This window comes from Hydra viridissima, unplaced genomic scaffold (assembly GCF_058129835.1).
Source record: "Hydra viridissima isolate aposymbiotic clone 2 unplaced genomic scaffold, HvirCarnegie_v1 scaffold_9, whole genome shotgun sequence".
Lineage (NCBI taxonomy): Eukaryota > Metazoa > Cnidaria > Hydrozoa > Anthoathecata > Hydridae > Hydra > Hydra viridissima.
The window spans coordinates 2,714,297-2,766,306 of NW_028324308.1; the positions used below are offsets into that span (position 1 = coordinate 2,714,297).

The 52,010-nt window shown below is 28.7% G+C and overlaps 7 protein-coding genes and 1 pseudogene across 11 annotated transcripts in view; 4 read left to right on the forward strand and 4 right to left on the reverse strand.

Annotated features, from left to right (window-relative positions):
• LOC145185422 (C-type mannose receptor 2-like) overlaps window positions 1-2,363 on the forward strand; it is an 8,639-nt gene extending 6,276 nt beyond the window's left edge. For both annotated transcript variants that reach the window (XM_090097838.1, XM_090097837.1), the window contains exons 7-9: window positions 1,044-1,247; window positions 1,350-1,562; window positions 1,789-2,363. In XM_090097838.1, the coding sequence (XP_089953964.1) occupies window positions 1,044-1,247; window positions 1,350-1,562; window positions 1,789-1,976 (605 nt within the window). In that variant the 3' untranslated portion in view covers window positions 1,977-2,363. The remainder of the gene's footprint in view (window positions 1-1,043; window positions 1,248-1,349; window positions 1,563-1,788) is intronic.
• Window positions 2,295-3,763, reverse strand: LOC145185985 (ceramide-1-phosphate transfer protein-like). Of its 3 annotated transcripts, XM_090097842.1 has the most exons (4): window positions 3,698-3,715; window positions 3,207-3,240; window positions 2,888-3,089; window positions 2,295-2,769 (listed from the first exon to the last, which is right to left on the reverse strand). In XM_090097842.1, the coding sequence occupies exons 3-4, from the start codon at window positions 3,056-3,058 to the stop codon at window positions 2,326-2,328; spliced, it is 615 nt and encodes a 204-aa protein (XP_089953968.1). In that variant the 5' UTR covers window positions 3,059-3,089; window positions 3,207-3,240; window positions 3,698-3,715; the 3' UTR covers window positions 2,295-2,325. The 3 variants fall into 3 exon arrangements, with proteins under 3 accessions (XP_089953968.1, XP_089953969.1, XP_089953967.1); XM_090097843.1 differs by lacking the exon at window positions 3,207-3,240 and having other exon boundaries at window positions 2,295-2,766; window positions 3,698-3,763; XM_090097841.1 differs by lacking the exon at window positions 3,207-3,240 and having other exon boundaries at window positions 3,698-3,763.
• A 1,999-nt stretch (window positions 3,764-5,762) lies between these two features.
• Window positions 5,763-9,574, forward strand: LOC149883598 (ceramide-1-phosphate transfer protein-like). Of its 2 annotated transcripts, none has more exons than XM_090097840.1 (3): window positions 5,763-5,817; window positions 8,675-8,873; window positions 8,989-9,574. In XM_090097840.1, exons 2-3 carry the CDS (start codon window positions 8,703-8,705, stop codon window positions 9,430-9,432), a joined length of 615 nt encoding a protein of 204 aa, XP_089953966.1. In that variant the 5' UTR covers window positions 5,763-5,817; window positions 8,675-8,702; the 3' UTR covers window positions 9,433-9,574. The 2 variants fall into 2 exon arrangements, with proteins under 2 accessions (XP_089953966.1, XP_089953965.1); XM_090097839.1 differs by lacking the exon at window positions 5,763-5,817 and adding an exon at window positions 6,612-6,819.
• Window positions 9,575-16,105: 6,531 nt separating this feature from the next.
• LOC149883599 (uncharacterized) lies at window positions 16,106-17,572 on the forward strand. The gene has a single exon (XM_090096775.1). It carries the CDS (start codon window positions 16,467-16,469, stop codon window positions 17,445-17,447), a length of 981 nt encoding a protein of 326 aa, XP_089952901.1. The 5' UTR covers window positions 16,106-16,466; the 3' UTR covers window positions 17,448-17,572.
• A 3,233-nt stretch (window positions 17,573-20,805) lies between these two features.
• LOC145185743 (lipopolysaccharide-induced tumor necrosis factor-alpha factor homolog) lies at window positions 20,806-24,578 on the forward strand. Its single transcript, XM_090098570.1, has 2 exons — window positions 20,806-21,257; window positions 23,960-24,578. The coding sequence occupies exons 1-2, from the start codon at window positions 20,863-20,865 to the stop codon at window positions 24,063-24,065; spliced, it is 501 nt and encodes a 166-aa protein (XP_089954696.1). The 5' UTR covers window positions 20,806-20,862; the 3' UTR covers window positions 24,066-24,578.
• Window positions 24,579-29,673: 5,095 nt separating this feature from the next.
• On the reverse strand, window positions 29,674-31,503 carry LOC149883600 (uncharacterized; annotated as a pseudogene).
• Window positions 31,504-32,325: 822 nt separating this feature from the next.
• LOC145185469 (threonylcarbamoyladenosine tRNA methylthiotransferase-like) lies at window positions 32,326-40,212 on the reverse strand. Its single transcript, XM_090097196.1, has 13 exons — window positions 39,773-40,212; window positions 39,046-39,227; window positions 38,875-38,923; window positions 38,595-38,715; window positions 37,209-37,312; window positions 36,691-36,857; window positions 36,288-36,433; window positions 35,431-35,491; window positions 35,205-35,324; window positions 33,823-33,885; window positions 33,640-33,723; window positions 33,332-33,499; window positions 32,326-32,920 (listed from the first exon to the last, which is right to left on the reverse strand). Exons 1-13 carry the CDS (start codon window positions 40,077-40,079, stop codon window positions 32,768-32,770), a joined length of 1,725 nt encoding a protein of 574 aa, XP_089953322.1. The 5' UTR covers window positions 40,080-40,212; the 3' UTR covers window positions 32,326-32,767.
• A 219-nt stretch (window positions 40,213-40,431) lies between these two features.
• On the reverse strand, window positions 40,432-44,102 carry LOC145185527 (retinal rod rhodopsin-sensitive cGMP 3',5'-cyclic phosphodiesterase subunit delta-like). The gene is made up of 7 exons (XM_090097197.1): window positions 43,833-44,102; window positions 43,650-43,704; window positions 43,409-43,471; window positions 43,198-43,223; window positions 42,427-42,552; window positions 42,230-42,335; window positions 40,432-40,900 (listed from the first exon to the last, which is right to left on the reverse strand). The coding sequence occupies exons 2-7, from the start codon at window positions 43,694-43,696 to the stop codon at window positions 40,819-40,821; spliced, it is 450 nt and encodes a 149-aa protein (XP_089953323.1). The 5' UTR covers window positions 43,697-43,704; window positions 43,833-44,102; the 3' UTR covers window positions 40,432-40,818.
• Window positions 44,103-52,010: the final 7,908 nt, after the last annotated feature.

The window sequence follows — 52,010 nt, forward strand, 5'->3', positions numbered from 1 at the left end:
TAGAACATCCCTATCTTAAATATAGAAGAATCAGCACAAAAAAAGAGAAAATACCCTTAAAAGTAATAGTCAAAGAGAATTCTGGTGAAGAAACTCTGTTTATTATGTTGTGGCCTATATTGAGAACTGAAGATTGGTTGCAATGCACAGATTCCTATGAGTACACATAAATTGAAAGTTAATCAACATTACTTCTGGGAAGAATTCTTTATAAAAAGAAAGACCAGCTGCAGGTGTTTTTGTCAGGAAAGATCCCTTTAGTGAATAATATTTTGAACTTTAAAACTTGCTAAATTATTACAAATTAAAATAGTATAAGGCTTTTTAGTTGGCTGCTACAAGTGTTAATTTTACACCAGCTAATATGCTAACAACAAGAGAATGACAAGGAGTAACAAACCTTTTTTGAAAGTATAAGAACAATTTGATGCATGGATAAAATACAGCAAGTATTCGATCAAACCTCCCTTCTCTATAACCAATAAATTCAATCCCTTTTTACAATGAGTTACAACACAACCATGTCACAGAGTATAGCAGTCTTCAAGTGGCTCAACGATGAATATTTTTTAAGCACAAGAGCAGCTCCAAGCAGCCTGATAGGAAAAAATCACGAGGATTAACGTCTGGAGATACAGATGAACATTTTTTCTTAGGAATGAAATCATGGAAATTCTCCCTGAATGTTTGGGAGCTCCTTGCAGTGTAGCTATTTGCACAATCCTTCTGGACGAGACATGGTTCATCTCCAAATGTTGCTTTTGCCCATGGCAGATCTGTATCGCCATGTAAACATTTCCCTTTTAATATTACTCGATGCTGATTTGTATTTCTTGATTAGATTATTTTTTGATTAGATTCTTTCGTTTGATCACTTAATACACAGTAATTGGCTTGATTTTTTCCAACTTAAGTCAAAAGTTATTTAAAAAAGAAAATGTGTTCCGCTAACTTTTAAAGTTTCTCTGGACACAATTTCTGTTTTGTATTGAGCATAACTGAGCAAGCTTGTAGGAAAAAAACATGATGTATGATTTATTTAGAAAGTTTAACCTGGAGCTGCTTGGGTTCCAAATGTTATCAATATTTCGATGACTTGCTTGTTTGGGAAGATGCTTACTCACGTTGTAAAGCGCTTCATTCTACTGGCCAATTGGCAACCATAGAAAGTCAAGCTGAAAACGATATGGTTGTTCAGCTTTTGAAAGAAAGTGCTTGGATTGGTTTGAATGATAGATGGGAAGCAGGTTTTATGTTTTATTTTGCCTGTTTTGCAAGTATTTTTTAGCAAATTAAAACGAATAACATCATTTTTTAAAAATATTAACAATATTTTGTTCTTTACTTAGGTTCTTACTCCTGGTCTGACAATACACAAGTAGTAACGAAGAAATCATTTTTTAACTGGGAAGTAGGTGAACCTAATGACAAGTTTTACCAGCCTTTTGCTAGCGCTTGTTCTGGCGAAGACTGTATTCAACTAAGAAAGTTCGGCTCTAAAGTTACTTGGCATGACTTAGGATGTGAAACAATGATTCCTCATATATGCGAAAGAATTAGAGGTAATGCCTAATATCTTATTTATCAGCTTTTCAGTATTGTTATAGTGCCTAAAATAATATCCGTCTGAAGTATTTAATAAAGGCAATTTTATAGTTCTTATCTACCTACCTTAGTCTGTTAATTTTGAGTTTGATTCTTTTAGCTTATACCTATTATAATTTTTATATGTTTTAAATTTCTTTCAAGATAATCTTCATCCTATATTTATTACTAGTTTTATTTTAGATCGTGATTTTACAACTGGAGGTTTAGTTGGAATTGTGATCGGTTGCTTAATTCTGTTAGCTATACTTGGAGGGCTCTTTCACGCAGCTTTTCAGAGACACAAAAGAACTGCAGTTAAAGATATAATCAAAGCTGCTTACCAAGAAGATTTTTTAATTCAACGAAAATTATCCCAAAAAATGATGTAGTTGAAAGAAGAACGTTTTATAAAACAAATTTAACTGATGCAAGAAATCTCGGAAAATATATACTGATTAGATGACCTTGTTTTATGAGACGTTATGAGGAATGTTGATTCAAACCCGAGTTTGTTAGAGATCTAATATACATTTGATGAAAAGATGTTCAGAATGAGCATTAAAATATTTTCATATTTTTAATTCTCATTAAAACTAGGGTAAATTTAGTGATTAACGAATGAATGATCGAAAGATTTGGCGACGTCATTCTGTAATTATTATAAAAATGAGTTCCTAAACACGATTAAATACAACCAATGATAATTGATATATGAATGTAAAAGAATGCATTATAAAATTAGTTCAAAGAATGCAAATCATTTTCAGTATACAAAAGTTCGATTCCAGTGTAAACCTCCTCTAGCGCTGCAGCACCTTCTTTTAACTTCTGTGTAATTTGTTCGAAATTCGCCTCTTTAAATATGTTATTTATTAGTGTTTTTTTGTTCGGTAAAGTATACATGGCTAATTTAGCCGCATTGCGTATTAGCCAAGGGTGGAAGTTCGCTAAAGTATTGTTGTAAGTCGAGATAGCTGTAGCAGGCAGGCTGTCAGTGTCTTTTATATAGGCAAGACTGCTTAAAAACATCTGCGTAAATTTCAAAGCACGATGAAGCTTTAAAAGAGTTCTTGATCCCTCTAGGAGAATCTTCGGATTCTGTTTACTATTTTGGATTTCGTAGAGTAGCATTTTTTCTATGTGAGAGTAATGTTCCTTCAGCTCTCCTTGTCGAAAATTCTCCTTAAAACAAATAAAAAAACAGACTTTTTTTATTAAAGACTATAGATGAGTTTAATAACAATATGAAAATTCATCTAAAACTCAAGGTTTTTTAAAAGAATCTTGTAATTTATTTTACCAATATGTCAATCTTCTCACGGATGTCAGCTGCAATAAACTTAAACACAGTACCAAGCAGCAGGAAGAACGAATAAAGCTCATTATAGCCTCGGTTGTATGCTTCCAGATTGAATTTGTCTTCTGCGCACGCTTTAAACGAAGAGATAACAACATCAAAATTAAACGACATTTTCAAGTGTGAATGATAGAACGATGTTGTACTGAAAGTCAAAATCATTTTGAAAGATACATAGTATTTTTATATTTTGCTGAAACAATCAAGAAAGCCTTTTTTTTTTACTAAACAAAAAAAATAAAAACATAAATGCTATGATAACCAGATATGTTTTCTTCAGCTGCCACTTTGTAAATCTGGAAGTTAAAGAAAAGAAACTATTTTATATGAAGAACTGATTCCCACCCTTGGGAATCGGATTATTTGAGTTAATTGAATGTAAACGAAATGGCAGTAAAAATCTATTGGGTTTTCAACTTCATAATATTTGAACTACTCAGAACTTAAAACTGTGAAGAACGATTTTGTCTATTTTTTTTATATAAATGATTTTTCTTGCTAGATAAACTAAAACTTGAAAATATTTGAGTACTTAAATGTTAGAAAATTTAAGTAAATTGTTTTCTGTTTTATATCTATATAAATTCATTCGTTATCTCAACAATTCCATATCAAACTTAAAAAGCCGAAAAAACAAAGCCATGGCCTCAGTCACAGCAATCAAATATGTCCCTTGAAATATCTTAGAATTCAAGCAATTAACATCTATGATGGTTTAGTGATAATAATTTCAAAAACTAAAGCATGAGTTACCCTTATGAATCCGTTGGTGAAATGTATTCGAACTTGCTAAAATACAGACAATTATCAGTAAACGCACAATAGTATGGCTTCGATACGCTCTTTGATTTGTTAATTTTATTTATAATATCTCTAAGTTTTTAAATAACGTTTATAAGGGGTTTAAAACCATTAAAACTTTTAGTTTAGAAAGTTAGAGAAATAAAATGTGGAAATCGTTTGAATTGATTGAATAAAAAAAGGTTTGTCAATAGAATTTGATTAGTAAAAAATATCGAAAAGTTAGAACCAAATTTGCCTTTGATTTAAGATAGTATTTGGTATTTTTGTTAGAAAAACTTATCGTTTGGGTATCAATTGTGAAGATTTAACCCAGCTAAATTGTAATGATTGTACGCATGAGACAGTAAGAAAAGACAACGGTTTGAGATAATGGCGTCTTAAATTTAATTCAATTTCCAATTTTATGGTTAATTGATCTAAATCACCACTGTTTGTGTTGCATCTTTTTCCAACCAAATAATAACACAACATTAATATATGGCTTAAAAAGGTGGTAAAAGTTTTGATGAAATTCAAATTGTTTCCGCATGTTACTGAGTTTTGGAAGATCAGAGTGACTAATAAAAAGTTAGGTATAAAAAAACCCAGAAATTAAAGCGTGCCACTAAAATCCGTGTTTTAGATTTTAAAAATATAGTAATTTGATGAGATTCAGCATTTTTGCCGATATAAATCAATTATGATTTCATTTATGGCATCTTACCTTGAGTTTATTGGAGATGATTTTTAAATGATTCTCAAAATAATTTTTTTTTCAGATGATTCTCAAAATGATTTCTCGTCGAGATCATCCCCCTTTTGATTTGTATATATTTTTCAAATTTTTATAAACTCAAAAAAAACTACAGATCACATTAAAGGTTTATTAGAAAATGATTTATGTTTTTGTATTTATTTATTTTAGTCCCTCCGTCCCATTCAAATAATAGTAGTTCGAGGAACTTTTGACAGCGAAGTTTTTCTTTTCCTATAGAGCAAAGTGACCAAATTCCAGCCGCATCTTTTCAATTTGTTTTCTAAAAATATGTATGAAAAACTGTTTGAAAGAGCAAACTTTTATCATTGAGAACACAACTTCAGTCACTTTCATAAATGCAAATTGCCTCGATAAAATCGAGGAACTGAATACTAAATACTAAAAGCTATGCCAAATGGACCAAAATACAGCCACTTTGATCAAATTTTAGCTAAGCTTATAACAATTTGTGCCAAATTCCAGCCCGTATAAAAAACAAGCTCTTTGAAGTTCTTTGTAGTACTTATAGGAGGTGACAGTTAAAATAGTTAGAAATTGACTTGATAATCTGTTATAACTCAAAAAACCACAGCTACATTATGAACAATTAGTAAAACAATTTTAACAGAATTTGATGTTTTTAAATTTCTTACAACATGTTAATAAATATCATTAAACAAAGATTGTTTTATTTTACAGAAAGCTAACAATAATAAACAAAGCTGCTTCTAGGTTGCCTCTTACTTTTACCTTTAAAAAAAGGTAAAATTTAAAGATTAAAATAACTGGGATTAATTTTGATTATTATCATCATCGAACATGATTTTTTTCTAAATATTTTTTATTTCAAGTTCTTATTTTCGTTTTTGCTTAATGATGTTTGTAATTGAGTTTGAAAGGATTGCTTTGTTTTATACTAGTTAATCGCGAATTAATTAAATAAATCGATTCAGTTAAGATTAAATAACTATCTGATGTTCATTTTTTATAACTGAAGAGTGTTTGTTTTTTTAAACGTTGTATTAAATTTAATATGACTTTTTTTAAAGCTATATTTAGTGTGACTATCATATATATATATATATATATATATATATACATATATATATATATATATATATATACATATATATATATATATATATATATATATATATATATATATATATATATATATATATATATATATATATATATATATATATTATTAATCCAAGTATTTTAATCTTTAATTTTTACATTTTTTTTTCAATGTTTGTCTTTATTTCATTTCTATACTTTAGTAAACTAACTTAATAATACTTAATAATTTAAAAAGATCTAAATTAAACAAGTAAGTTTTCTTTTCACGTTTTTTTTTTTTTTATTTCTTTAAATTTTATTGATTTGTTTTTTCTATTTTAATTTTAAAACTTTAAAATGACAACAAGCACAACAACAGCAACAACAACTATAGCAGTAACAACAACAACAATAACAAATACAATAACAATATCCACAAAAACAGCAACAAATAGCAACGGCAAAAATACTTATAATGATAACAATATTAATGGTAATAATAATAATAATAATAATAATAATAATAATAATAATAATAATAATAATAATAATAATAATAATAATAATAATAATAATAATAATAATAATAATAATAATAATAATAATAATAATAATAATAATAATAATAATAATAACAATAATAAAAGCAGTAAACTTAACATCTATTAATTCTATATATTATTAAAACAACTACAAAAATAATAACAACAATTATAATGATGATAATAGTAATAATAAAGATAATACACTTTACATCTATATACTATTCATTAGTTCCGTATATTATTTAGTGTAAATAGATTTAATTCAGAATTTAACCAGAACAAATTTGTTATTTCCAATTTCCATCCAAATCTTTTCTACTTTTTATTTGTCTTTTTTCAACCAAACTAGTCCTCACATTTTTTCCTTTCATTTATAATCGAATGTTATTTTCTCTGAAATTTCGTCAATAGAAGAACGTTAAGAGAAAAGAGACTAAAACTAGTATCATGCACTTTTTTAATGCAGAGGAGGGTGAATGTTTACGTTCTAGAGCCTTAACTATATATTCATATCAAGGTTACATATTTTCGCTGCTGTTGAAAATATTTTTTCGCGCTCCATCACTTATGAACAAGGCATATTGGTTGAGCGTTCTTGCTTTTCTGTTGTTTTCAACTCTTTTCATTTCATTGGAAGTACTGAAAGAGATCGATGTACCTAAATCACAAGCTCATAAATCTTCTGCTAATGTAATAGAAAATTTTAAAGGACAAATCTCATTTCAACGGTTAGTTGAGTTTAATTTTAAAAAATAGTAAATGACTATTACTAAAGCTACCTACAGGTAAAAGTACCTCAAAACTACCCTTAAGGTTTGAGCGGTGCCTGTAAAAATTTATTGAATTTTGGCGAAGAGTCAGGGAAAATTCTTTAAGTTTGCTTTCAACATTTTTATATTATTTTTTATGTAGTGGCTAACATGTGTATTTCATCACAGAACAAACCTCAGTGAAATGTGAAAAAAATAGAAAACGCAGTGAATTTTTATTATAAACCCTATGTGGCTGTCTAATTATACACTTTTTAGGGATAAAAATAGATGAGAATGAAGTACACTTTTGATAAATAAAATCTTAGTAGGTTAACATTTCAAAATATCCTAAGCAAAATGATATTGAATATTTAAGTACACTCCAAATAGGTAAATATAAAGTACTCTTAACTATAGACCTTCTTAATATTGATGTTAATGCATTGTTAATTGAATAATCATGGAGTTTTCTCTCAATATCCTGGTTTTCCAGCAAACAAGATATGACTAGAAACATTCTCAGATTTTAATCTAAATATAAATACATATAAGTATATTTATTTCTTCCTGAGTTTTAATACTTTAAATTATTCTTATTTTGAATATAGACTAAAAAAGTCTATATTCAAAATTTTATTATTTCGAATGTAAACTCTATTACAGATTTTAGCATGATAAAATCTATAATCAACAGAGTTTGTAAGTTTAACAATATTTGATTTATAAGATTAACATTGGATTAAAAGTTAATTTAGATTTAAAAGTAGTTTAAAAAAACTAGATACTTCAAATGTAATTACATATAAAAGTTATTAACAAGAAATTTTAAAACTCTAATGCTAGCTGCATAGGTGAAAACACTAGCGTTTCACTAAAATATTCTAGGAACATCTTATAATACAAAAAGTTAAGTGTTTTCTGTATTACCAAGGTTTCTTTTACTATTAAAGATTTAAGAGAAACATGAATTAAGAGATGCTCTTTGTGTTGGTGGAAAAAATCTTTTCTTTAGTAAACTTTTAGCTATTTTGTGTCTATCACTTCTTGCTTTCCTATACATTATCTTATCTACATACATAAATCCTTAAGTAAACCATTTTATCACTAGCTATAACATATATATATATATATATATATATATATATATATATATATATATATATATATATATATATATATATATAACAATTTTAATAATTTATAAAATTACTTTAAATTATTTTTAATGTAAATGATTAACCAAAAAAAAAAAGATTTTTTTTTTTCCTTTTTTTAAATTTTTGTTTTTGAATTTTTCAAATTCAGTTGATGCTAATAAGTTTCAAACAAATTAATTTCAAATATTTAATTGTTAAGTTTGAAAGTTTATAATTAGAATGTTGAATGTTGTGGTGAAAGTTCTAAATAAAATAAATTTCAGGTATGAATCAGAATCCTACTTGTGCTTGAAATAAAGATAATTTTTTAACTCAAGTATAAATTTGTTGTAACAAAGTAAAATGTAACAAGGAGGAGGGAGGTGGGGTTTAAGGAACTACTAATGGAAACTTTTTAAAAAAAATGTTTTTCCTATTATTTAGGAAGATTTCCAAAGCAGAAAGTAACCTTAAGTTAATAAAAAAAAAAGAATCAGGAGGAAGTACCCTCTTGACCCTAATGTGCTAGTGCCTTGTAGCCATCACATGCCATGCTCCAACATTCAGGACTATGCTACTAAGTTTTATAAAATATTTTGTATTCTGCTTTTGTATTCTTTTATATTTAACACCGGCCCCTATGTCAGGAAATTAATGTTTTGCCAATTTTTTTGTTAAAAATTACTTTGTTTTAGCTCTACCCTGTTACATCACTCGTTGAACATGTCTTTTGATCTTGATATTGTGATTTCTTCATTTAAAAAAAGTGTTCAAGATAAGTTTAGTTTAGAAGAATACAATCGAGGTTACAATGAACTTTATTCATTCTTCCTTAAGCTTGGTACTGTTTTTAAGTTTATTGCATCAGATGTTCGTGAGAAGATTGACATTTTGGTAAAAAAAAAAATTTTTTCTTGAATGTTTCTTATCTCCAAAATTATTGAAATCTTTCTTTTAACTTTAAAATAGCTTGTCCAAGATTTCAAGAGTCGCTGCAATTTTTTTTTAGGAAGATTTTCGAAAAGGTGATAATAAAGAGCATTACACTCACACAGAAAAAATGATGCTTTATGAAATACAAGCCAGAAAGGATGATCCTAACATTCCCTTGCATGGATCAAGAACTTTATTAAGGCTACACCGTGCTTTGAAATTCACTTTCCTTTTCTTAGGAGGTCTTGCTGATTTGAATGATGATGATAACCTCTCTTCGATGGCACTTTCAGTATATAACAAAAGTTTGGCAAATTTCCATCCATGGCTTATACGTAACGCAGCTAAGTTAGCTATGTATTCTCTGCCAAACAAAAAAACTTTGATAAACCAAATAGCAAAAGATGTTGATAAGCAACAACTCACACAAAAGTTGTTAGAAGGTGTTGCAGTTTTGGAGGAAGTATATAACGGAATTGAACTTTTATACTCCCAAAACGATTTGCATTCGTTACCATAATTTTATTTTGTTTAGTTTACCGATTATTTTTAAAGATTAGATATATAGTAAAATTTTAATTATTTCAAGAGCTTTAAGCATTTTTTTACCATTGTAATACGATTTTTGTACACAAAGAAATATAGTTATTTTTTCAATGCAATTGTCTTAAGGTACTGCATATTTTTTAGGAAGGTTAAAAATAACTCTCTTTTTTTGTTATTACTCAAACTAGTTACTTAATGCAAAAAAAACCCGGATAAATTTTGTAAAAAGGAGCTTTTATTAGAAGCATAATATTATGCTTTTCATGCAGAGAAGAAACTCACCAAAAAAACTGTTTGGCAAAATTAGTTACAGATTTTTGTCTGAGTCGTTAAATATGACTTGCAAAAATGTTTTTATTTTAAAGTTATCATATTTTTTTGTTTACTTTCGCTTCAAAAATGATTAAATTTTCTTAAGACATTGTGAATGTGTATGAAGTAAATTGATTGTTAAAATTTTATAACATCGGTCCCGATGAGTAACCATCAATTTCAGATATCCAAAACCATGAGAACTTAATTCCACTTTTACAAACCAATTGATTGGGGATGTAGAAAAGAAAGAAATCTCTTGGTCCTGACAGTGATAGATGAGGTCAAAGGAAATTCAAGTTACAACTGAATTTTTTGCAAAGAACGAAATGAAATTTTAAATAACTGGTCTTTATAAAATGCCTCACAAATAAATCTTCAGTTTTTTAATATTTTAAACCAGTTCAGCAGCTAAGAATTCTTGTGGAACTGCGCATGTAACCGTCACAGTAAAAAAAAATGCGTGTGTTGCTATAGAAATAATTGTAACAATTTAACCCAGTGGATTGTGCATTGGCGTTTGTTTTCCCATGTCCTGAGTCGAAATTTCGGTTAGGAGAAAAAACAAATGACGTCATTCGACAGCCTCTGAAAAAAGTACCTACTGTTCTGTTAAGATTTCTGATAGGCAGAAAAATAAAAATCTGAATGACAAAATAATGTAAAAATTGTAGACAAAAGCAGTTTGAAACGGGAGAATAAAAGATTAAAACCTCTGTTTAACGAAAATTATTTTGGTGGGTCAAGCATTATGAAATATATTGAAATTAAACCAGAGTAATCGGGCGCATTTAAACCTATATCAATTAATATTATTATTACAATAAAAGAGAGAGGAGTTGACGAGATAAATTAAGTTATTTACCCCTTACAAAAAAAAATGAATTTGGTTTTTTCCACGTTAATAACAAATTCGTAAATGTTCAAAATCAAAAGAAAATGAAAATGCTAAAGCAGCGCTTATTCAGTCTGCAAATTTTCAAATTGAAGATTGAAACCTTAACTTGTCTGTAGTTTTGTTGACAGTAAAAGAGCAATTTTATTGGATAAAGATTTAAATTGTTTTTTGATGAAGCAACAATTTTACGACCAGCGCTGGATCGGCACTCAGTGCAGAGCTCATTAAAAATTTTATTTACATTATCTGTATTTCAAACTGAGTAAAGTTTAACAAACAAACAAAAAAAACTGTGGTCACACTGTCTGATTATTTTTCTACTGTTTTATTCGATTAACGTCAGCTTTTTAAACAGATCTTGACAAAAACAAGAAGTGTACTAGCTTCAATTGAATCGTGATCCACAAAAACCACTGTCGCATTTTTTTACTATTCCGTTTTATTGCAAAAAATGCTCTGATTGTGTGGTATTTATCATATTCCGTAAAAATCAGATATTTGCCATGGTACCTTCCACTTTCAATAATAAATACGTGAATACGCGATATAGAAACAGGTTTTCTTTTAATTTATTGAAAACATTGATTTTGTAACATTTGTGGTTTTTACGTATCATAATTCAATTCTAATTACGCGAGTCTTATCCTTAAAGGTGAGTTTCCACTTATCCGTTTTAGCTACCAGAAAGGGAAAGGGATGGGAAAATTAATCACGTGAGCATGCGCAATGATTCATTTTCAAATTAAATTACAAACTGCGCATGCTCACGTGATTAATTTTCCCATCCTTTTCCCTTTCCCGTAGCTTAAACGGATGAATGGAAACTCGCCTTAACGCTAGTGATAGATCCCTTACAATTGTCGTTTGCACTTTCATTTTCTGCATTTCGCTAACTTGCCGCCATGATAAACTGCTTCTCTGTTTAAACTCAAAAGGGAGATAAGTTCAAAAGCATATTTTACAGCTTTTAAAAAAAAAAAGATTTATGTAAAGTTTGAGCTAAACTTACGTAGAAATAAAACTTTAGATAAATTTGTTTCAGTGAACAAATAACGAGGTTTAGTTGCAGTTTAATTAGTTGATGGCTCCTTAAAAGTCGGCTAAATATTTGAAAATTGCGTAAGCGTCTGCTTAAAAAAATATCTTTAAATTGTTGAGCTTCATATATTCAATATTAAAGAAATTACTATTATAAATTATTAAAGAAATAATCAAAATTAAAAAGAAATATGAAATAATAAAATGATGCAAATTATCTGAAAAAAAACATGCTTAAGTTTTAACACTCTCCGCAAAAAACAATTTTGACTTGTGATAAAGCTACGCACTTTCTTGAATATAAACAGTCTACACTTTTATTACTTGTTTAGAGCGTGTGTGAGAAAATCACGTTTTAAAACAATATAAAAATAAAGGCTTTTAAAACTAAAGATAGACCTAAACTTACAACTTACTTAATGGTATCATTAGTTAGGTGCAAATACCTAACTCTTAGCTGTATTAATTAGATGCCTAATTTTTTTTACCCTACACAAGTTATTTACTCAACTTTGCATGGCTCCAAATGAGATTAAACTGTAATACTTTTTCTTATAATAGGGAGTTTTGTCACGTGACATTTTATCGCGGAAAAAAATATATCGTACGGTTTTTGAAAAACTTCGTCCAAAAACCGCAACAAATGATTTTATGTAGGTGTCGAAGAATGAAAACCCACCCATGAAAATAAATAGTATATACGTATATATAGATGTTGTTTTTTTTAGAAAAGGTTGCACTACAATAATATTTTTGGGGACGTCGTTTTGCTTTAGAATTGATAAAGTTATTTAATTTTAAATATTTCAGTTTTGTTTATACACAAGTAAATTAAGCTAATTCTTTCGTCCCCACATAAAAATAGATTCTGCAACTATTTATTTATTATGTCAAACAGATTTTTTTTTTTTTGGTAGTCTAATAGGGTGGGTTTTTTGTTTTCTAAGTGGAGATTTTATAAATTTCCCCCGTCTTTAGATATTTTATTGTTAACGCAACTTTTTACGCAAGAAAAAAAAAAAGACAAAAAATTTTTTTTTCGGTGCCAAAAGTTTAACGAGAAACTTTAATGAAATATTTCATAAAATGTATGTGAATTGAAAATATTAAAACACGAATATCTTTGGAACCAAAAAAGCTACAGAAGTGGTTGAAACCATTTTGAAAATAAAATATATTAAGGAATCCAATGCATTTTAAATGCATCTTTTTCATGAAAAAGATTTTCATTGGCTATAAAAATTGCCTAAACTCCCTACTTATAATTATTTCAGTTAAATAATTAAAGGCTCTTAAATATAATAATAACTTAATAATAACAAAATAAATATAATGATAATGTAATAATAATATAACAAAACCTTATTAAATAAAAATGTAATAATGATAAAAAAGAAAGGCAGTAATAATATAATAATAATATAATAAATGTAATAATAATATAATAAATGTAGTAACAATATAATAAAATAATGATAAAGTTTTTTTGTAAAGGTTTTTTCCATTTATGAGTCTGAAAAAATAGTAAGTTCTAGGGTTTAAAAAATGGTTGAACATTAAATTGATAAGAAAAACTATATGTAAATATTCTGGCGCAGATCAAGGTGGGGCAATCCCAAATTATCCCCCACTCCTTTTTATTTAACCATACTCTGGATCCGTCACTTATATATTATTATAATATAGTAAGATTTTAACATTAGTATATATTATTTTGAATTTTAATTTTGGTTATATAAATGAAAATTGTGAAGGCAACTTAAGTTTTAAGTTCAAAGTAATTATTTTCATTTCCTCGTATTAATTGTCATAAATTTTGATTAATTGGTTAATCCGATAAATTGAATTTAGGTCATTGAGTGCTGTTTCCGTTAAATCGCTTTTAGCCAAAATATTTCTGAACATTTTTATAGTCTTTTTATTAACCAAGACACTTGCCGAAAAACGGAAGTTGATTAATCGATTGTATTAAATGTCTGGAAATGGGAATTTTGATTAATTGATTTTATTCAAAACACGATTTATTATTTTATTCAAAAAAAAAAAAAAAAAAACCGCAATGACTATTTTAAAAAAAGATTTTTCGGTTAGACAAAATCGCTTTTTTCCAGAATAAAAAATTTTTTCTGAAACGAACCGAAAATAACGAAACTTTGAAACGCTGATTCTTACAGAGGATTATAGCGCTGATGAAGTAATTAAGGAGGTTTTTTTTTAAAAGCTAGTGAGAATTAGTTTGACACGCAATAACCAACGAAGTTTAGAAAATTCATTTTTTGAGGTGATGAATGAAGGTTTGAGGTGTGATCAAAGTCTAAAAAAAAAAAAGACAACCCCCCCCCCCCTTCCGAAAAAACAAGGCTGGGAACTAATAAATTGAATTATAATGCTACTAACACACCCAGAAGGTTTCACTAACTTTTTCATCTTTTCCTTAAACTTCTTATTTTCCCTTTTTTTTAATGCGAAATTCGCGTAACAAATGCTCGCTTTAGTATCATTCTTTTAAGATCAATAAAACATTCTTTTAAGATTGGTAAAACAGTTCAAAATTTGAAGGGTCGTGTTAAAGATATTTGGTAACGATAAACAATTTTTTTGACATTGCGTTTTCATTTTAAATGTCATTCATGAGATCTTGAAAAAAAAATGATCCAAATTGATTTTTTTTTTAAATTTGTTTATTCTTGAGCTCAGTAGAAAAATTAAGATTTTAATTAAATTAATTAAGGTTTTATTTAAATTAATTAAGGTTTTATTTAAATTAATTAAAAATTAAGAGATTCCAATCGATTCTATGGTAATTTTAACATTTTCCCATTGATAGTTAGAAAATTTAGCTACAGGCTTGGTCATATTTCATCGCACAAAACTCTCTGAAATTAACAAATTTACAAACAAACAGCTTAATACTAAACCAGATGATGCCATCAGTAATTCTAAACAAAAGAAATTCTATGGTAAAGCTATACAACAGAGATATACATTGACCTAGCAATATAACAAAAAGAGTTACAGAAAGAAAAAAATATATTATTATTATTGACTCCAAAGGAAAACGAAAGGGTTGAGCAGAAATGAAGATGAACAATTTAGAGCGAATCTCAGTAAACTTTATAATGACCCAGCATTGATTAAATCTAAAACAATCAATAAAAAAAACTTTTTCTTTTGGGCTTCAACTTTGGATTACTGTCTCAGATATTTTGAGTATATTTTACATTTGGAATACAAGAAGGATATTAAAACTTACTCTGTCAAGCCCCCAGGTGAAAAAGCATCCAAAAAAATAAAACAATAATATTTAACAGAGATTTAGAAAGGAGCTAATAATTGTTATATCCAAACAGAGTTTTGGCAAAGAACAGGGATTAATGGCAGATATAGTTATTAGTTGGAGGACTATCCTAAAATCATTATGCCAAGATTATGAGTTGAGTCATGAAACTACAACTCTTATATTCGAAAAGTAGTCCTGATTTTTGATTCTCCTAACTGTTCATAAGTTCTTGGAACAAAGGGTACAGATATCTGAGGCGTTAGGACTTACCATTGGTTTCTTCTCCGAAGAGTCACAAGAGGTTCGGAATTAGGAAATTTGCAAAGTTAGATTAAACCATACAGACAAGATATCTAGAAAGAATGCTATGATGAAATAGTATCAATATCTCTCCATCAACTTTTTATTTTAACAATTATGTTTTATTTGTACGCGTTTTAGTTTGAGGAGTTAAAGACTTGTTTTAGGTAAATTAGTATTTTTATGCGCATTAAAAACACCAAGACCTCATTTTAACTTTTATAATACTTCAACACAAACTATCAACTCTTTTTACTAGGTATATTATAAATTAGAGAAATAAAAATCATGAATTTTACACTTAAAATATTGTCTTAATGTTAATAAATTGTGAATCTCGACACTTAAAACTGAAATGAGTAATATATTGTGAATCTCAACATTTAAAATTGAAATGAGTAATATAGGAATATAGAGAGCATATAATTTTATAAATTTAAACTAATAAAAACTGGCTGCTATTTGAAAAAAAAAAAGTTTTTTTAAAAAAAAAGTCAACTCTTATAGTTTTACTTTCGTTTATATTTGGTGAACATTCGAATACGAATTGGAATAAATCTAAATAATTGAAAAAATATTCTTTCAATTCTTTGAGTTCTACTTATCGTTTGACCGTCGGTTTTATACAATCAACTATTTTCAGACAAAATCAAAATTAAAAAAGATGGAATTAAGTGCGACAATATTAAAGAAGTGTTAATGTTACATAGATGTGCATTTTTTTACATAGACGAACTTTTGAATAAAAGTAAACAAACAAAAAAAACAACAAACTGAGAATTTGAAATGCCATTGCAACTAGGGAATTATTTTTTATTAACATGGGGGTTAATATCGAAGATTCTTGCAATAAAAAATGAGAAAAAGTTATCTTTAACAACTGAAATTACCCATGTTCACCGACCCTGCCACATGGTAAAAAACCTTAACCTTAATTTGAATTGCAAAACATATTTAAAGAGAACTTTTACAAGAAATGAATTAACGATATACAGCTTCCTGATCAGTTTTCGACTTTTGAAAAAAGTGTGAATTCATGTTGCGGTATAAATTTGATTGTGTTTTGATATGATTTAACAAGTTTGTTTTAAAAAAATATTTAAAAGAAGTAATTTTATTATAATACAAAAAAAATAATCTCTGATGATAATACACGAAAGTCAGCTAAGTGTTCTACAAAATGCACGACAGGCATCGTCTTACCTTTGATTCTTTTGATTCTGAATCTCTTATTATGAAACCAAAAAAAGTGTCTTTCTCGCCATCGGACGATGTCGCTTATATATACCCATGTTCACCGACCAAATACCTATTGCTCAGCAATCTCACCACCGAACAGCTTTTACTTCGAAAGATTAAAAATGAGTGCAAAGATACAATTCCAATACTGAAGAAACCACGCCATTGTGTGAAGGAACTTTTTAAAAGTGAGGAACATATACCTGCTTTTGAAGTTATTTGCAAAAACCAACGAAGCAAAAAAGCTGTAAATACTTTACAGACCAATAAAACCTTATCAGAGGGAATTGAAAACACTCTACAGCTTGAACCCTCGCTTCCAAGCAGAGCAATATTTTCTCCAAGCAACGAAAAGAATTTAACAACAAACGCTCCTATTGACAACAAACCAGAAAAATCGTCAATGAAACCTCACACCAAACATTTGGGGTCAAAAATTCTATTTGAAAGAGAGACTTTAAATTGTGTTGAAAAGAGTTATTTTCCTCAACTACTTTCTCCAAAACAAAGTCCTTGTTTACACAGTCAAACTTTGGATAATGAAAATAATAATTCTGTAAAAATGCCATCGCTAGTCCAAGGCTGTAATTATTATTCAAAAAACCCTTCGTTTCGTTCTCAAATATCGCAACGATACACCATCTTGCACAATGAACTTGATCACATAAATGTTTTAGGAGAAGAAGATTTCACTGATGCGCACGCGTTAAAACATTTTATATGGAAAGCACAACGTCATCCTTTACCACCTCTACTCGCAAAAAATGAATTGAAGAGAGACAAAAAAGACTTCTGCTTGATGCCGAGTGAAAGGCACCCTTGCATAGATTTACTACCTTCTTCCAGTACAAATGGAATTCAAGAAAACTCAAATACTGTTTCTCACAGTAGAAATTGTGAAACAGATGGAAATTTAGTGTGAAATAAATATTGAATATATAAATATTTAATTTATTTTTTCTAGAGTTGTTATTTTTCTGTTTTTGTATATTTCTTTTTCTTGCATTAGTTTTTTTTTCTTGAATTAAGATTTGTTTTGCAACATTATGTTTTTTCTCTCCAAATTTAAGAAGTAAACGAAATGAAAGAAAATCTTTATAGTAATCACATTTGGAATCACTACTAGAATCATCAAATTTATAAACGCTTAAATGATTGACCGTTAAATCGCTTAAATAATGGCAAGATATAAATGGTTCTTGTAAAAATAAGTCTGTACTACTAGATATAAAAAAACTGAGTGAACTGCGTTCCACAAATTCTTAATTTGTAAATCTAAGGAAAAAGGATTTCTTTTTTTTTTTAAAATTATGATGCCTGAGTGCTTTGCTTTAGATTTTGCTGCATTTATTTTTGGAAAATCAAATTACACCTTTAGCCACACAATCTCTTCGCATTCTTGCACGTGATATTTTCAACAAACAAAAATATTTTTTGCAGTTTTAAACGTGTAAAACGTTCTATTTTTTAAACGTGTAAAACGTTCTATTTTTTAAAATAATCTTCAGAAAAACGGCTATTTTGAAAAAATTAGTCTGTCAAAAGTTTGAAAATCAAAACTTTAAAAAAGTTCAAAGTTTTTTCAATTGTTAAACACTTTATAAATCCATAGAAAGTCGTCGAAACTAGTAGTTTCTACTTTTTCAACTCGGTTAAGAATAATTTTATTCCTAATATATTACGAAGTGTCTTCGTAGAGCGCAATGCGCTCTACATAGCCATAAGCTGCTCAGAGTGCAATATTGTACACGCATGCGCAATTATTTTATTATAACAGTGCGATTTATATATTTAACAATAAAGCTGGTTAGATTGGCGGTTAGGGTTAGGCTAAGGGTTAGGGATAGGGATAGGGATAGGGATAGGGATAGGGATAACATCAACAAGAATTAAAAAAAAAAAAAAAAAAAAAATTTAGCGCATGCGTACTATTTTATTGCGCTCCGAGTAGCATATGGCTGCATAGAGCGCATTGCGCATCAAGTAGCAACGGCCAATATATTATTAATCGAAGCTCGAAAAATATTATGGTGCTTTTCGGATTTCTTTAAAAAAGTATCATTTTTTACTTCTATTTTACTTTAAATCACATTTGATTGTATGAATTTTAATGAATTTACGACAAATTTAATGACAATTAAATTTTGACATTTTTGACATTTAAAAGCATGAGTAGCTGTAAAATCATTTTTATCACTTTTCACTGACGTCAGTGACGTGTCTCTAACGGATTCTTTGTTTCTGTAGCAAATTTTTTACTTTCGGATTTTAAGATTTGGATGAGTTTGATGATTTACTACGCAGATAGCTTTAGATTCTGACAGTAACAGTCCGGAATTTAGAACATGAGGCTTATCCTGAAAAATCTTCTTTTTCATCATTATTTAATGATGTCCACTTAGTAAAGAGTAGTGCAAAAGTATCTTTGTTTTAGTTGTATAAAAGATAAAATTTTAGCATTTTTAAGGTTCAAATTGTATCTTCCGTCAGTGATTATCTTTCCAGAATCGCTAATGAGTCTTTCTGAAGCAGCAGAAGTCACTGGAATTCCATATCCAATTCCCTTGCTGCAATTGCCAGGAGCGCGAATTTAGTATGGTAGCCTTTCCACCAAACGATGACGTCCATATCTTGCTTTAATAGCGGACTGGAATTAGTCAAAAAAGTCACAAACTCTATTGTTCTTGGGTGATGGAAAAAATTAGTAATTTTACTAATTTTATTGAATTTGCCTTAATTGTAAAAAAATTTCATTAGTTCAGAACCCTTCAATTTTAATTAAGTAACTTCGTTTAACTACGCAAAAAGCTTTCCTAATTTGTTTCGTTTGGAACGTCATTGTTTCTTAATTACTAGTGTAACTATATCAACAACCACTGATAACAATTTCTCTTCATTACAGATATTGAATAAAAGAAAGAAATTCCAGAAACTAATTTTTTTTTTTTTTTTTAAAAAAAAAAAAAAAAAAAAAAAAAGAAAAAAAAGAAAAAAAAAAATTTTTTTTCTAGTTTATTATAAATTTCATGGTTTGTTTCTTATCGAATAAAAAGGTTTGTAAGAAAGTAAATTTTTACATAAAGACTACTAAAAAAATGTCGAAACGATGCAAAATTGTTAAAATAAATGTTTGAAAAATCGCGGTAATTTATTTAACTGGTCCAAAGTACAATCTAAATATGGTGTAAATATAGCGTATATGTGATCTAAATATGGTGTAAATATAGCGTATAATATGGTGTATATCTAAATACTTGCCAACTCCTGAACCCGGCCCTCTTTGATAACTTTTTTAATATTATTTTTTTATTTTTTATAACTTTTTTAATGTGATAAAACCATTCAGTACTTGTTCACCACAAATTTGTTAAAATCCTTAGAGCTTCTAACAAATTTGCGGCCGACAAATTAATTAAGGAGGAAAAGAACTAATCAATTAATTAGCAATTTAATTAAGGAAATCCACAACTAAATTAAGAAGGCTTTATTTCGAACTTTGATTATTTATCTTTTATATTCTTGGAATTCCTTTGAGATCTTGTTAATCTTTAGGGGTTTCTGTATTTCTTTCTTTCTTTTTTACCTGATTTATTTTTGATTTTTGAGAGGTTTTAAATATATTAAAGATTTTAAAGAGTTTTTTTCAAATTTTCTTGTGGACATTCAGAATCAAAAATTGAAAAGTATCTGGGCACGAGATAGCTATTGGTAAATATTAATTACCTGAAAATGTGTGACATTTAATTTCTATTATAACAGAAAATGTGTGCACTGTGGAGGTGATGAATGTGTTCCGTGTCTGAAATACAGAATTTTTAAAAAAAACTGTCCGGCAATTACGTCACCATACAACGAAATCAAAATAAAAACGAAAAAGCAGAAACTTCGGCTTGCATAAGTTAATTGCGTGGGTTTAAAATAAAACCTAAAAACTATTGCATAAAGCTATATAGTAAAAACAGTATTTGTATAACTGTCTAACGGTTTTCTTTTTTATTTCATATTGCGATATTTTAAACTAAGTGTGTATGGTATTGCTAGCTACATATCTATTATACAAAATATCATATTGTTTATAACATATCTAGAACCATGTAGGTTTATGATAAGAAAAGATGATGTTGAGTAATTCAATATATAAATGTATAATGTATGTATAACCAAATTCTACATTTTTACGTATAAACATTTTTATTGATATATTCTTTTTTCTTTCTTGGCTTCTCTTATTTTGATACAGATTTTCCAAAGAATATTTTGCTTTTTTTTGTTATTTTTTTTGAAGTATGTTAGAAATTTAAAGTGTTATAAAAGATGATGTATTTTAAGCAATTAAAATGGCTAACGTTAATATGCTATCAAATGAGCCTCCAAAGTATGATGAAATTCAACCTGGATTTGTTCCAAATTATGGGCAACAACCTTCCTACCAAAATCCTAATGCACCCAGTTATCCACCACCAGTTCAACCTGGTTACTATGTTCCTCCTGGAAATGTACCTTACCCTCCATCTGGTCAAGGAAATGTAAATATCAACCAGCCTTTATATCCACAAAATACAACTACAACCATTTTAACTCAGCCTCAACTCACTGCTGCTTTTGTTGTTACATTTAATCAGTTACCTGTCAGAATGCAATGTCCATATTGTCAAGCACAAGTTGTTACTACTATAGAGTTTGTGTCTGGTTTATTAGTATGGCTACTGTTTTTGGGGATGTTTTTTTTTGGGTAAGTTAGCTATTTAAAGTACAGGTATAGAAGTACTTTTTAAAACCTTCATACTGACTTCCTTATTCAAAAATCTTTCAAGGCAGGCTTTTTTTATCTTAGATGTTTAAACAGCATTGCATACATGCATACACACACACATACATACACATAGACATACAATATGCATCATCTATGGATTATTGCTATACAATGCTATATAGATGTATTAGTTCTTAACAAATGTTTTGTTATAAACCATATCAGCTCATCTGGAATATTATAGAACCTAAAATACTATGAAACCTTACAGAGCATTTTAGAATAAGCTAAGACCATACTTTGAAGACAGGTCATTTTTGCAGTAAATTCAATTATCAATAGGCAGTAAACAACAGAGTTCATCTAAAAGTGTAAAAGAAACTGGATTTGAGTAAGAAAAACTCTGTTGTTAAATTTCTGTGCTTATATGAAAGAAAAATTAAAGCTTGCAAACTTACTCTAGAGAAGCTTTAATAGAAAAAATATTTTTGCTGAAATATTGTGCTAAATTTTAATTAACTGAATAAGTTATCAAAAAAAATTTAATTAACAGGTAATACTAGATTTTAGTTTAATTAAAATGTTTATTCCTATTTGGTAAAATTGAAGTATGTAATGTTTTTAATGTATGATGTTATTTCTGTGTTAATAAAAGCAATCAGCATTGTTAAAAAGATTTTTAATCAGTCAAACTAAAAAGCTATTCAATTAATACAATGGAGGTTTCATCTCAAGCATATAATAGTTCATCAAGCAGTGAACATGTGTGGTCTTTACTGACAACAAAGTTTTATGAACCTTTGAATTCTGGGGAAATAAACTCTAAATTTTGTTGTTAAATGTGCAAGTTTAAGAATAGAGATATCAGCATTTTACATGAAATTTGAAAAGATTTCACACTGTTCAGGAAGTCTAAGAGTGAAATACATAAAAATAATCTGAAGAAATAAGTGCCAGTTGATATTTTTAGTTGGAAATCTACTTATTCAACTGCCTGTGGAATGAAGCAAAGTTTTTGGAAGAAATTCTTTAATGATCCAAATAAATGAAGATTTATGAAAATATGTAAATTAATTTCAATAAAGAGTTAGAGGCTGTTGAATATTTAGGAATTTATGCAAATATGGAGTTTATAACTCCAAAGTCTTTTCCTGAAATCATGCACAACCTACAACAAAGGATTCATATTGTTTAAAAGATTTTCTGACTTGTCTTAATTAAATGTAATGCAATGAAGAGTAACCAAAAGAGAAGTTTAGATGCAGCAGATATTGTACATGTGTAATGTCAACTAATGTTTATTGGTCTAATGCTATCAGATAATTCATTAGCTGGATTTATCAAAGTTTCAACCATTTGAAGTGTTAAGTTTACTATTGCCATATTTCACATTCTTAGTTCAATTGGATAAAAAAGAAAGAGCAAAAAAGAATCTTAAAAAGGTAACTAGAATTTGTGATGAAAAGTCAGATGAAAAAGTGTTGAACTTAAAAAACAGATTATTAATCTTAATTTTAATAACAGTCCTTTTGCTTGTCATTTAAAACAAGTACCTATGACTGCTAAAAGTTTATAGGATATCTCAAAACTTGTTTTTCTGCAAAAAATTTAAAATATACATTAAACTAGTTAAATTAGTCTGTTTTAAAAAACTTTAATCCTTTGAGAATGAAAAATAATTTCAACCATGATTTAGTTTTGTAACTTACCATTAAAAAAATATTAAAATTAAAATTTCCTCATCAATAATTACTGCATTTAGCAACATGTCTGTAACTTTTGTCAAACCAAGCTATTACCTGGTAATATCTGGCATCAAGCTCTGATACTGAAGAGATTTATAAACTAAGTTAATGATAAAGAGACTGATAAGCTTGTGTTGTAATTGTTTTTATCTATGCAAACCTCTCTTCATGAAAAATAACTTCATTAATAAAGGTAACCATTCAGAACTTAATAGAGAATCAGATGATTTGGAAACTGATTTTTACAGTTTCTTCCTCAAATGTAAAACAACTAAAACCTCCAAGTTTGACTCTCATTCATCGTGACTAACATTAAGTTCCACAAACCTTTTAAATGCTAAGATACATTTGCCATTAATGATTGTTTTTTAAAAGTTCAATACTTTATTGCCACCCTCTACATCTGTAGAATGGTTGTTTTTCAAAGTTTCAAGTATTTTTGAACAAAGATTAGGAATGTGGCTTATAAAAGTTTTGAAAGACAAATATTATTGAATACAAACAACTATTTCAATTAGTTAATAAAGTTATCGATTTTTAAAAAAATACCTTAGTAGCTAAACATTAGTTTAGTGGTTAGAGTTTACCAACATAGTGCAGTAACTAATTGATACATGGTGCAGAACATTTTTTATGTATGATTTGTTTTATTTTTATTGAAGTTTATGTAGTGAGGTTGGAATAAAATATTACATAATTCTAATTTTTGCTTTAAGTTAATCTAAAGCTGTTGTCTTTTTTCTGACTATTCAAAATTATTAATTCTAATTTTTTTAATTTTAATTTCATTTCTTTTATTATTTCAATTTTTTTGATTAACATTTCTTTTTTTTTTTTTAAAAAAAAATTTTAATTTTTAAATTAATATTTCGTTTTTTTTTTAACTAATATTTTAACTTTTCAAAAGATAATTTGTTTTGTTTTTTAACTTGTAAGGTTTTGGATATGTTGCTTTTTTCCTTTCTGTATGGATGGATGCAAAGATGTAATTCACTCGTGCCCAAACTGCAAAAAGGTTATTGGAACTTACAGAAGGATGTGAGGAGGGATACGCTGAGAAGGTTTTGCTACAGTAGAGCGACGTGGTTCAAAATCTTTTTAGCTGTTTTTTAAATGTCGGATTTCTCTTTCAAATTTTGTTTCATGTAAAAAAATTTTTAAATATTTTTTCTTTAGATTTCACTTTTCTTTATACTTTTTTCTTTTTTATTAAAAACTTTTTTATATTACTGAATTTTTCTCTTTGCAGTTACCATATATTTTTGTGTTGCTCTAATTATTGTTGGTTCTATGCAGTAATTTTCTAAGGAAAATACCCTAATGTTAAAAACACTATTATAATGTTACCCAAACCTTTACACTCTCTTGCTAACTTAACCCTACCCTATCCAAATTTAACCGCAAGCTTAATCGTTACCCCGAATTTTAACTTTATTTATAGGGGAATTTTTCTAATACATTGTATACGTCACGAACTGTTATATTGTTGTAAAAAGCATATTATTTGAAGAACTCAGGCTACTTTTTTAGCCGTGATTTACTTTACCTACACAGATTTAATCGTCTTTTTTATGTACTTTTATTAGGCGGGAATTTACTTAACAGGCCGGCTATTTGCTTACGCAGATTTAACGGTTCTTTTTGGCCCAGAAAATTAAAAAATTAACAAAATTCTTTATAATTAAATCGTAATTGTACTTTACGACCATTTTAGCCCACCTTAGCCTACCTTAGGAGGTGCCCTACTTTATTCTTAATTTAGTTTTTAACTTCAGCAAGACCTCCTTCACTTTTTTTTACGAAGGAATTGACAGAAACGATTTGGCTGAAGTTGTTTTTTTTTAGTATTTATGCGTGTGCGTTGCTAGCCTTGTGATTTTCTTATGTTGATATATCCCTGATATCCCTGAATAAGATGCTAAAACCAATCAAAATAACTTAATACCGTAAAACTAAATAGAGTATAAAGTATAGTTGTATATATAATAATAAATTTGAGAACATTTTTATGAAGTGTTTTCAAACGGTGAGTCATTTATTGCCAACCATTAAATACATACATGTATATACATACTTACATATATATGTATGCTCAAAACTCATCAATGTGCAGCTATTTTACATTTTTGCTCCTTAGTTTTTTTAATGCCATTTTCTTTACCGTTAATTTCGACAATTACACTCGTGAGAATGATTAGATTTTTCTTATATGACACCAGGATTTAATCGATAAATACGATTTATTAATTGTATTGAATAATATATCGCATTACTTTTAGAAATTAAGTAATGTCCTCACATATTTTGAAAATCAATTGGATAAACGAGAACCACTACTATCATAGCACCTCTGAATTTATCAACATTCATTTTTATTTAGTAAAAAAATAAATAAACTTACAAATCTATTTTTATGAGTATATTAAAATTTTCATCTCCTGGTTTCTTACCAACATCATTGTTAAAACTTATAACATCACCTACATTAAGATGGTTTTCCACAATAGATAGTGGTGAGATTTTTATCAGTGATATGTCACACTTTATCATTCAACATAAGGTCAGCTACTCTACTAATATTTTTATTATCATCATGTTTCACACCCTTAATGCACCCTTAATACACCTTTCACACCCGTTCTTAATGTTCCACCTGTTGTTATCATCGGATAAACATCAACATAATTTTTTACCTTTTTTACTTATTCTATTGTAAGGAGATAAAAATCTTGCTCATTTTCCTGTTTACATACAACTCTACTAAATATTTTTATCACAGGCTCATGTTATAAAAATCTCAACCGCTTGATGCAAATAAAGATCTCACGTACTTAAATGATGAAATGAATAAGCTTCTTTATAAACTGAATAGCTTCTTTATAAACTGCTAAAATCCTTTAGGATCCTATTGATCAGAACGATTGTTCCCATCAATAGGATCCAAAGGATCTACTGAGTTATAATATAGATGTAAAAACTATAAGGATGTATTATTCTCATTGAATAATCAAAAAATTATTATTAGAAGAAAAAATGTTACAGCAAGAAGATGTTAAAAGACAACAAGGTCAAATGTCACTTTCCTATGTTTTTACAAATCCTTTTTTTTTTACAAATGTTTTTTTGATTGACCCTAATAAAATAGAAAGAAGAAATAATAAAAAAATTGATCCTGAATCTTTTTTAGTGAGCATAAATTATATTGCACTAAGAATAAACCTAAAAAAGTTTGAATTTCCAAAGAAAGATAAAATGTTATGCTTCAAAAATTAAAAAAAAGATAACTGAACCTGTTACTTACACTGTAATAACTAATGATAAAAATGTTGCACAAACGCTTGTTGAGTTTGTAGAGAAAGATATTAAAAATATATGTAAGGCATGCTATCGGAAAAATCTGCCCACCTTTTGCGGTGTGGTAAAGCTAGTTAACGGTCGTTTTTTGAAATTATTTTTTTGTGTGTGGAAGTGTTTGTATAATAGAACATTTTGGCAGAAAAAAATAATTAAAAATATTATTTAGTTTCAAAACGTAAACCGAGCAAACTAAACAAAGATTTTTGATTGTGGACAAACACTTAAAAAATCCAACTTTATCGAATAGAAAGTTAGCGAAATCATTAAAAATATCAAGAAGAACTGTAGATACTGTTCTTAAACGGTTTACAGCACAGAAAACTATTCAGAGAAAACAAGGAAGTGGTCGAAAAAAACGCATTGCAAATCCTAGAGCTCTCGAACGGTTGGAGACTTCATTGGAAGAACATCCTGATTGGTCTGATAGATATCGAGCGAAAAAACTGAAGGTTTCCAATTTTTTTGTACATAAATGGCGACAGAGACTTGGATATCAAAGTTTTAAAGTAGTTAAAATGCCAAATCGAAACGATAAACAAAATTCAACCGCAAAGAGTCGAGCTCGAAAGTTGTATGACAACTTGTTAACAAAACATAATGGATGCATTTTGATGGATGACGAAACTTATGTTAAAATGGATTTTAAACAAATTCCTGGGCAGTGCTGCTATGCTTCTAAAATAAGAGGAAATGTGAGTGATAAATACAAGTATGTAATGACTGATAAATTTTCGAAAAAATTGATGATTTGGCAGCCACTTTGCTTTTGCGGCAAAAAATCGCCAATTCATGTTTGTTTGGGCACAATGAAATCTTCGGAATACGTGAAATGTTGTCTTTCTCGTATAAAACAACTAATTAAAGCTCATAGAAGTACTTCAGTATTGTTTTGGACTGATTTAGCCACAATACATTACTCAAAAGATGCTCAAAAGTTTTACGATCATAATGGAGTGATGTTGGTTCCGAAAAAGATGAATCCTCCAAACTGGCCCGAATTACGTCCTACTGAAAAATATTGGGCCATCATAAAAAAGAAATTGAAACTAAGTGGAAAAACAGTAAAATCAGCTACAGATTTGAAGAAAAAATGGGATTACACTGCTAAAACTTACAAAAATCGCTCTGTCCAGAAACTTATGGGAGGCATCAAAAAGAAAGTCAAAATTTTCTGTAAAACTTAATTTTTTTTTGTTTTTTCCCTATTAATATGTAATCTTTACAGTCTTAATTTTTCAGAAACATTGATTTAAATACATTTAATGTTTCTTACATCCTTTTTTGATTAAGAAAGGTGGGCAGATTTTTCCTTAGTCATGGGAAAATCATGCTTGTGTCTTAGAAGTAGATTTGAAATATCCTAAAGAATCGCGTGATTTACATAATGATTATCCTCTAGCTCCTAAAAGATTACGAATAGGTAATGTTAATAAGCTTGTAATTTAACTAAGAAAAAGAAATATATTGTTCATCCTGATGCTTTAAAAGTATATATAAAATATGGTTAAAAAATGATCCAAATTTATCGAGGAATAAAACTTAATGAAAACTCATGGTTAAAGCAAAATATATAGAATTAAATGCTGACATGAGAGTAAAGGCTAAAAAAGAGTTTGAAAAAGACTTTTACAAACTAATGAACAATTTTGTTTTTTTTTGAAAACTATTAAAGATTTACTACGCAGACAAGAGATAAAATTAAATAACAATAAGTCTAAAGCAAAAAAGATGACTGCTGAAATAAATTATAAATGTGAATAAGAGGGTGTTTCAGATAAGTAAAACCGTAACCGAAATTTGGTTTTCAAGTATCGGCCTGTTCGATTTTGTTTTCAATTTTACTCAAATTTCGGTTCAACTGAGGTTTTACTGAACCAAAGTTTAGGTGCAACCAAAATTTCACAAACACTTCACTAAAAATGTGATTCGAGTTTAAAAATTTGGCGAGTTCGAGTTTAAAAGTTTTTCAATCCCATTTTGTAAAGTAAGTAAAATTTTTCAAATAGTTTGAGTTCAAGTTTTTCAAGTTTCATTTTTATTCAAATATTTCGATCGAGTTTCACAAATTTATCAAGTTTATAAATTTTAAAGTTATTAAACAAACACAGTAATCACTTGAAAATATAAACCAATCCAACATTGAATCGTCATGGTGTTAACAATTCGTTAACATCGTTTTAACACCATGACGATTCAAAAAGTTTGTTGAGCAATGTTAAATGAAAGATAAAAATCGAATAATTTCAAATAATTTATTGGGGGAATTAACATCATAAAAAAAAAAACTTCATGAGAATGTTTTTCTAAACGAATTTTAGAGAACATGATGTAAATTTAAAAAAGCTGAAAAACTTTATTCATAATTATAACGTCATTTGAAAATATTCATATTTAGGTTTTATTCAGTTTTGTGTAGTAGTTGAATAAGATAGCAAAGAGTTGACATTAAACAAGGGGGCGAGTTGTAATCAGAGCGGGGTTGACGCTTTAAGTATGGTTGAAAAATGGTAAAGAGGGCTATTTGCACGCTAATCGGGGTTTTCAGTGACTGGAATCTTGTTGGTTAGACTAGTAGCTTACCAGAATGAGGTAAAGTATCAACTTACTTCGCCAACTTCTATTATTATGACTCTAGTGACGTCAATTATTTTGTGCTCTGGCATATTCAGGGTGGCCAGTTACTTTGTTCATTCAAATTCCCTGACTTTTCCCTGACTTCTCCCTGACTTATTATATTTTTCCTTGAGTTACTTGAACTTTTTTTCCAGTTTAATATCAATAAAGGAAATAACTTTTAAGCTACAAGTCAGAGTTTTTTTGTAGAGAAATCATTTATGTTATACGATCGTATTTTATGCTTCAGCCTTAAAATTTGTAATAAACTTATAAAAAAGCAATAACTACTAATCTAATAATAAAACATCACTAGTCTATATAGCCTTCAACTCAACTTTTTGAAAAATTTGAGTTGTTGATTGTTTTATATACCTTTTTCTACTGTATTAAAACTTAAGGTACTATACTGGGTCTGCTACCAATATATATAATAGATTTGCATATTACCAATTAGGGTTCAGAAAATTTTATAGAAATCTTTAAAAGAATTATCTTAAACTTTCAAAAGAATTAACACACACATATATAAAAATGTTAAAAAGTAAAGATTTAAAAATTTAAAAAAAATGTTTTTTTTTTGTTTTTCAAAAATGATTTATTTTAGATTAAAAATCATTTTTAAATTTAAGGAAGTAAAAATAATTCAAATCTATGTAATCAAAAAAATGTAAATCTGTTCATTCCATTTTGCGTGAAAGCATTTTTATTTTAGCTTTAATCTCGCGTATATCTTCCTGATGATGTTGATTTAGCTTTGTTTTTTTAGCATTTAATTCCTTGATTTTCTGCACAGCTACTCTTTTATCAATACTTTCTTTTTCTTCTTGCATCTGTTCTTCTCTCTTTCGTTTCAATGAATCTTTGTACTGTGAATGAGACATATTTACACTTTTAATCATTGATTTGGTTATTTCAACATTGCAAACTCCACTAACATGGTGAATTCCATCATATACCTGTCTTTGGGCAACTACAGAGCTCTCATGTAAATTTTCTACAAGAACATCTGAATTGATAGAAAACCTACTTTCAACTTGTGCATTTCCATGTGAAAAAGTGAAGACAATTTTGGATACTTCAAATAAGGAACTAAAATTCTGGCATATAAAAGGAATTAAAAAAACATCCAACCTATCTTTATAAACATTATAATTTGTAAACTGTAATCTGTGGATGCCTTTGGCAAGATCAAATAAATCTTGATACTGAATATTGACCTTATCAGCTAATGTGGCATTAATCCATTTAGGTTCGTGAAGGATTGTGAGTAAATCAGTCATTCTTGTAAGTTTATATTTTAAAGGACTTCTCTCCCTCAGTTTATCAACCACTCCGATATACAAACTGGATACAATCACTTCGAAATTGTAACTTTTGATTTTCACTTACTTTTATTTTACAAAGAAGCGAAGAAGTTGCAATACCAAATTTTACTTCTTTTTCGTGACACTTATGCATGGTTAGGTCTATTTTCATTAGCTCAATAATAGATTTTGCCTCATCCAATACATCTTTTTTAATAAAGTTCTGCATGACAGATCTCATTAGTTTTTCTAGTTCTTGGTAAAGGAAAGGTGCTAACGGAGAATCTGACTGAAAAAGTCTTAAGAAAGGCTCTACAATTGAAGCCAAGTACTGAAAAAATGAAATTTTAGCTGGCATCAAAAGATCATTGACAGCGTCAGTAACAATATTTACAGTATAATTGTTTGAAATGCACCATGTACAACATGTAGGCCACATGACCCCATTTCAAGAATAGATGTTTCAAATTTTTTACCGAATTCATCACTGAGTATATCAAAATAACTTCGAATTTACAATTGGTCCATCCATAGATATTTGTAAAATTTTAGCTTGGAGATTTTCATTTAGGACATTTGTAAAACCTTTGTACAAATCATAAGCAGTTGCATGGCCAAGAAACACAGACGAAAAGTATCTTGTAGTCATTTAGTTACGCATCACATCCCAATATCGAATGCAAATATCCATTTGGCCTTTTTGAACAACTTCATTTAAAGATTCATCAAGACATACATGGTTAGAGTTAAAGACAGCTTTTAAAACTAGATCATGAAAATACGGGGCAAGTCCGTGTGTAATGTTATAGGCCACTTTAGTTTTCCCAATAGTCATTTTTTTAGCAATATAACTGTCAGAAAACATACGCTGAAATAGAAGTCCAATTTTGGAACATGATCTGTATGAAAAATGTTGCTGAGTTACGTATAGCGCCCAAAGTATTTCAGAACGTGTTACATCATTTTGAGCCGTAAATAGAGAGAAAGGTGGTACTACTGGGCTGGAAGAAGTTATTGAAACAATTGAAACTAGTTGAGAAGACTTTAGAAATGAATCAGTAATGAAATTGATGAAGCAGATGCTTTTGATTCTGTATTTTTCTGTGACATTTTACTGTTAAAATAATCTAGTACTTTTGGTTGACTTTTTAAAGATATGTTTTTTAAATGCTTGCCACTTTTTTCATGTCTTCTAACTGCCATTATACCCACATTACTTAGAGAAAATGTTTTTCACATACACTACACCTTTTTCATACACTAAGCCTTTGTTTTATCATTGGTTCTCTTTAGCCAACCCCATGATGGATGGAATTCATGATTGATCCAGTCATTGTCAAAATAAATTAGTTTAGACATTATTGTTACTATTTTTTAACTATTTACCTGGAAAAAATCTACACTACATAAACATACAGTTATTAAATATATTATATAGATATAATATATTTAACTCATATAGAAGCACACAGTTAAATAAATTGAATATAAAAATAATTTATTTTAAAAATAAGTTTCAAACTTTAGATAATAATATAATAGCAATCATATTTACTATTTTTATCAGAATTTAAGAGGGTTGTAACTACAATAACAAAAAAAATATTAAAATAAATTAAATTTTTCTTTCCTTCTATGTATTCACCTCTTCAAGGCCAAGGGGGCCATTTCAGTCAAGGAGGCTACTCATTTATTTTTAAATTTAATTTTCCCTGACTTTTAACAAAAAAAGGAAAAACCCCTGACTTTTCCCTGATTTCACTGACTAAAATGCTTTTCCCTGACTTTTCCCTGATTGCCCTGATTTCCAGTTGGCTGGCCACCCTGATATTCGATGCGAATGTTTAACCAGGTCGCAGTTGCAAACAGTTTTCACAACACACGGCCGATACTCAACAATAAATAAAAATTAACGGTCTAAGGTAATAGCAGCCATCACAAAGAGAACCTAGTGCACGAAAAAAGAAACTCAAACGTTAGTTTTGATTGCCTCCGCTACAGCTATATATATAAAAAAATGCAAAGTCATAATGACAAATTCTGCTCATCAATTTTTACAAGGTTATCTGCTTGTTAATTTTTACAAGTTACCGATTTCTATCGTCGATAAAGGTGTGTATATACAGAAAGAAAACATCTTGTTCTATTTGAGGAGTATAAATAAAATTTCTAAAAAATAAACTAAAATAAATTCTAAAACGTTTATAATGGAAAGCAATTCCATAAGCGAGGCGATAAATTTTACAAGCCTATTTTCATTTTTAAGTAAGCAATAATAAAGTTAACGTTTTACTGAATGAAAGGGAAATAAAGCTATCATTTTTATTAAAACATCTTTCTTGTTCTGTTCTAAAAGGATTCGTGTACCTGCAGCACCAAAAATTATAACTACACAATAGAGGTTTTCTTGGCTTAGTCAGAAATATTCATGCTAATACCAGTAACAGGTGCGTCCTTCTTAAGAGAATCACTGTGGCCAACTATTAGTACGGACCATGTGTAACAAGCGACAAATATCTAAAGTAATAGCAACAATAAGAACAAAAAGTCCAAAATGTAAAACGTGTGTCCAAATGGTAGCCGGCAGCGGTTGCTTATCATCAACAATCATATCCGTTTTCTAGAAGTAAAAAAGTATATAGTTGTAAAATTTAAAGTGCAATTCCTGCGTAGAGCGTGTTAATATTAGTATTCTACCCATACTTTTCTATAAATATTTTAAACACGACCCATACATACAGTTATATAAATTATAATATACTACGGTGAAAAAAAAAAAAAAAAAAAATAAAAGATTGACTTTTGATATGAGAAAACCAAAAGTTGTCCCATGATAAAAAAAAATTTAAACAATTTTGTCTCACAAAAAACTTTTTTGAAAAACACATTTTTTGAAGAAAAATATTGTAATAATGCAAAACAATAACACTCTCTTGCACCAAAGTAGAGGCGACAAGTTCCATATCCATCAACTCATTTTCAAACCATGTTACTCAGTAAACCCATAGGATAAATACAATAAAATAGTTACATTTTCGAGGAGACCACTTATCTTTCCTTTTGTTAGTGGATTTCGCAAACCAGGTGATATGATTTCAGAATTGTTCACTAAACGACCTTTTAAGAAGTGCTTTCCTGTTTCATAAATCTCTACTTCAACTAACTTCCCCATCAAGTCAGGGTCACCTTTGATAAGAACCTATTGTTAATACAAACTTAACGTAAATTCCAATATAAAATTGTTAATGAAAGCGTTCAAATTGAACTATGTTAAGTAGCTTTCATTGTTAAAGCTTAAAATTGTTTCACAAAAAACTCTGAACGTTAGATAGGACTTACTTGATCATAGGATTTATTATGGCCTACAAAATGCACTGTGTCTTTGGCAGTTTCTGTTATCAAGATCATTTGGTGTTCTCCTAACTGAAAAAAAGAAGAATTTTTTTGGCTTACACCACAACATGTTTCCAGTAAAGAATGTATACAATGTAAATCAATGGGTCATTAGAAAATATATCTAACCTGATTTTCATATGGAAAATACGATTGAAATATATCTGATATAACACGGGTTCTTCTTTTTACCTTTATATAAAATTTAATTATAAATGTATAAAATTTATCATTACAAATATTTTCATGGCTACAAATAAAATAATGTAGGTAATCCTAAGTATGTATATATATATGTATACAGGGTGCGGCAGCGATTCTCGAACTTTTTAGAACATTTTTCAAAATGAATTTTTTAAAGTACTAAAAAACTTTATTCATGGAATATTAATATGAGAAAAGTTGAAGATAAATACTTTTCCCACCTTAACATTCAATTAGGTTTCCTTTCTTTTTGATCACTACCTCAAGCCTAGGGCAGAAGGACTGGCAGGTACTTATTATACAGTCCCTTGACATTGATTTCCTGGCACGGGTAATTGACGACTTTAGTGGCTTGACACTTGAGTGGGTCTTTTTGCAAGCCTTACTCTCAACTACGCTCCACATACTGTAGTCATAGGGATTCAGGTCAGGGCTGGATGGTGGTCAAAAGTGTTTGGGCCAGAAATTAGCCATATTGTCCTGAAGATATTGCTGGGTGTGATACACAGGCGGTGCTTTGTCACTCTTCTACACAATGAATCCGTAATTACACCTATCTATCACATAGTCAACACTAAAAAGTTTTTTATCTAAGAAAACATTAACTGTTGACGAAGCATGGCTTTTTAGCTGATTCAGAAGTTTCTTTGATCGCTCCAATTGTAAAGTTTTTAGTCTTTCTATCAAAAGTTGACATGAAGGTCGGGCCACACTGACTTTTCCATGTGTTTTCTGTCTGTCCTCTCATCAATATTGAACAATTCTGCTGTCTTTCTAATGGATGCAATAGAAATCTTTTCAACATGCTTTTTAAGCTTTTCTGTGAACTTTTTATCAACTTTTTTGTTTACTGGAGAGGGCATTGGGCTCTCTTAAGCACTGTCACGTTTTTTCACTTTGTAAAATGTAGTCTTAGACACTCCAGAAACACTAACCACTTCACGTGCAGGTAAACCCGCGTGAATCAAATTTAAAGCTTCGGTTCTTTTGGCTTCCATTGTAAAACTTTTAACTAAAATGTTTTTTATTCACAACTTTATTAAAATCTAAGATGGTCATTGAACATTAATCATCAAAACCAAATTGCGGAAGTATTTTATTTACATCACAAAACCTAGCCAAAAATTAGTTCGCAAATCGCTGCCGCAACCTGTATATGTGTGTGTGTGTGTGTGTGTGTGTGTGTGTGTGTGTGTGTGTGTGTGTGTGTGTGTGTGTGTGTGTATATATATATGGATACAAACTTTAATTACCTTAAGGTAAATATTTGTAAATACTTATAAGAAAAAATATGCAACATCTCTGACCTCATCAGTTGGGATTCTTTTCATATTTGCAGCTGGTGTACCAGGTCGAGGGAAAAATTGATTAATAAACAGACTGGGGAACTGGTACTCTTGAACAAGTGCACAGGAATCTGCAAAATCCTTAATTAACAAATACTAATGTTAAATAGAGTTGGTGAACACCTTTGCCTAAACAAAGTTTCATAAAGCAAATGTTAGGTTCTGCCAAACCAGCAAAAAAATTCACCTCTAATGTTTCTGTTGGAAATCCACAAATTATGTCAGTTGCTACAGTTAATCTGGGTACTCTTAAATATACAATATATGCAATATATACACATTTTCCTGCAAGTAAATCCTAAGTTCATAAGATAAAACGAACTAATAAGTCTAAATCAGAGGAAGTATAAGAAATTACATAAAAATTATTTCTTTCATAAATATGTATATTTTGCATTTGAAAATGAACAATTCATGAAAAAGTTGACAAATTTAATATTACTTTTGCGGAAAAGTGACCTCATAATTTGTCATACTAAAAACGTAAAAAAGATTTTCTGCATTTTCTTCTATCATTACATGCTTGCTGTTGTAATCAACAACACAATTCAACAAAAAAATCCCATATTCTGGATGGGTTTTCTGACTCTTAAAACACTGCTATTGGGGCTTGAAGTTTGAATGAAGACCTTCAGTTGATAGTTCACTATTGAGTCCAAGACCTTCATTTTTCTTAGAAATGAACTGCAACACATGGAAGAAGACCAAGTGAAACTTTCGCGTGATGGTAACAGGAAGTTTCATACTTGCGATGTTGTTGTTCAAAACTTACAATGTGCAATTTTAAATATATTAAAAAGAAATATTTCTTTTTAATAAAAAGTTTGTTTTTAGTATTCTTTTGATTCTTTTGCATTTTTTTAGTATTTTTTTTGTTTTTGTTTTGAATTAAAATGTAACCTCTTTAATTTAATTGTAAATTAAACTTTTGCTATTTATACTTTTGAATAGGAACCTTTTTCTGCACCTTTTAACCTGCATGTAACCTGCATGTAGGGAAAAGAATGTAAATGTTATCCAACATGAAAATATTATTAACATTACCTATCTTTTAAAAAATCCACTGTATTTTTAAAATCTTCAATTCTATATTCTCTTTTCATATCGTGAAGCACATTATTAGACCCTGATTGAACAGGTATATGCAAAAATGAATATACACGTGGATGGTTTAGGATTTTTGCCATTTCCTATAACAACAGTGTAAAAATTACAATAAAACAATTTAAGATATATATATATATATATATATATATATATATATATATATATATATATATATATATATATATATATTATATATATATACATACATACATATATATAATGTAAGTGGTGTCATAAGAGCTGCGTAAACATGGACTAAACTAAAAATATTTAAATTGGCTGCACATAAATAAAACAGAAAGCAATTACAATAGCATAAAAATGATAGAATACCACTGACATTCAAATATTCTTTAATGTATGGAGGATTTGTCATTCCAATCCTCATCAAAGCACCAGGAGGAATAACCTCAACCAATTGCCACAGTAGTTCAGGTAGAGTGACACCAATATCTTTTCCATATGCACCAGTATCTTCACTAGTCAACCAAATCTCAACAACACCTTCTAATTAATAAATGAAAACATACCAATCATATACAGAAAAAAATATAACTTATCCATTTCTATTTTTATTGTAGTATTATTTATGGTTTGCACTTTAGTGTCAAACATTTTAATTCAAATTCAGTTTTGGATACTGGTTAACATAAAAAAAAGAACTCCAAATCAGGAATTACTTAATATGTTGAAAATTTGAAGATAAAATTGTAATAAAAGAAAATTTCATTTTGGTGAAAAACTTAATAGAATTCCATTTTTAGTTGGAAAATTTCTAAACTCCTTGAATGATTATGTAAATATTTAATTGACTTTCTTTAAAAAATATCTAATAAATAAAAATTTAAACAAACTAACCTTCAAATGATTGCTTAGCTCTTGCTACAATTTCTTCTGGTGGGTATGAACCTAATTCTCCACGAGCATGTTTTGTTTTGCAATATGTGCATTGGTTTAGGCAACTAAATTTAAATCAAAAGAAAAAAACTGAGTATGAAAAAAGATTTACATATTATTTTTAAAATCTTTTTTTATTGTAAAGCTATTATAAGTTTGAATTAATTTACTTTGAAACTATTATCTTCCGTTTTCGAAAAAAGAGACAATAAATAAGATAAAAGTGCAAACAACATGCATTCCAAAAATTAAATTAGAATCAAGCAAGTGAGTGTCTTTTATCATGGAGCAAAATGATCTATTAAAATAATAATTTATTAGAGCATTAAGACACTCTTAATGTAGTCAATGTTTGAAAACGCTTTTGCTATTAAACAATTTTTATTTTCAATATTTTTACTCTCATATTATTTCAAAGTTTAGAGTAATATGAAATTTGACTTAGATAATAGCTTTAAATGATGTTATTTGATTTTTTGTGTGACTTGATTAACTGAAACTTTTCAGTAAATTCTTCTGTTAGTTCACCTTCAGTTTTATAGAACTGATGAAAGTTGACTAACAAAGGCAAGAACAGAATATACATCTTCTATACAGCATTTTTTTTGGCTTATCCCATTTAATATTATGTAATAAATTAATTAAAAATGCTAAGTTATGTTTAACAAATTTCTAGTTAAGTTTCTAATTAAAATTTTAGTTAAACTTAGTTAATTTTAATTTATTTTACTCTTTTAGTTTAATTATTTGTTTTAGTTTAATTTAGTTAATTTTAACAATAATTTTAAATTTAGTTAATTTTAGTTAAAAATTTCTAGTTAAATTCCTAGTTAATTTAGCAAAGTTATTTGTGAAAATCTGAAAAATTTTACAACAATTTTAGTTACTTGAAGATAAAAGCTTCTATTCCCTACACCCGGTTTCTAAACACCTGGTTTCACTCCTTGGGATTTTTAACATATTTTTTTAACATATTGAATGTATTTAATTTCGCTGTAATGTACCATGATGAATACATTTATTTTGTAAACATAACCAAAATATAATTTCATTCAGAAAACAAGTATATGAATGAAAGATTGAATAAGATTTACAAACGTAAGTTAAATTTTAAAAATTTTGAACTTCATATTGATTACTCAACTCGCTCAACAAATGTACTCAAAAATAAACTTACAATTAATAAATTATCAGAAATACACATTTTTCTATTTTTCAAATTTCATTGTTTGCAAAATGTATTAAAATTACAAGAGTTAATAAATCTTATTGGAAAAACAATAAAACATTTTAAATTTTATTTCAACAAAACAATTTTTCAATAATGTTTAACTATTTAATGATTACCCTGTGTTAATTGCAATAATCTCAATGAGTGGATTTTTTCTGATTTTTGGAAGATTCAAAGGTGCCCCACCAATCTTTTTACCAAAAAGTTTTTTTTTGCCAAGAAGACGCACCGTGTGTCCTAAAAATAATTACTTAAGTCATAATTAATAAATTTTAAACAAAAAATAACTCTCAAAGATTATTATTCAACAAATACAAAATTGTAATATAATTTTTACAACTATAGAACATGATTGCTACTATTTTTAAATTCCTCTATATTTACTAACAATTTTACCTTTGAGTGTCTCTTCTACAACTTCAACAACACGATCAATCTGCTGGACCTAATCAAACAAAAAACTAATGTATATAAAAACAAAAGACAGAGAAATAGACAAATGGGAAGGAGTGTCAATTTAGTAAATGTGAAATAAAACTTTTAAAACTAACAAAAAATATTTCATACTCCCACAACACTGAGGCCTTTCATGAACTCTCCTCTGGGTTGCCCTTGAGGTACACAACCTGCAAGAACCACATACTTTTTAAGATCTTGAGCTTTCTTAATCTCATTTTTAAAACTTTCTTCAGCAGGATTCTTCACAGTACAACTATTTAATAACCACAAATCTGCATTTAGAGGATCATCTATAAATTAAATAAATGGGTAATAACCGAAAGTCTGGATTTAAAGATCTTTTAAAGATTAAATAAACCTGTAATAACCACAAGTCTGCATTTAGAGGATTTTCTAAAAATTTATTAAACTTGTAATTATATATTCGAAAGAAATAATTTATAGTGGTATGTTGTCTTTGTTCAAGCTAATCCAATTGTAAATGGGTGGGGTAAATCTTTTGAGTTGATTGTTGAACTAGTTATAATTTTATTTGACGAATTTCAGATTGATGAAAAAAATTCAAAATTTAGTTGAAAAGGCAAAATATTGCAAAGGAAACTTCCATTCAATGTCAAATACATCAGTTTAAACACCGGCCATGACAGTATTTACTCATAGATGTTGACTATAAAAAAAAACAACTATTGACTGAAATTTCATTTTATGGAACAAATTATATTAATATTAGTTAAGAGATTGTGTCTAATAAGAAACTTAGCAAAAAATTAAACCAAACAGGTACAATTGAAGAAAAAAATAAAGAAACTGTAGATTAGATTAACAAAAGCCTTACTAGTTGTAATCCTATATCCATATGCAGCTAAAAGTCCAGCCATGTATTCAGAATCACTGTTGTTATGTGTACATCCCCATGTTTTGATGTAGATACGCTGTGTACCAGGTATAATGCTGTCTGCAATTGGCTGCTCATCATCTATGACATCAGATACTTTTGTATTGACTCTTTGATGAACCCGAGCAGTAACAAGACTGCGATTGTTAACTCGTTCATCAGGAGTAAGGTCTTCAGGTTGAAATATGTCTTCAATATCATCAAGATTTTCATCACAAGATGACGGAATGGTTACTGGTACTGGCATTTTACTTGACTAAAATATTGAAATAAGCTCAACTTATTAGTTTCAGCCCACAAACCATTCACATTCCATTCCACAAATAAAAATCTGAATCAGCTATTACAATAACAAAAAATTCAAAAAATCATTTTTTTTAATGCTAAAAAATGAATGTAATTTTATCTTAGTATAAAGCATAATTACTTTTATTTCTGATTTTAATCAGAGTGATTGAAATATATTATAAATAGAAACTATAAAAAGACGATTCAATAACAAAGAATTGCAAGCATAAATTATACTGGGATAGTGTGACCAATAACAAGAATAACTTAATTTAAATGTTAAATATTTTAATTTAAACCATGCAAACAAGTCTCTAGAAAGAACTAATTTATTTCCAGAAATACTAAGTCTATAAATTAAGAAATAAAGTTTAAAATATTAAAAATCAGTTTCTTTAAATACAATCGAATAATTTACAATACAATCTTGCTAAAAACAAAATGTTCATAAAGCAAAAAATTAAATACTAAATCATTTCTATGAGAAGAATAACACGCTCTGTACACAAATGAAAAATACCAGAAAAGGATTCAAAGCAACATTACAATGATTTTGTTGGTAAACGGGTTCTTTTTTTTAATCTTAAAAATTCTGAATCTCAAAAAAGACTCCCAAAAATATATTATTTAATTATTGCTGATATTTACAAAAGAACAGAGACAACATATAAGCCTCAAACAACCAAAATAAACAAGTGTTACACATAAAACAATCGAACTTTCGAAGTGCTGACCAGTAAATCATCATCAAAGAACTTTGTTTCAATCACAACATTTCCACTAAAATGAAAAATTTCATTAAAAAGATTTAATTTCACACTTTGTTTATCTTAACATGAATGAAGTTTTATATCCACAATATCATTCAACTTTTGGTATAAAGAACTGAGTAAACTATTTATTCAATGGGGATTTTATAACTTTTTATATTTTTTAGTTTTTTTTTAAACAGTTTTTTAATTAAGAACTTGTATACTTTGTAAAATCTATATATATATTTAAGAATGATATAAAATATTACTTTCATATGGTAAATTATTCTTTTAGTTTTGTTAGTATTTTTTCACCAGAACATAATACCCTTAAAGGCAGCCATGGTATACTTTGATGAATAACATAAGTTACCTTTTTTGTTACAAGGTTAAATGTTTTTTGAAATATCAACAGCTGTTAAGCTTAAAATTCTTTGTAAAAGAGCTTAACTTGCAAATCAGTGAATATAGATACAAGAGATATATCATTTAAAAAATGAATAATAAGGCAACTTTGATATTTTCTGCATTATTTGTATAATGAAAATCAGTATTGTTTGGTTCTGGACCTTTGGTTTGATACACACTGTTAAAAAAATAATTTGAAATTCTTGGCAAACAGGCTTTTAGTCAGTTGGCAAGAATTTCAAATTATTTTTTTGGCAAACTTTGAAATTCTTGGCAAACAGGCGTTTAGTCAGTTTTAGCCTTATGCAGTAAATGAGACAATCCTGATTTGAATGTTGTTTTGCCTTGTTGGGTAAAGTAAGTTTTTTAAGTTTCACTCTTTGCTTTCCATTAATAAAAATGCTGCTTTGCATAGACCAAATTTAAAAATAACTAAAAGGAATCAAATTATATATTCTGTTCTGTACAACTTAGACTCAACCAGGCTAACTCTGGCTTTAAAGATTCATTTGATGTGTGCCCCAAATGAAGATGGTAGACTTTTTTCTACTTTCTGGTGTAAAGTGTGTGCTTGTATTATTGAAAGAAAATGGCTTATACAGTTGACACAAAACAATTTTTTATGCTTTTCTTGTTGGGTATTTAAGAATATAACTCCCACCCATAAAAGGTATCAAACTGAGGTTCAACTTCAAAAACTATAGAAAAACAACATTTAAAATAGAGCAACATGATAAAAAAAAAAAAGGAAAGTACTTTGGGCTTAGGAAGGAATTAATTTTGACAAAATCTGGGGCTGATTAAATTGTCGTTGCTAAGTTGATGAAGTCTCAGAAAATAAAAAATATAGACGAACCCAGACTGGATTTTTATTTACTCTGACAGTAAAATGCAGTCAGAGAATCCCAGCTTATTAAAAAAGTGATATTTTGCACAATTCTATGAATACCTTAATACATTTGCAGGCATCATCTGGTTAGAAGGTGCTGCTTCTATTAATGATTGCCATGTGTTAGTTGAATCAGGTATAACAAAACCAAAGTCAAAAAACCATTCTAAAAAAATGTTCACTTTCAACTTAAAGTTGCTAAACAATTAAAAAGAAATTTTTAAAATAAGATTCATAAATAAGTTCTAGACACTGACCTTCTAAACATTTTCCTTTGAACAAAACTCTCTGCTCTAATTTAAAACGGTTTAGCTGCTCCTTTGAAGAGAAGTTGATTTCACGAGACACAGCTTTGCACTTAAGAATTTTTTTAGGCACACGAGCTGAAAGATATTAGAAGATTTAATATCTTTTTTCTATGCAAAAAATAGATGAATGAAAAGAGATTTTTATTTTTTTACAAGTGAAAATTGAAATTTTCAATCTTGATTTTTTAAACCTTAATTTTATTTAATAATTAAAAGTGATCAGTAATAAATGACAGTATTAATAATAAAAGAAATAATACTAATAGTGATGATGATGATGATGATGATGATGATGATGATGATGATGATGATGATGATGATGACAAAAAAAAATTTTAAAATGTAAGTAAAATTTCATGTTTCTAAAGTAAATTTGACAGCTTTACATAAACTTATTTAGCAACTGTAATTAATTTAGTAACTGTAATTCCAAATTTGTAACTGACTTCAAAATAATTATAGAAACTTGAAATTATAAATTGAATTTTAAAACTTCTAAAGTCAAGACAAAGACAAAATCCAAATCCAGCACCAAGTCCAAGGATAAGATCAACACCAGAGGGTCAATCTCAAAAACCATCTTTAGGGCTAGAGCCTCCACCCTTGATGACAAAGCTAGCAAAAATTTGTCTAAGGGGCTACATTTCTAATATCAGCAAATTAAGTTTTACAGCCTGTTAGTTTATATACTGAAAAAGAGATTTAATAAGTTAATCAAACCTTCATGTTCACATCCTGCCTCTGACCTAATTAATAAAAGAAAAGTTCTCAAAATCAAAGTTTAAAAATCAAACCCTAAAGACTAATTTTAAGTAGAAGAAAACAATTACTAAAAACTTAAAAAAGAAAAAAACAAAAAAAGCAAACAAAAAAGCAAAAAAAACATAAACCAGTACAAAAACCAGTAACAAAGATAACAAAAAATACTAACAAATCATCTGTGCCTTGCCACATAATTTTTCCTGTTTCAGCATCTCTTAAGTTCATCCAGTTACTAATTATGCAACAGTTAAGAAATTTCCTTCTCTTACTTTTCAAACTTAAATATCGCTGAATTTTTTTCTTTTTATTATTATTTCATATACTTTATATTGATGGGTATGAAGTATCTGAATTTGACAAGAGTAAATATTCTTTTATCAGTTTTTAAAGTGAATTATATGAAAAGATACAGTCTAAAACCTTCAAGTATTTTTTCAGCTCTGCTCTCTCTACTCATTTTATTTTCTATAGTTAAACACATATATTAAAAACAGAAAACTCTAATTTATATTTAGATAAATCAAAACAACAAAGTTATGAATACATTGTTTAGCTTAGTTATATAAACACAAGATTTTAATATATATTTATACCTTTATCATTAGACCAAATGTGTTGTCAAACTACATGAAATAATTTTAAAATTTTTACAAAAATAGAATTGAATATTTATTGATTTAAAAAATTCAATACAATAGACCCTATTTCGGTATCTTTTTTGCTTTAGCTTTAACTGATAGTAAAATACCATTCATCATAAGTGTTATTTTTGAAAAATTTTAAAATAAAATTTGAAATCAATTTGTTTTAGAATCATAATATTTTATCCTACAGACAGCTGATGTAAAGTAGTTTTTTTTTTATTGTCATTCACTCATTTTGTTTTTTTCCTCGAGGGAACCCTAAACTATATCACAACTAACATATTTGGATCTTCGCAACGCATATTTGAACAAGAAGCCTGATCGGAACTGATTGGAATGTGAATTATATACTCCTTCCATATTTATTTATTTCCTTCCTTATTTAACACCCGTCAATTTAATTTTTAGTCTGGTTCGGCATCATTGATTAATATTTCTTCAACATAACTAATTTAAAATGCTTTATGCAAAAACGTTTGCTTTTGTATAAAAAAATTATTCATTTTCTTTAAATACCTCTGGTTATGAATTTAAATCAGTCTTTTGACAAGAAAATTATTTAAAACAAATAACTAGTGATACAGAGTATATACATAAGTTTAAAAATTTTATGGACTTTCTCGTAATAGCCCTTAAATATAGTCACCCTCTCATACTCTCATTTTTTTGATAATGACGTTCAAAGTCCATCACGAGTGAATGAGACGTTTTCATCTTGTTTTTTCGAATAGGTTCTCATGCTACCTTTAAATTTGCTCTTAGTATGAAACAGAAAGCCTAAGGGAAGTTCTGGAACTCATGAGTTTAAAGTCATCAAGCATTGCTCTAAGCTCTTTGTAATAATCTGCTCTGTTGTTTCTGAGAAAACGATGAACTGTTTGTAAGCTTATCTAGACCTGCCCTTTCGTGATTATTAAGCAGCCCTATGAATCATTCACTGGCCATTTTCTTTATTTTTTCCCTAACAAATATACTTCCAGCTTGTACTTTGTTTCCAGAAAAAAAGTTTTTGACAAATAATTTTTAATAAATTGCTTTATAATTTATCCAACAGACGTGTTTACATGCAACAGACGTGTTTACATGCAACAGACGTGTTTACATGCAACAGAAGTGTTTAGGCTCCACAATCAGTTTTCTTTTGATTTAATTAGCGATATGGTGGCACTATTAGTTTCTGCTACAGAAACTTTTAGTGTTACAATTTTAGATATTATAAACCAGAGGTGCCCAACTCAAATCGTTTGGTGGCCAAAACAAAATGTCACTGAGGTGAGGACGCACATATAAAAATAAAACAAAAAACTACTCAAGATATTTTTTCATTTTACAATGTGAAACTTGTTTTGCATTTTGCTTGAAATTATTTTAGTGTAAACGGATAATTTAGTCAACATCATAGCTAATTGGATAATTTAGTCGACATGTTACGACATTTTTGTTTTTACCAAGTTTAAATTCAAAAAAATAAAAAGTTGATTCTCAGCGAAAAGTAGTTCCAAATGCACAATTCGAATCATTTTGAGTTTAGAAATTTATCTTGGAGGACATATTTCGAATGAAATTCAGTCTTATACCCTACATAAAGGCATTTGAACTCGATGTTTGATTGCAATTCTATAAGCTTGTTTCGTAAATTTGGAGGAGCTGACTCCAACTCTGCATGGGATGGAGAATATTAAAAAAATTTCCTCATACTTTTAAATGTATGAGAATCTGAATAATGAGAGATGTCTGAATAATCTGAATAATGAATCTGAATGAAAATATCTATAAGAGTATCTCCAATAAAATTTAATATCTATAAAAATATCTATAGAGAATATCTATAGAGAACATCAATAATCTGAATAATGAGAATAATCCGAACTAGAGGTAAGCGTCTGCGTTTCGTTATTTTTTTTATTCGAGACGAGACGATCCTAAAAGCTTTGTCCCGATTAGCGATAAATATCGAGACAATTTTCAACTTCCAGTCGAAATCCGGAACGATACCGAGACGAGATGAGATATCCCGGACAAAATAGGAGCTTTACAATTTCCCGGATTTTACATCTTTTTAACGGGAGATAACGAGACATAGCGAGACATACCAATTAATCCTTAATGTAAAATTTAAGTAATGAATTTCTGGCACAATTACCATCATTTATTTCAGCTGCTACTATTAGTATTGTTATACCATCTATGCAAACACAGCTTTAGCAATAAAAATGGTAGCAACTGAAATCAGAGGAAAACTTTTTCCACTAAAAATATCGTGTAAGAAGGGAATAAATATGTATCCAGAACCGAAATGGCTACTTTTATCGGTCATAAGATTTTCTTGAAGCCATTGGTATTCTTTTTCCATAAAAGAATCATAATTTCTACCACATTGTTTTAGTTTTTTCTTCACTTTTGAAATAAATGTAAAGTAGCCTTTATTTATGTTCTCTTTGTTAATTTTTTCAGTTTTATTTGATTTCGTTAAGTAAATTCTTCCAAAATCATAATTTTTCCACTCCTAATTCACGTATATTCGGGATAAGATCTAATCTTTATTTTGTTAATATATCAAAAACATTTTTGAGTACTTTATATCATTTTTCACTTTACACTGTTTAACATTTTATGCTATTATTTCTTTGACAATTATCACATAAAGTTTCCTATAATGTTTTAGTGTTACTTGTATATTACAGGAAAAACTGAAGTTGTTAAGTAATGCTATATCAAATATCTAACACTTCTCAAATAATAAATCATTATTAAAAAAAAACATTTTCAGTTTCTAAGTAGCATATGATGACAAATATATGTTTCATGAAACTATTTATGATATGTTAAAACAAGTCATGCAATTAAAAAACTCAAATTCAAGAAATAATGTCAATGAATTCAAAAAAATCTTGTTTTCCACCATTTTCATTTGTTTTGATATAATAAACTACTGTTTAAAAATTGCGGAAAACAAGGTTTTTATGGGTTTATTGACATTTGTATTTCTTCGATAACTTCCTATAGTGCAGGTGACCGCAGCAATCCCTTTATATTCAAAAAGTAAGAGTGTTAATTAAACTGAAAAAAAAATATATCTCCTTGGAACTTGGTGGAACATTTTTTTAGCTGATATTTAAAACAAAAAAGTATGTTTGAAATATATAAAGTTAAAAGAGTATCTTAAAAGTAAATATAGACTTTAATTTAGATTAAAAGGTTTCCATTTTTACTGAATAAAAATATCTCATTTTTTAAATTTCTTTGAAAATAATATTTAAGTTTAACTTCTTTTAAGCATAAAACACAAAAAATAAGTTTTATGAAAAAAAATGTTTTTACTTTTTACGAAACCACGAGTTAAATATCTAGTTATTATTATTGACTTGTCTCGTAACGTTTCATAATTATCTGGGGTACAATTTTTAAATTCCGAGACAAAATTTATATACCGATTAATAACTTTATTCTGGGATAACCTTTTCCTTTGTCTCGTTATTTTTTTCTGGGAAATTTCTCGTCTTGTTACGCTTGTCCCAGTTCATTTCGAGAAAACGGTTCCGAGACGCAGACGCTTAACTAGAGGTGACTTTGGCCATCGGGATGACTTTAAACACAATTTATGATTTTGTTTCCCAGTAAACTGTTTCCTTTGTTATTGTGTTTAGTTCATCTAAAAAATTATTGCCTAATGATTATTGCTAATAGCCTAATGTAGTTTTTTTCTGATCTATTGATTGTAAGTAAACAAGAAAATAATTTGCAGCAAAACAAAATCACAAATAGTGGCCAGCCTAACGGTAACGATCTGCTAACGGTAGTACATTTGAACATAATTTTATGGTCACTTTTAATGTCACTTAATAATGGGAAATGAATCAAATTTTTGACTGATTTTCATAAAGCTGTTACAAAGATTTTCATAAAGCCAAGTTACAAAGGAATTTATATCTTGATAAAAACCAGTAATCACCTTATTTTCAACTTCTAACTTCTGATATAGTTCGTTCACTTTTATTACTATACATGTTTGAAAACATAAATCTAGAAGGCATTGATCATCCGAAAGTTCACTTACATTTATGGCCGTTATTTTTCATAAATGTTTCAATTTCTTCTCTTAATTTTTAAAATCACAGCAAGAAGTTTCAGCGACTTGACCACTGAACTTCAGTATAAAAAATGAAATCGAGGTATAAAAAATGAAGTCGAGGTATAAAGATTCAAATTCACTGAGAGATTTTTTAACGTGAAAAATCTATTTTATTGTATTACAATAGTAAAAAAATTCACTTTTTCTGTTATTGTTTGTAATAGGCTTCATATTTTTAGTAACCACGTGAGATACTCGAAAGCTGGCATTGACAATACCGTGCAATATGCTTATGAAATATGTTTTGTTAATATATCAATGTGTTCTTCAAAGATTGAAACTTAGCTATCCGTTCGCCAACAGTTAATTTATCGATTTCTCTATGTTTTTGGTCATTGTGTATTTTTAGGTTGCATTATTTTAAAATTTTATATTGCAAATCAAGCATACAGCTTTGTTTTTAACATGAATAAAAATTTTTTCATTCACTCTGAAACTTTCTATTTTCATCCTCAAGTTTTCTTTTCTTACTTTCAATTTTAATTCCAGCCATGACGAATAAATATAAAATCTAATAGGAATAAATACAAAATCTAATAGAAATAAATACAACTATTATCGATACAATCAAAAAAAAAAAAAAAAAATAGTGCTGCAATTTTAACTAAAATGAGTTGCGCTGAACTAACGCAAAAACTCTCGCGGGAGGGGATGTTTACTAATTTTCAGAAAATTTTCCCACCCACCCCCAGCTTATTAAACCCCTCCCTCCCGTTATTAATTTTTACTTGTTATCAATAAAAAAACTCAAAACTAAAAACTAAAAAAGAAAATTCACTGATAAAATTAAAAACTTTCGATCTAATCAGGCTTTAAAAATCGTCGACCAATAAAAAATCTCGATTTGTCGAAAATGAGCTTTTGGTTTATTCCTCACCATGCTATAAAACTTATATAAGCATATTAAATCCTTTTGAAATTATGATAAAACATATGTCAAAAAAATGCGCATTTGACCGCTAGCCACCCAAGAATAAAACTTTTTTTATGCGTGTTCTGTAAAAAAATATTTATTGGGATTTATAAGGTTTTGATTATAGGCTGAAGATAAATTGAAATTATTAATAAAAAAAAGCTTATATTGTAACATGGCGTCAGATCGGAAGCTTTCACGAACTGACCGAAATAAATATAGTTTAGAAGAAAAAAATGCTTTAGACAAACTTTGTAAAAGTTACAAAAAAGAGCACGAGTTATCGGTTTCTGAAAACTCCCAAATAGTGAGCTATAGTGAAAAAAGAAAACACGTTAAAGCATTGCCATGCGGAGGTTACGTTGCAAGAGCTGTGAGAGAGTTTTATTCAGACCTTACAGACGTTAAACATGATAATTGCACTTTTGTTAATTGCCCTAAATTTTGTTAATTTAGGGCAATTAACAAAAGCCCTAAAACTTAAGAAAAGATGTCTTAACCAAGTTGAGGCAGACGAAGATGCTGCAACTACCCCTCCAAGCAAATCAAAGTATTGTCAAGCAGGAGGAGGACAAAAATTAACCACCCCAGATGTCAGACAAGTTTTATTTGAGTGGTTTGTAGACATCCGTGGAACCCTTAAAGCACGTTTAACCAGGAAAATGTTTACCACGCAATGCAAATTTTTTTATGAACAGTGGCTAGCCCAACAACCAGATGAAGTGCCAGAGGATGAGAAAATCGCTGAAATGGTGACCAAATACCATCCACCGGAATGAAAGTTCTACCCTAAAGAACTTGAACTTCACTGGTTTGGACATATACGTCAAAGAAAATTATTCTCTTTCAAGAGAACGAATTACTATTTGCATTAAAGTTTGCAGTGACCCTAAAGTCTCACTTAAACCAGAACTTGTGTTTAAAGGCAAAGGTGTTCGGGTTAAGCTTAATTCATATTGCCTAGAACATATGCTGAGTACAATTGTTAATCTACCAAACAGGCACAATACTTTTACACATCAAGATTACGGGATTTATGTTCTAGATGGCAATAAGTTTCATATCATGCCAGAAATCAAAGCTGCCTTACTAAAGAAAGACTTTTCATTGGAATAGGTGGTGTTGTCACAGGAGATATTCAAATTAACGATACAGATTTCCACAGCCCTTTAAAAGCTAAATACCGAGAGTTGGAGCAAAACCTTATGATACAGCAATTAAGGCTTGACCCCAAGAAAATTCCACAACCATCCAGGGATCAGATGATGCAAATGCTGCTAGAACTTTGGAGTTCGCTGGAGATTGATGTAACTAGTCGATTCAAAGGCCAGTGGGTAACCAATACTTGTGGGAGAAAAGTTTCAAGTATTTTGAAGAAACCTGATACTAATCCCAAGCCCAAGAAATTTGAAAAATTCTCCAGGGGCTAATTACACCTTCTAAAAGAGTGAAACGAAAGCAAGGATGATGAGTTATTTGATTTTGAAGGTGACAAATTCGTTATAAATGAACACGATGAAGAGCATCAGTCAGACGAGGAAAACGATGAAAATATGGAAACAAGTGCTACTGAGAATCAAGATGAAAACAATCAAGTTAATCTAAATACTGTTAGCTCTTCCAACATTTTATTAGGTGATTTATGTCGAGGCAATAACAATTTGAGATAAGATGCTGTTTTCATTGATAAATTAGGAAAACTTTTAGGTAATGCAGTACATCTACCCAATTTATTCCATATCTTACAAAGTTCAAACGGAGCTACATAACATCTCGCCGCGCCATAAAGAGGCGTGATGTTATGTAGCTCCATTTTTCAGTTATGCAGGCTATTATACGTGTAAAAGAATATCTTATATATAGTTTTTATATGAATAAGAATGAATATATTAATATCAACTAACCAGAAGCAAAATGATCAGAACAAACTCTGTAGTGACTGGCACTTGTATTGATATCTTTACGTTTTATAACAGCAAACCATTTTGCTCTTCGTTCTGTTGACAACAATTCCGTATCTTTATCATGGTGATTAATAACCTTAGGAATTCTATAAAACGACTTCTTGCAGTTTTCATAACGATTACTGCAACTAAAAATGCAACAGAAGACCCTATTTGAAGATATAAAGAGTTTATGAGTTATTCAAATAAAACCTTTTCTGAAAGAACTTTATACAACACTTTTGTTTTGTTGTTAATAATTTTCGAGTTGAAACTTTTACTAAAAGGAAATAGTAGCTAGGAAAATGGCCAACTGATAAGTTTTGATATAGTTAACTTAGAGAAATGCATCTGAATAAAGTTGAGCTAAAGTTGTTTGTGAACCAACATGGCAGACAAATGTATTTTGATTTTCGTGACGTCATCTTGGAACACAGAATTAACTGTTGCTTTTGTAAGCTAAATCATTAACTTGTTATTCTCAAAATGGCATATATCAGGGTTTTTAGTGGGATTTTTTTTAAAACTTTGACTTCGAATTAGAGCACTTTCCGTTGATTTTCAGATTTATATCTTTATAATTTTCTGAATCAGCATAAAATTCTCTATCATAATTAATCATAAAAGAAAGAGGGGGAAACTGCATTTGCGCTTATATACATACATACATATATATATATATATATATATATATATATATATATATATATATATATATATATATATATATATACATACACACACTTTACACACTTACCTTCCATAACTGCAGTACATGAAGCATTTTACTACTACTATGATGTGACGTTGCATATTCGAAACAGAAGTTTTGTCGCCATCCACAACCTTCACAAAGACTTCGCTGCTTTCCTTGGGGGAACTTGATTATTTTTTATGCATATTGTGCATAAAGCATCGCTTGCTAAAAACTGATTCTCAATTAATACTAATTTTACTTTCTCTATCACTTTTTCCCAATCATCATCGTCTTTAAGTTTTCGTTTTAAATAACTTGTTATTGAAGGCTGAGAACATCTTTTTGAGGAACCACTTTTTTCAGCTTGCAAGTCTGTCTCGTTATCACTTAGGGTATTGTTTATCAATATAACATTTGAGTTTGAACTATTTTCTTGAGATGA

Excerpts from the sequence above, each read along its gene's own strand:
- LOC149883598 (XM_090097839.1), top strand. The coding sequence starts at position 6,659 with ATGAACAAGGCATATTGGTTGAGCGTTCTTGCTTTTCTGTTGTTTTCA. Across the intron at positions 6,820-8,674 it reads GGACAAATCTCATTTCAACG|CTCTACCCTGTTACATCACT; the intron begins GTTAGTTGAGTT and ends ACTTTGTTTTAG. Across the intron at positions 8,874-8,988 it reads GTGAGAAGATTGACATTTTG|GAAGATTTTCGAAAAGGTGA; the intron begins GTAAAAAAAAAA and ends ATTTTTTTTTAG.
- LOC149883599 (XM_090096775.1), top strand. The coding sequence starts at position 16,467 with ATGCACGACAGGCATCGTCTTACCTTTGATTCTTTTGATTCTGAATCT.
- LOC145185985 (XM_090097841.1), bottom strand. The coding sequence starts at position 3,058 with ATGTCGTTTAATTTTGATGTTGTTATCTCTTCGTTTAAAGCGTGCGCA. Across the intron at positions 2,770-2,887 it reads GTGAGAAGATTGACATATTG|GAGAATTTTCGACAAGGAGA; the intron begins GTAAAATAAATT and ends ATTTGTTTTAAG.
- LOC145185743 (XM_090098570.1), top strand. The coding sequence starts at position 20,863 with ATGGCTAACGTTAATATGCTATCAAATGAGCCTCCAAAGTATGATGAA. Across the intron at positions 21,258-23,959 it reads TTGGGGATGTTTTTTTTTGG|GTTTTGGATATGTTGCTTTT; the intron begins GTAAGTTAGCTA and ends TTAACTTGTAAG.
- LOC145185469 (XM_090097196.1), bottom strand. The coding sequence starts at position 40,079 with ATGCCAGTACCAGTAACCATTCCGTCATCTTGTGATGAAAATCTTGAT. Across the intron at positions 36,434-36,690 it reads ACATTAAAGAATATTTGAAT|GAAATGGCAAAAATCCTAAA; the intron begins GTCAGTGGTATT and ends CTGTTGTTATAG. Across the intron at positions 35,325-35,430 it reads TTCCAACAGAAACATTAGAG|GATTTTGCAGATTCCTGTGC; the intron begins GTGAATTTTTTT and ends TTGTTAATTAAG.
- LOC145185527 (XM_090097197.1), bottom strand. The coding sequence starts at position 43,696 with ATGAGTAGAGAGAGCAGAGCTGAAAAAATACTTGAAGGTTTTAGACT. Across the intron at positions 43,224-43,408 it reads TGGCAAGGCACAGATGATTT|GTCAGAGGCAGGATGTGAAC; the intron begins GTTAGTATTTTT and ends TTTATTAATTAG. Across the intron at positions 42,553-43,197 it reads GGCAGGATGTGAACATGAAG|CTCGTGTGCCTAAAAAAATT; the intron begins GTTTGATTAACT and ends AATATCTTTCAG.